At 44.6% G+C, this 72,089-nt stretch overlaps 2 protein-coding genes across 2 annotated transcripts; both read left to right on the top strand.

The window, feature by feature from the left end:
- Positions 1-4,600: 4,600 nt before the first annotated feature.
- On the top strand, positions 4,601-7,405 carry LOC121549213 (acyl-coenzyme A thioesterase 1-like). The gene is made up of 3 exons (XM_041861064.1): positions 4,601-5,341; positions 5,937-6,142; positions 6,679-7,405. Exons 1-3 carry the CDS (start codon positions 4,798-4,800, stop codon positions 7,291-7,293), a joined length of 1,365 nt encoding a protein of 454 aa, XP_041716998.1. The 5' UTR covers positions 4,601-4,797; the 3' UTR covers positions 7,294-7,405.
- Positions 7,406-22,109: 14,704 nt separating this feature from the next.
- LOC121548535 (probable G-protein coupled receptor 176) lies at positions 22,110-54,978 on the top strand. Its single transcript, XM_041860003.2, has 4 exons — positions 22,110-23,388; positions 39,968-40,220; positions 50,016-50,229; positions 50,643-54,978. The coding sequence occupies exons 1-4, from the start codon at positions 23,160-23,162 to the stop codon at positions 51,660-51,662; spliced, it is 1,716 nt and encodes a 571-aa protein (XP_041715937.1). The 5' UTR covers positions 22,110-23,159; the 3' UTR covers positions 51,663-54,978.
- Positions 54,979-72,089: the final 17,111 nt, after the last annotated feature.

Genomic DNA, 72,089 nt, shown 5'->3' on the forward strand with positions numbered 1-72,089 from the left:
TTATTAAAAATAAAAAACAGAAATACCTTATTTACATAAGTATTCAGACCCTTTGTTATGAGACTCGAAATTGAGCTCAGGTGCATCCTGTTTCCATTGATCATCCTTGAGATGTTTCTACAACTTGATTGGTGGTAAATTCAATTGATTGGACATGAGTTGGAAAGGCAGTTGACAGTGCATGTCAGAGCAAAAACCAAGCCGTAAGGTCGAAGGAATTGTCCGTAGAGCTCTAAGACAGGATTGTGTCGCGGCACAGATCTGGGGAAGGGTACCAAAACATTTCTGCAGCATTGAAGGTCCCCAAGAACACAGTGACCTCCATCATTCTTAAATGGAAGAAGTTTGGAATCACCAAGACTCTTCCTAGAGCTGGCCGCCCGGCCAAACTGAGCAATCGGGGGAGAAGGGCCTTGGTCAGGGAGGTGACCAAGAACCCAATGGTCACTCTCTGAGAGAGCTCTAGAGTTCCTCTGTGGAGATGGGGAGAACCTTCCAGAAGGACAACTATCTCTGCAGCACTCCACCAATTAGGCCTTTTATGGTAGAGTGGCCATACGGAAGCCACTCCTCAGTAAAAGGCACATGACAGCCCGCTTGGAGTTTGCCAAAAGGCACCTAAAGACTCTGAGACCATGAGAAACAAGATTTTCTGCTTTGTCATTATGGGGTATTGTGTATTGGCTGTAACCTAACAAAATTTGGAAAAAGTCAAGGGGTCTAAAACCACCCGCGGGCCAAATTCAAGTTTCCATTTGAGGAACCTTGTTCTAGTAGCTTCCTCTCACAGGCACAATACTATTCTGGTTTCCATTTGAGGAACCTTGTTCTAGTAGCTTCCTCTCACAGGCACAATACTATTCTGGTTTCCATTTGTGGAACCTTGTTCTAGTAGCTTCCTCTCACAGGCACAATACTATTCTGGTTTCCATTTGTGGAACCTTGTTCTAGTAGCTTCCTCTCACAGGCACAATACTATTCTGGTTTCCAGTTGTCACTAGTATGTACAGTGGCCCTCCAAATCTAGAGTATTGATCAAATATAAATGTTATGGATTTTATTTATTTTGTCATTCTATTTTTACTGTTATTGTTTGCATGAGCTGGATTTAAACAAATACTCCAGACCATCTTGCAAGGCAGACTGAGACAGCGTTGACTTTCAAATGGTCTCTGCTTCTCTTGCATCCCAAAACGTACTGTAGCCTACACCAAAGTCTGATTAACCGTTGTCTTTTTGTTTTGGTGTGATCAGTCTTCAAGAACTAAAAAATAAAGCAAAATCAAAAAACACTTTGGTGAATTGCTGAATTAAGAGGACTACAGTTCCCAGAGTACACCTGATTTTACCAAGCTATGGCTGCGTCAAGTTGTGTGATTGCATTGTGTTAAACAGAAAATGAGGTGCACATATAGAAGAAGCTAGAGCACAGTTGTCTTTGTCCAGAATAATTTACATTCAGACAAATGTTCTTTATTTTTACAGCATGGCTGAGGGAAGATGTTTTGGGGTGGGGGTGCAGAGGAAGTTTTTTGTCAAAGGGGAAGGGGGGGATTCTCCCCGCTCTGCTGACAAGTATTTTTCTCTGCTAATACAAGAGCAATAAAGGCCTAGTGCACTAATTTGGTGGGGATTTTAAAATAGATACACTTTTTATATTTGGTGGTCCTCTGTAGCTCAGCTGGTAGAGCACGGCGCTTGTAACGCCAAGGTAGTGGGTTCGATTCCCGGGACCACCCATACACAAAAAATGTATGCACGCATGACTGTAAGTCGCTTTGGATAAAAGCGTCTGCTAAATGGCATATTATTATTATATAAATTTTTTCTGTAATTGATCAGGGGCTGCTGCAGCACCCTCAGCACCCCTACTCCCTGTGGCTATGGTTACCTGTGGTTGTGTGGTGGTGCTTCCTGCCTGCAGATTTCCCCTCCCTCACTAATCAAGATCCACAACCCTGCTCTAGCTGGTGCTGGAATGCTCTTCCCGGCTCGGGCGCTAGTGTGCATGTAGGAACACGCTCCTGAATGAGGAACTAGCAAGATGCCTGAGAAGGGAGATACAGAGATTTGAAAGAAGGAAGAAGTGGGAGTTTTGTTTTGTCAATGTACTATTTTTATTTGTGTGGATTAAGTTAGTTTCCCTATTACGTATGGATTTTCTTTTTACCTTGTTTTGGTTTCAACCTGTACAGTTGGAGGCTGCAATCCAGTGGGGAAAAAAAGTATTTAGTCAGCCACCAATTGTGCAAGTTCTCCCATTTAAAAAGATGAGAGAGGCCTGTAATTTTCATCATAGGTACACGTCAACTATGACAGACAAAATGAGAAAAAAAAATCCAGAAAATCACATTGTAGGATTTTTAATGAATTTATTTGCAAATTATGGTGGAAAATAAGTATTTGGTCAATAACAAAAGTTTCTCAATACTTTGTTATATACCCTTTGTTGGCAATGACACAGGTCAAACGTTTTCTGTAAGTCTTCACAAGGTTTTCACACACTGTTGCTGGTATTTTGGCCCATTCCTCCATGCAGATCTCCTCTAGAGCAGTGATGTTTTGGGGCTGTCGCTGGGCAACACGGACTTTCAACTCCCCTCCAAAGATTTTCTATGGGGTTGAGATCTGGAGACTGGCTAGGCCACTCCAGAACCTTGAAATGCTTCTTACGAAGCCACTCCTTCGTTGCCCGGGCGGTGTGTTTGGGATCATTGTCATGCTGAAAGACCCAGCCACGTTTCATCTTCAATGCCCTTGCTGATGGAAGGAGGTTTTCACTCAAAATCTCACGATACATGGCCCCATTCATTCTTTCCTTTACACGGATCAGTCGTCCTGGTCCTTTTGCAGAAAAAACAGCCCCAAAGCATGATGTTTCCACCCCCATGCTTCACAGTAGGTATGGTGTTCTTTGGATGCAACTCAGCATTCTTTGACCTCCAAACACGACGAGTTGAGTTTTTACCAAAAAGTTATATTTTGGTTTCATCTGACCATATGACATTCTCCCAATCCTCTTCTGGATCATCCAAATGCACTCTAGCAAACTTCAGACGGGCCTGGACATGTACTGGCTTAAGCAGGGGGACACGTCTGGCACTGCAGGATTTGAGTCCCTGGCGGCGTAGTGTGTTACTGATGGTAGGCTTTGTTACTTTGGTCCCAGCTCTCTGCAGGTCATTCACTAGGTCCCCCCGTGTGGTTCTGGGATTTTTGCTCACCGTTCTTGTGATCATTTTGACCCCACGGGGGTGAGATCTTGCGTGGAGCCCCAGATCGAGGGAGATTATCAGTGGTCTTGTATGTCTTCCATTTCCTAATAATTGCTCCCACAGTTGATTTCTTCAGACCAAGCTGCTTACCTATTGCAGATTCAGTCTTCCCAGCCTGGTGCAGGTCTACAATTTTGTTTCTGGTGTCCTTTGACAGCTCTTTGGTCTTGGCCATAGTGGAGTTTGGAGTGTGACTGTTTGAGGTTGTGGACAGGTGTCTTTTATACTGATAACAAGTTCAAACAGGTGCCATTAATACAGGTAACGAGTGGAGGACAGAGGAGCCTCTTAAAGAAGAAGTTACAGGTCTGTGAGAGCCAGAAATCTTGCTTGTTTGTAGGTGACCAAATACTTATTTTCCACCATAATTTGCAAATAAATTCATTAAAAATCCTACAATGTGATTTTCTGGATTTTTTTTCCTCAATTTGTCTGTCATAGTTAACGTATACCTATGATGACAATTACAGGCCTCTCTCATCTTTTTAAGTGGGAGAACTTGCACAATTGGCAGCTGACTAAATACTTTTTTCCCCCACTGTACACCTTTTTGGGTTGTAGTCCGCCATAAAACCCACAGAAGAAGAAGGAAGAATACATTACGTTGTTACAGGTGTCAAGTTTATGGGCATGTGGCAGCAGTGTGTAGGAGGGAGGTTCCTAGGTGTGAGAAGGAATGTGTAGCATTGGGGAAAGTAGTGGTATGTGTTAATAATAGCGGTGCCCATGGGGCTAGGGATCAGAAATGTCCCGTGCGAGAGAGGCAGGTTGAGGTTTCCAGGGTTAGAGTTGTGCAGAAGTTGTCATATGCTGAGGCAGTGAAGAAAGTACATGAAGATGGGTCCTGAGAGGAGTGGTGTGAGTAGTAGATCTGTACCAGTACAGAGGGATAGGCCAACAAGTGATATATGTTTCAGTATGATTGGATTTTTGGCATTAATAGCAATGGTTATCAACTGTACTGCAGGGATGGAACGTAAGTCGCAGAAAATAGAGGTTGTGGTGGCAGCTGCAGAGAGGTATTTGGGTGTGCAAGACTTGACATCAGAAGAGTTACAGGGTGTGTTAAGTGGTGGTGTTCCATCCTTTCAGGCTGTTGGCCTGAAGTAGGACTAAATACATTTAAATAGTGGAGTAGGGTGGTGTTATTTGATATATATATATATTGTTTTTTTGTGAGTGTAGTGTTAGATGGTAGGGATTTGTTTATTTAATTAATTTTTTCAGGCAAAGTATAAGGGAGTTGTACTCCAGTCTAGTAGGTGGCGGTAAAGCAACATTTATTGGATGCCACGAAGAAGAAGAAGAAGAAGAAGAAGAAACGATCAAGCTGTCAGCCCCCACGAATCGACGCATTTGATCTTAAATAGATGACTTTGAAAACAACGGTTTGTTATCTTGGAGGCTGTGTCAAGTTAATATTATAGCTGAAAGTATCGCAACGGAAAAATACTGAACAAAGTGCAGCGACGGTAGTAGTTGCTGGCATTCTTTTGGAAATAAAATAAAAATAGTTGGAGTCATGTTTGCCCAATGGTGGTGTCGGGATGTTCTCTCAAAAACAAAACCATCGTTTCTACGGTTTCACACAACATCAATGCGGTCGATTTCGCAACAGGTTCGCGTCCGGCTTCTCCCCAGCCCTCGCTGTTTCTTCGACGAACCGGTGCACGTGAAGGTAGATGGGCTTTCTCCGCACCAGAAAGTGGGGTTGCGGTCCAAACTCAGGGACGATAAAGGGATCATCTTCAGAGCTTCCGCTCTGTACTCCGCAGATTCTAAAGGACAGGTGGACCTGTGCCTCTCTCCCTCGTTGGGCGGAAGTTATACAGGAGTTGAACCCATGGGCTTGTTTTGGGCCATGACGCCCGAGACTCCACACAGCAGACTATTGAAAAATAATGTGTTGGGTTCAATTATGGTTGATGTAGACGCGCTGCATGAGGACACAGGTGAGATCTTGGCATCAAAGACCAACGAGAGGCAGTTCATGACGGAAGGGATGAGGAGGATACCGTTGGGCTTGAAAAATGGGAGAATTCGGGGAACCCTCTTTCTACCACCGGGTTAGTTGTGTAGGCTTGGTTTATCCATTAATGTGATAAATACAACAACAACAACAACAACAACAACAAGCTTTCTATTGCATTTGTCCCCAGTTTCGTCATGCATTTCTGAATTGTATGTAGTTTCTAATTTCTCTCCTATCGCATCTTTCTCTCATCTATCTTTTATCTCGCACAGATGCTTGAAAGTGTGCTTAACATTATGTTGTGAGTCCTCCTCAGAAAAACAAAAATTACACTTGTAGTATAGGGCTTTGTATTAGGCTACACAACTTTGCATCATAGACACACAAAACAGAATGTACATACATTTATCAATCTCTCGCTATTTCTTGGCAGGGGACGTTGGGCCAGTAACCGAAAGGTCGCAGGTTTGAATCACCATTACACACACATTAATCTTGAGCAAGGCAATTAACCCCCAACAACTGCTCCCCAGGCACCAATGATGTGGATGTCGATTAAGGCAGCCCCCTGTACCTCTCTGATTCACAGGGGCTGGGTTAAATGCGGAAGATACATTTAGGTTGAATGCATTCAGTTGTGCAACTGACTAGGTATCCCTCTTCCCCCTCTCCTATTTCCCCACCCTCAGGGCCAGGTCCATTTCCTGGTATACTGGATGTGTATACTCTGGGTGGAGGTATATCCGAGGTCCGGGCCAGTCTGCTGGCTAACAAAGGCTTTGTGGTTCTGGCGCTGGGCTACTATGGCTTCCAGGACCTGCCCAAAACCATGTCCAAAAACTTAGACCTGGAGTACTTTGAAGAGGCCATCACATTCCTGAGGAGACAGCCACAGGTTGGTGTAGGAAGGTGTGCAAGGCCCGTATTCATAAAGCATCTCGGATTAAGAGTGCTGATCTAGGATCAGGCTCTTCGTGTCCATATAATGTCGAGCACTCTTACGCGTCGTGAATATGGCCTATTTGTTCTATCAAAAGAAAATGCCACGTTGAGGTTCCTCTCACTGGACTTCAATATTTTGTTAGCTGTGTAACTGCTGCCATCTAGTGGCTGCTGTTTGTCTACACATCATATCAACTAAACAGCCAAACTCATGACACTGGCAACATAACATCATAACACTCTTCATGTGTTCAGTTTAATCCTCTATTTATTGCTTTGTCAAAACCAGTTTACTTTGATTGTCTGTAATGATTTTAAGTCTCTTAGCAAACCTCTGTAGCTCAATTGGTAGAGCACGGCGCTTGTAACGCCAGGGTAGTGGGTTCGATCCCCGGGACCACCCATACACAAAAATGTATGCACACATGACTGTAAGTCGCTTTGGGTAAAAGCGTCTGCTAAATGGCATATTATTGTATTTTCCTTTAGGTCCAGGGTCCAGGAATAGGAATCCTGTCCATCTCTAAGAGTGGCGAACTGGCTCTGTCCATGGCCTCTTTTCTCTCTGGCGTCTCAGCGACAGCCTGGATCAATGGCTGCAACGCTAATGTCATGATACCACTGCACTACAAAGACCTCGTCATCCCTCCCCTCATGCCTGTCCTAGAGAACATCACCCTCACACCGTCCAGCCTTCTCAACATCCGAGACACCATTCCGGCTCAGACAACAGAAAGGAACCGCGGTTCCGTGATCCCGATAGAACGTTCCGGTTCTAGGTTCCTCTTCGCTGCCTCTGAGGACGACATGAACTGGAACAGCTGTCTCTTCGCCCAGCAGGCCGCCGCCCAGCTGAGGCATCATGGGAAGGAGAACTTTGAGGTGGTGACGTACCCCAGGGCGGGGCATTTCCTGGAGGTGCCCTACATGCCCCACTACCCTTCTGGCTTCCATGCTGTGCTGGGTAAAGTGGTGGTGTTTGGGGGAGAGGCTAAAGCCAACCATGAGGCTCAGCTGGACCTGTGGAGGAGGGTCCAGGAGTTCTTCAGGACACACCTGAAGGACAGCAGCAACACTGCCCAGAAAGCCAAAGCCAGGCTGTAACACTAAGAGAATGGCTGTGTTCTTTGCAGACGCCTGCCAGATCTCAACGTTTGGATAGATATTTAACATATCAGCTAACCACATCATATCATATCATGGGTGGTCCTCTGTAGCTCAGCTGGTAGAGCACGGCGCTTGTAACGCCAAGGTAGTGGGTTCGATCCCCGGGACCACCCATACACAAAAAAAAAAAGAAAAAAAAAAAGAAGGTATGCACGCATGACTGTAGGTCGCTTTGGATAAAAGCGTCTGCTAAATGGCATATTATTATCATATAGTAATCTGATGCCCGACAGTTTAGTCGATGACGTGGCACACAACCATTGGTTAATGCAATGTAGTCAGCCTGGAACGCAACTAAAATATCCAATAGGAGACGAGTATGATGAATGAACCTGTGAGTGTGCTGCTGTGCTTTATTGAACTGGAATCTGTTAACAATAGTTGGTGTTATTTGGTCTGCTGTGGGACATACCATACTATATGCCTTTTTAAGATCATAAATGATTTTACGGTGTGAAGACATTTGTTAATGTTGCTTAATTCCATGTTAAATGCCTGTTATGATGAGTTTTCTGGTATCAAGTAAGAGAATAGTTAAACACTTACATGGAGAGTTGATTCAAAGTATTTAATATTGCGGTACCGGGTTCACATAGCAAACGGCCCGTGAGTGGCCCATTGCTATCTGAACTCACTGAATATACTTGTTTGCAAGCTAATTCTATCCAACATTTGCCAACCATTATTGAGTGTCACTCCTCACCACATATAGGATCACCCTAATAATAATTAATAATATAAAGTTTCCAAACTGTTGACTGGTCCTACCAAGTTCACATAACTTTGCTTTACAGAGAGAAGGCTACTGAGACAGACAGTGATGTAGAGAGAGAGAGAGAGAGAGAGAGAGAGAGAGAGAGAGAGAGAGAGAGAGAGAGAGAGAGAGAGAGAGAGAGAGAGAGAGAGAGAGAGAGAGAGAGAGAGAGAGAGAGAGAGAGAGAGAGAGAGAGAGAGAGAGAGAGAGAGAGAGAGAGATGAACAAATGGAGGTAGTGTAGGTGTCCCTCCCTGTGGACTGGTAAGTGTCAGGGAGAGTGTCCTTCCCTGTGGACTGGTAAGTGTCAGGGAGAGTGTCCCTCCCTGTGGACTGGTAAGTGTCAGGGAGAGTGTCCCTCCCTGTGGACTGTCAGTTATGTTGGCTGCAGCTCAGAACAGAGAGCTCTGCAGGAGAGACAGAGACACCACCAGGAACCAATTACTGCCTCTCTGCACCACGTTTTCATAATTTTTTATCTGGAACAATAACATTATTTCCAGATGTAAAGGTCTGTTAGGCGGATCACACGGTTCTCCCCCTGTGTGTGGCTTTACATGTGTATAAAGAAAGACAAATATGCACAGTGTACAGGCTGCTCCTGTGATTTATACCTGCACCAACATTTCAGCAGTAATAGCCTTTGTCATTCAGAACCAACCCTTAGCAGCCTCTAAACCAGGGGTGGGCAAACCTTTTGGCTCGAGGGCCACGTCGGGATTTAGAAATCAACGGAGGGCCACACAGATTATTTTGTCAAAATCAATTTGTGGCCTAGAAAAAGGGCAGTTCCCTGAACATGCAGTGCCTTGGGAAAGTATTCAGACCCCTTCCCCTTTTTCCACATTTTGTTACGTTACAGCCTCATTTAAAAATGGATTAAATAAATACAAATCCTCATCAATCTACACACAATATCCCATAATGACAAAGCGAAAACAGGCTTTTAGACTTGTTTGCAAATTTTAATTTACAAAATAAAAAACTGAAATACCTTATTTACATAAGTATTCAGACCCTTTGCTATGAGACTCGAAATTGAGCTTAGGCGCATCCTGTTTCCACGGATCATCCTTGAGATGTTTCTACAACTTGATTGGAGTCCACCAGTGGTAAATTCAATTGATTGGACACGATTTGGAAAGCCACACACCTGTCTATATAAAGGTCCCACAGTTGACAGTGCATGTCAGAGCAAAAGTAGCCTATCCCACACAGCTACTCTAGTAGCCCATCCCACACAGCTACTCTAGTAACCTATCCCACACAGCTACTCTAGTAGCCCATCCCACACAGCTACTCTAGTAGCCTATCCCACACAGCTACTCTAGTAGCCTATCCCACACAGCTACTCTAGTAGCCTATCCCACACAGCTACTCTAGTAGCCCATCCCACACAGCTACTCTAGTAGCCTATCCCACACAGCTACTCTAGTAGCCTATCCCACACAGCTACTCTAGTAGCCTATCCCACACAGCTACTCTAGTAGCCTATCCCACACAGCTACTCTAGTAGCCTATCCCACACAGCTACTCTAGTAGCCTATCCCACACAGCTACTCTAGTAGCCTATCCCACACAGCTACTCTAGTAGCCTATCCCACACAGCTACTCTAGTAGCCTATCCCACACAGCTACTCTAGTAGCCCATCCCACACAGCTACTCTAGTAGCCTATCCCACACAGCTACTCTAGTAACCCATCCCACACAGCTACTCTAGTAGCCTATCCCACACAGCTACTCTAGTAGCCCATCCCACACAGCTACTCTAGTAGCCTATCCCACACAGCTACTCTAGTAGCCCATCCCACACAGCTACTCTAGTAACCTATCCCACACAGCTACTCTAGTAGCCTATCCCACACAGCTACTCTAGTAGCCTATCCCACACAGCTACTCTAGTAGCCTATCCCACACAGCTACTCTAGTAGCCTATCCCACACAGCTACTCTAGTAGCCTATCCCACACAGCTACTCTAGTAGCCTATCCCACACAGCTACTCTAGTAGCCTATCCCACACAGCTACTCTAGTAGCCTATCCCACACAGCTACTCTAGTAGCCTATCCCACACAGCTACTCTAGTAGCCTATCCCACACAGCTACTCTAGTAGCCTATCCCACACAGCTACTCTAGTAGCCTATCCCACACAGCTACTCTAGTAGCCTATCCCACACAGCTACTCTAGTAGCCTATCCCACACAGCTACTCTAGTAGCCTATCCCACACAGCTACTCTAGTAGCCTATCCCACACAGCTACTCTAGTAGCCTATCCCACACAGCTACTCTAGTAGCCTATCCCACACAGCTACTCTAGTAGCCTATCCCACACAGCTACTCTAGTAGCCTATCCCACACAGCTACTCTAGTAACCTATCCCACACAGCTACTCTAGTAGCCTATCCCACACAGCTACTCTAGTAGCCTATCCCACACAGCTACTCTAGTAGCCTATCCCACACAGCTACTCTAGTAGCCTATCCCACACAGCTACTCTAGTAGCCTATCCCACACAGCTACTCTAGTAGCCTATCCCACACAGCTACTCTAGTAGCCTATCCCACACAGCTACTCTAGTAGCCTATCCCACACAGCTACTCTAGTAGCCTATCCCACACAGCTACTCTAGTAGCCTATCCCACACAGCTACTCTAGTAACCCATCCCACACAGCTATAATGTCTCTCAGATTATCCGGCTTCTCCCCAGCAATTCAAAATGTATTGAAAGTGCATCATAGCAAGGTCTCCCGTGTAGCTCAGTTGGTAGAGCATGGCACTTGCAACGCCAGGGTTGTGGGTTGGATTCCCACGGGGGGAGTATGAAAAATGTAAGTCGCTCTGGATAAGAGCGTCTGCTAAATGATGTAAATGTAAATAGATCAAATATTTAAAGTGCATTATAGCAAGGTCCAGATACACTTCACAGGGAATAGATGACTTTATAGTATACCTTTTTTCAAGATGAGTGATGAGAAGGGAATAGTCCAGCCCATCGGGTATCTCACTACACCCCCATATGCCATGTCTTGAAATATGCAGACAGATGGATTAAAAGTAAATTTACATTGTAATACTTCTGACAGCCAACTTCCTAGCTCCGCCCACAAATTCCTGACTTCATAGCATTCCCAGAAAGCATGGATTATTGAGTCATCATTAGTTTTACACTTGAGACATGACTCTACCGTTGTGTTGTAGAATATGTGAATTTTGTCTCTTGTATAATACATTCTATACATTAGTTTATACTGGATTAAGCGTAAATCTTCGTTAACTGTAATTACGTAAGTTATGCTGCAACATTCCTTCTATCTTGTGCCAACATCAGTTCTTTTTAATTCTTGGTTCCAATAGTTTATATTTTTTTCAAAGAGATTGTCAGTTGGATATGCTCTCTGTAAGGTTTGGTATATCATCCCTATCATATGAATATCCTTCTCTGACTCAAATAAGATTCCCTCAAGGTTGCTCTGATGTCCAAAAGATTTCAAATCGAAATTTCGTGATATGTCATTTTTAAGTTGCATGTATTTGAAACTTTCTACATTGATCAGTCCAAAATTACTTTTGAATTCTATTATGTAAATCAATTTATTTCCTGTTACCAAGTCAATTAGTTTTCCATGTGGACCAATTTATCAGTGAATTCTGAAAAGCTATCCAAGGATTGTTCCATAAGGTTGTGTTTTTAGGGAGTGATATTGGTTCTTGTGAAATATGTTTAATTTTCTTCCATATTGTCATAGTGTTCTTAACTATGAAGTTGTTAATGTTCTTAGCTTTATCCTTTGAAAATAGACACGTAAAAAGATTCTGGGGCTGAGCATTCGCATCTTCAATATGTACCCATTGTTCCTCTTTAGTGCATTTAACTATATTTCACGAGTAAAAGCCCTGGGTAGCGAATTGATACAATTCCAAGTCTGGAAGGTTAAAGGTTAAAACCACCCTCAGACACATACCCACACATTCACCCTCCCTCACTCTCCCTTTCATATGCACAGACACAGACCCACACATTCACCCTCCCTCACTCTCCCTTTCATATGCACAGACACGGACCCACACATTCACCCTCCCTCACTCTCCCTTTCATATGCACAGACACAGACCCACACATTCACCCTCCCTCACTCTCCCTTTCATATGCACAGACACAGACCCACACATTCACCCTCCCTCACTCTCCCTTTCATATGCACAGACACAGACCCACACATTCACCCTCCCTCACTCTCCCTTTCATATGCACAGACACAGACCCACACATTCACCCTCCCTCACTCTCCCTTTCATATTCACAGACACAGACCCACACATTCACCCTCCCTCACTCTCCCTTTCATATGCACAGACACAGACCCACACATTCACCCTCCCTCACTCTCCCTTTCATATGCACAGACACAGACCCACACATTCACCCTCCCTCACTCTCCCTTTCATATGCACAGACACATACCCACACATTCACCCACTCACACCCCCTCGCCCACATACACGCATCCAATTATTGACAATGATTGACTTACATGCTATATTTCCTCTTTTTATATTGTATTTTTAGTGTCCATGTATCTCATTGGCATCGGCTAATTCTATCGTTACTTCCTAGAGAAGAACAGTTACTTGGGGGACAATAGAGTCTAAATTGTATTGGGGGGAGGGGGAAGGAATATTGTCTCAATTTACGATAAGCTGGTCTTGGGCATCACTGTATGTGGCATAGTGTGCTTATCTGTATTTTTCTGCTTCTGCCTTCTCCTCAGGGCACTGGGTTCTCTTTCAACTGGAAAGGTTTCCTGTAGCTTGTTCAGGGCTTCATCAGCGCTTGTGAACTCCATTCTCTGTGTTCCCTTCCACACCCACAGTACTGCCGGGAATCAGAGTTGAGACTTGATTATTTTTTTCCTCCAGTGACTGTCTGATCGAAAAATAATTGCTTCCGTTTTTTTCCTCAGTCTAGCCGACAGGTCCTGGACAAATCAAATGGACTGGCCCCGGACCTTTGATCTCCTTTCCCCCCTGTGCCTTCAGAATGTTGACTTTGGTCTGATAGTTCCACAGCTTAAATGACCATGTGAGGGTATTTAGTGCTCTTCTGCTTCACGCCAATCCGATGGCATCGCTCCAGATCCTCCGTTGACACATCCACGCCAAGCTCCTCCGGTATCAGGTCCCCTTTTTCCTCGTCCTCCGGTAAGGACAATATTCTCATATTATTTTGTCTCAATCTGTTTTCTAGCTGATCAAGTTAATCTTCTAAAGTTTGCCCCATTGTTTCCAGAAGTCCAATTTTGTTGTCTCTGTTTCATTCGCTAGGAATGAAACAGAGACTCATGGGTCGAAATGGGGGCCGACTACAGTACTGATTATTTCATAAACATTACCTGATACTGTTCATTTCAAAATAAAAATGTCATTTTTGGAGTTAACATACAGGAGAGTTGAAGGGAGTCAGAGTTGACTGGATTCAAACCCATGTTGATTCTGGAATCAGCAACACTGACCACTGGAGCATACAGGCCACAGCATACCTGACTATTAGTACTGTTGATTTCAAAATAAAAACGTACATTATTGGAGTTAACTGTTCATCTTTTAGTAAACCTTTCTATGTAGGTGCAAAGGCTCTCTTTCTTTCAATGGATCCATTTTATGATTTAGGATTTGTGAGACATAACTCATATGCTAATTATAGCATTTGATAGTTAAGAATTAAATGTAGCAATGTTTATTTCCAAACATTGTTTGAGAAAACCAGTTTGACCCAATAAAGTTTCAGCCCAATCAGTCAGGATTTGATACTGGCATTCTATCAAACGGCACCAATATCAGCAAGACTGCACAATGATCTTTTCAACTTGTCTTAGTCATGAAATATCTAAGACACATTTATATTAAGTGTCCAGCAGAAGCACATTTTATCAGACCATTATTACTTTTGAAAACTCTTATCTTTTAGAGTTTCTCATGTGTCTGTCACTGCAGGGATTCGAACCCTGGCCTTCCACATCAGAAACCCTTGCAGCTACCATCAGACCAAAGAGGAATTCCCTAAGGTCCAAGGGTGAAACATGGGCCTCAAATGCTTCTCAGGCAGGGCTAATATAACTGCTAGATCGTAATTCCAAATATTTTCTGTTCACATTCACCTTTGAACACCCCATCCTAGCTAAGAGACTGGCCCCGCAGTTGGGCACCACTGGCATCTACCAACCCAGTTGGGCACTATTAGCTCATACCAATCCACCAAGGAAGTTGAAGCACAAAATATTGAGTTTTTTATTTTTTTGTTCTTGTGAATCATCCCCCCAAAGTATAGGTCAAAACTATATCCATGTTGCCATTCTTGTAAGAAATATGTTTGTTCAGAAATATGGATATGGATCTATTCTGAGACCACTGTCAACGTTGACAGCGAACAACATATAATCAAAGGGGCACTTGTATCTATCGCGTCGGACAACCTCTCTGCTCACTCTCTGGCTGGATTCTCCACTGGCTTCAGCAATAGAAGAATTTGCTGGTACTGTCTGTGCCACCATGAGGACATAACAACCCACATAGATGAAGATTCCTGTGTGTTGCGCACAGCTGCCCTTCACAAAGGGTCACTTGGACCACCCAAGATAGAAAAAAAACGTTCTATGGTGTGACGGTACCCTGTCCTGTTGATGAATTACCACACCTTTGTGGTTTCTGACACGTTTCCCCATGATGTTTTGGAGGGCACCATTCCACACATAACTAAGTTGATACTGCAACATTTCCACAGGGAGAAAACTGTGAGCCTTCAGCAGTTCAAATCTCGATTGGAAGAATTTCGCTTGGGCCAGAATGACAGGAAGAATATACCTCTCCATGATGCTGTTCTTCCAGGGAAAGCAGTGGGGAAGTGGACTCTCTTCCGTCTTCTGCCTCTTCTGATCGGCAGCTTTGTTCCCCAAGATAGCCCTCACTGGCATCTGTACCTGCTTCTCTGGGGGGGGATTTGTGACATTGTCTTAGCCCCACAAATCAAGTCCAGTTGGCTTGGTCACCTTTACTGAAATCAAAATCAAATCAAATTTTATTGGCCACATGCGCCGAATACAACAGGTGCAGACATTACAGTGAAATGCTTACTTACAGCCCTTAACCAACAGTGCATTTATTTTTAACAAAAAAGTAAAATAAAACAACAACAAAAAAGTGTTGAGAAAAAAAGAGCAGAAGTAAAATAAAATAACAGTAGGGAGGCTATATACAGGGGGTACCGGTGCAGAATCAATGTGCGGGGGGCACCGGCTAGTTGAGGTAGTTGAAGTAATATGTACATGTGGGTAGAGTTAAAGTGACTATGCATAAATAATTAACAGAGTAGCAGCAGCGTACTCAGTGCTCTCTGAGTTTTTGACAGAGCTCCAGATCCTCTTCCCAGGCAAATGGACTCCCGAAGAGCACTATCTTGTGTGTTATCCTTATTAGTGAATTTGGGCATTCGGTTTGAGGCCAAACATTTTGTATTTCAAACGCCTATCATCTGTTGTATGCAACTTCCAGAATATTACTCTTTCACTTGCAAAGAGAAACCAGATGCACCAGTGTGGAATTTCAGAATAGCAACATTTGCCACTGATGTATCACCTGATACATGTACAGAAGTGTCTTTTTCAAGACTTCAGGCAGTTGAAAGAACTGATCACTTGTCTCGAAAAAAATAACAGAATCATAGTTGACAGCACCACATACAAAGTTGGAGATTGTTTTTATCCTTGATATAGTGCATGCAGAAGATATCCCACTTTTTTGTCAAGGTCCTTCATGTACTTAAGTCCTCGGACCAATGGCTGGTCTGTGGACGTGTGTATACAGCTACACATTTTGAGGAACACCTACAGTACGTGTCTACAACGTCCAAGACACGAGGAAGTGGGTTGCCTTCAAGCCAGGGGACGAAGCAGATTATCACCCACAGGACAGATGACAGTGATGACCAGTTCAGCACTCCACACCACAGGCCAATAGGAAAATGTGAGGTGTACCATTTTTTTTGCTAATGAATGGTATTCAGCAATTCATAAGAACATTCAAACAGCTAGTTTTGATTTAGCAAATATTAATATTTGTGTATTATTTTTATATAGAGAATGAGAGACGGGGCGACGTTAAAGATTTTGACAGAGAGGATGACTGATCGTCTACTCCCCTCGTTGAAGATCCAAGCACAATTCCTAAAGTGCTTGGAGGAATTAAAAATCCTCTACGTCTGAGAATAGGAATAATAATAATATACTGTACAGTATATGCTGTGATAATGTTTACATATCTTGCATTACTCATCTCATATGTATATCATGTATTCTATACTATTCTACTGTATCTTAGTCCATGCCGCTCTGTCATTGCTCGTCCATATATGTATATATTCTTTATTCATTTACATTACATTTTACATTTATTCCATTCCTTACTTAGATTTGTGTGGATTGTGTATATGTTGTGAAATTGTTAGATATTACTTGTTAGATATTACTGCACTGCCGGAGCTAGAAGCACAAGCATTTCGCTACACCCGCAATAACATCCTGCTAAACACGTGTCTGTGACAAATACAATGTGATTTGAGACTGTACAGTATGTGCTGTGATGATAGCACAGTTCTGGGGGAAAATATATATTTTCTGTCTGTTCAACACTGATTTACAAAACTGAATCTCACTGATCATGCATTTTTTTTTTCACCTAGCAATCTTCAAGCACCTGCTCCTGGAAGCAGAGCAAGGAGTGGGGCCTGCACTCCTCTTCCCCAACGGCCTTAAAGGAGCTGCATGGTCAATCCGACGTCTGCATAGGCCGTGCAGCATTTACGGTGATATGGCCTCTGCAGAAGTCAGGGCATTCATACTTATTGCGCTTCGCGGGAGCAGTGCAGAGCGGTTGTGAAGGAAGTTGTCAAGGAAGTGAGTTTGTGTTTATATAGACCCTCCCTCCCTCACCTACCGTCAACCAATCAAGTCAATGCGGAGCCTCTTACAACATTTGAGAGGCTCACGGTGATGCGGCACGGAGCTCCATTTGGCCTCTGCGTGCCTCCAGAGGCTCCGCAATTGCGTCACACCGTCCGTACAGCGCCTCCGACCACATTTTCGGATCAAGCATAAATTGGCTCTTAGCGATGCACATCAGGCAAAAGACCCTGACCTTTTGGCTCCTCAAAGAACCAAATTTAAAACGATACTCATTCAGGTGATGTATGACACAGTCAGCAGCCAAACTATGTAATTCAACTGCATTATTGTAGGTTTTATTGTAAAATGGACATACTATTATGTAGCCTACCAAACATAATGTGCAATGTTAATAATAAAGGTTTCACTAATTATATATTTCCCCCCAAGGTATCCTAGCAGCAAACAATACACAGAGGTTATTTTCCTGTTTGTCACCAGAAATCTCTTCATAAAGGAAAACATTGGTTCTGGTTATGTAAGTGCAGAGAAATAGAGTATGTATGTTTCATAATGTACAAAAACTGAATTAATTTCAGAAGCACCAAGTTAACTATTCCTTGGTTATAGGACGCTTTGCTTCAGTCTTTAAAAAATACATTTAAGAAGGGAGAGAGGCGCCCACTGATCCATGACGAGAAGGTGCAAAAAATAAGGGTCAAGTTCGCTGTGACAGGGTCTGGCAGGAAGCGCCACACGTCACATGACTGAGCCGAGCCAGCTTGTACATATAACTAGGCCAGCTGTAATTAATACGAGTCATATGGTGTCGCATCTAGGATATTTCCTTGTGTTAAAACGTCATTAGAAGAAATGATACATACACCTATTAATTCTTATAACTGAAATAAATATACAAACAATTAATAAATGACAAATAAATGCCTGCTGATCATCACAAGCCAGGAAGTGTCATTCCGTTCTTTGTTTTTATGCAAATTTGTCTAGCTTCAAAATCTGTTTGAAACTCATCATACCAGCGTCATGGACATCTGTCCTTGCTTTCATAAGTGTTTATGCATTTGAAAATGGTTACATTTCCCCAGGCCCATGTCCCTTGACTTGGTGCCTAACCATGGTGGTGTGCTGTCATTGGCTCTGTGCTGACACACACACATGTGCTCGTGTCATTTGTGCTTGGTCCTCTGTAGCTCAGCTGGTAGAGCATGGTGCTTGTAAAGCCAAGGTAGTGGGTTCGATCCCCGGGACCACCCATACACAAAAAAATGTATGCACGCATGACTGTAAGTCGCTTTGGATAAAAGCGTCTGCTAAATGGCATATTATTATTATTATTATTTTGTTGAATGCATTATAGGCCGAAGAGGACATACACTGTGGGGAGCATCCAGGCTCATCATCTTCAGAAAATCTCCACAGAGATGACTAAGGTGCGCCCAGATGTGAAACTTTTACATGAGGAAATTAACAGGACGAGATTTTACAGGAGAATGTTCATGGCGTGTTCCCAGACTACTGAGATCCTGGAAAAGTTTCCAGCACTTCAGCTTCCAAAAGTGGGTAGGATCTTTTATTAAGCGTTGTTTCAATGTGTTTAATTGCACTTTTGTAGTCCTGGGTACCAGTCTGTTTAGCATACATTCCTCTCTTTGTAGGAATGGCTAGCACTTTGTATCAGTCACACTTTTCCCCCCTCCTCTCAGCTTCTATGGGAGATGAGGCAAGTCTACCAGGTGGGTACCAACCACAAAATCCTGACAGAGTAGGCACCAATGGCATCTAATATCCTTCAGTGGGCACCAAAGTGGGAGATGAAGGAGCGCTGCCTAAGGGCAATTGATGACTGTCTGGAGGAATCTGAGAGACGAGGTAGCTGTTGTTTGGTTTTAAAATAAACTGATCATAATGTATGTTCTTACAATCTATGTTGTTTGTTTGCTTTGTTTGACATGAAGACAATTGTTATCTTTCATCAGGACTTATTCTGGCTACAGTTGGTTGTTTGTTTAAGTAATAATCCACTAGAAAGTCTTTATTTAATTTTATTGTCCACTGTCCCAAAAAAGCATGCATGTCAACAATCATGCTGTCGAACTAGCACTTGTATGTACAGTGCCTTCGGAAAGTATTCAGACCTCTTGACTTTTTCCACATTTTGTTACGTTACAGCCTTATTCTAAAATTGATGAAATAAAACAAATCCTCAGCAATCTACACACAATACCCCATAATGACAAAGCAAAAACAGGTTTTTAGACATTTTTGCTAATTTATTAAATATAAAAAACAGAAATACCTTATTTACATAAGTATTCAGACCCTTTGCTATGAGACCCAAAATTAAGCTCAGGTTCATCCTGTTTCCATTGATCATTCTTGAGATGTTTCTACAACTTGATTGGAGTCCACCTGTGGTAAATTCAATTGATTGGACATGATTTGGAAAGGCACACACCTGTCTATTTAAGGTCCCACAGTTGACAGTGCATGTCTGAGAAAAAAACAAGCCATGAGGTCGAAGGAATTGTCCGCAGAGCTCTGAGACAGGATTGTGTCGAGGCACAGATCTGGGGAAGTGTACCAAAACATTTCTGCAGCATTGAAGATCCCCAAGAACACAGTGGCCTCCATCATTCTTAAATGGAAGACGTTTGGAACCACCAAGACTCTTCCTAGAGCTAACCGCCTGGCCAAACTGAGCAATTGGGGGAGAAGGGCCTTGGTAAGGGAGGTGACCAAGAACCCGATGGTCACTCTAAGAGAGCTCTAGAGTTCCTCTGTGGAGATGGGAGAACCTTCCAGAAGGACAACAATCTCTGCAGCACTCCACCAATTAGGCCTTTATGGTAGAGTGGCCAGACGGAAGCCACTCCTCAGTAAAAGGCACATGACAGCCCACTTGGAGTTTGCCAAAAGGCACCTAAAGACTATCAGACCATGAGAAACAAGATTCTCTGGTCTGATGAAACCAAGATTAAACTCTTTGGTTTGAATGCAAAGCGTCACGTCTGGAGGAAACCTGGCACCATCCCTACAGTGAAGCATGGTGGTGGCAGCATCATGCTGTGGGAATGTTTTCAGTGGCAGAGACTGGGAGACTAGTCAGGATCGAGGCAAAGATGAAGGGAGCAAAATACAGAGATATCCTTGATGAAAACCTGCTTCAGTGCGCTCAGAACCTCAGACTGGGGCGAAGGTTTATCTTCCAACAGGACAGCGACCCTAAGCACACAGCCAAGATAACGCAGGAGTGGCTTCGGGACAAGTCACTGAATGTCCTTAAGTGGCCAAGCCAGCTATAGGAAGAACCCTTCAATGATTAAAGGGTTCTAGGATGAACCCGTTCTATCCCTACCCCAGAGTGTAATAGGGAATGTAGAAAACAACAGCTAACAAAAGTAACCCAGTCACATCAAACTCTGAAATGAGCTAACGTTCCCATTTCATTTGTTTCAGCTGTTTTGCATTGACATTTATATCCATATTAATGATGCTGCTGCATGATTTTGCCTGATCAGAAAAAATATGTCTAGCTGACGTCCGACACGTGGCAGGGGGAAGATCGAATTAATATTTTGCAACATTGTTACCATGGTCTGAGTGGCAAACAGCAAGGTTCATACAAAGCTGTGCTGTTGCAAAATAAATGCTAGAAGCAAGAGGAAATAATGTGTTTAATAATAACATACAGTCTTAGATAACAAAAGGGATTCTATATAGAACCTTTTGGTCAAATAATTGTTTTACTGCCATTCCGATTTTAAAAAACAACTGCAATTCCAGCATGGTGACGCAAGAGGATGGTGATTGAACCAACTTGCAATTAGTCTACCAATAAGCATGTTATTCTTCAATGTAATAATAAGTCGAAGCAGTTGGGGCGGGGATTCTACTAAGCTAACATATGAAATTGTTTTAAGATGGTCATACCATGGATCATTTAGCTGTTTGATTTTGAGGTATAAAAAAACACACGTAAAAATTATTTGTTGCCTATAAAAGGGTTCTATATAGAACTTTTAGGGGTTCCGTATGAAGCAAGCGATATAACTCTTTTTTTTAAATAAGAGTGTATCATACTGTGAGCAGAGACAATTAAACAGATATACACATTATCAGTGATTCAGCCTCAGGTGATGAGCTATATCTGCATGTAGCAAAAGTGTGTTGCTTATATGTAATGGTACATATACGTACTGTATCTCTGTGCACAGTAGAGCTACATCAACAGAGACAGAAGGTGATAAACAGTTGATTAGCTGACAATAAATACATAAATGAAACCGGGATTTAAATGATCTTTGTCTGTGGAATGGAAAACATTCCTTATAACGTTGTATGGAAGACAGGGTTGCAGGTCCGGTCTCAATGTTTCCTATTTGGGTGTTCCTGGGAGAGAATTCAGCTATCCTTAAGAGGAATTTCCCAGCTGTGTGTGGTATCAGGAGCTTTGCTAGCAACATAACAATACAGAGTTGCAGTTTTTGGCCTCTGGAATTCCTTCTAGACCACAGTGTCATATGTGCTACATTTTAGTACAACAATTAGGGGAATAATTGACTAGGCAACATACTATGAATGCAAATGCACAGTGACATCCATGAGTATGCTAACATGCTCAAATGGTAAAATGAAATGTAATGTAGCTATATTTCCATTTGCCCCCAGTCATTCTTTATTCTTTATTTAGTGTTGTATGATGCCTAGTCACTTTACCCCTGCCGATTTTTACATATCTACCTCAATTACCAGGTATCCCTGCACATTGATATGGTTATGGTACTCCTTGTATATAGCTTCATTCCTATGTGTTTTATTTCTAATGTGTTATTATTATTATTATTATTATGAATTCTGCGTCATTGGGAAAGAGAATCTAAGTAAGCATTTTACTGTTAGGTAAATTTACCTGTTGTGTTCGGCGCATGTTGCAAATACGATTTCATCAGATTTCTTTCAGTCAAATATTTATAAAGGAGTCTATAGAGCCCATGTTTTAACCACGAAGAGGAGGGGCTCTTGACTCCGGTGTGATGCCTGATCTTTAGGAAAAATATTCGTCTATCCACGGCCCCATCGCAGAAGCACAGCGAGTCTACCGCAAATTACACACTGACTGACTGACCGCGGCGAGCTGACCGTGACGCGCATGGAGAGAATATTTTATCAATCGGACTGAGAGACAGATGAACGTGTTTTCTCCTTTATTCCCAATAGCCTAATGGAACGGACTGACGGTCTAAACCGCTGTCTGACCGCATGCTGAGCAAGAAGCTGAAGGAAATCGTAGATTTTCGTGGTGTAACCAATGAGAATGTGTCCGTAGACTCGATAAGAAAAATCATTGAAGGTATGTATAGCTGAATCTCATATATTTGAGGGCAAATTGTTTGTTTCTTTGAGTGAACAAAATCCTTGAAATGGAAACGTGCTTGATGGGCTAGATATTGGCACAGCCTCTCCTCATCTATATATGTGGATGTAGAATGTCAATTCTTATGATTGCAGCCTAGTCAGTCAGTCAGTAGCCTGTCGGTTTTTCATGTAGGTTGACGTTTTTTGGTGTGTATTGTTTACATGAATGTGTGACAGAAGTTTACCTCTTAACAACACATAGCCCTTTTCATCACCATGGACAGCGCATGCTCATCGGTTGTGGAACTGAGAGATGTCACCACATGATGTGGGAAGACAACGTTTAATATTTGGGCAATCTAAACATATGGAATTGTGAATCTATATTCTGGCCTGTTTTTTCCAAACCATTTTTTGACTGTGTGGACTTGAAGAAGAAGAAGGTGACAAATGTAAATGTAAACATAAATGTCATTCTGTCTTGAAATTGGCCTCTCTCTGCGGGAATGCCTGTTTACCTGCCGGGAAGTGGACTATTGGCACCTCAGGGCAAATCCATTCTCACACCTAATTTCTAAAAGGTCTCAATTTCCAAATCAAATCAATCTTGACTTCATTGCACATACCAGTGAAGTGCGGCCAGTATTCACTTCTGACTAACCTCAAACCTATTCACTGGCTGTTCACTGGCTTCTTAGATGTAATTGAAAGTGTAATACACTCTTGAGGTGAACTAAAATGGATGGGAGTTGGGTTCCAACCGCAAGAGACGGGACCGCGAATTTCACCCCGGCCAACCTCCTGGTTGATCCCCATAACGGGTCTGGTCTAACACCTACACCGTGGGATAACGGTCTGTCCAACGAGGTGACGCGGTTGGACGGCCAGCAGCGCTACATCGCAGAGCAAGCCTACCGGGACTTCGCCACTACCATCCAGGTACTCATCCTCATAGGATCCCTTTTGGGTGAGTAAAGTATTCTACACCATCACCTTCCCCCGTTTCTCTCTCTCTCTCTCTCTCTCTCTCTCTCTCTCTCTCTCTCTCTCTCTCTCTCTCTCTCTCTCACTCACTCACTCACTCACTCACTCACTCACTCACTCACTCACTCACTCACTCACTCACTCACTCACTCACTCACTCACACACACACACACACACACACACACACACACACACACACACACACACACACACACACACACACACACACACACACACTCACACTCACACTCACACTCACACTCACACTCACACTCACACACCCCGCTCCAGCCATAGCCCAATGCAGGTGATAGGGACAGTAGTCCCAAGATGTCTGAGGATTCATAATAGCGGCCATAACATTTAATCATAATAACATTTCATATTTGATAACATTTCATAATAATAACATTTCATATTTGATAACATTTTGCAATCATAACATTTCATATTTGATAATATTTCATAACCATAACATTTCATATTTCATAATATTCATAATCATAACATTTCCTATTTTATAACATTTAATAATCAAAACTTTTCATATTTGATAAAATGTCATAGTCAAAGCATTTCATATTTGATAACATTTCATAATCAAAGTAATTCATATTTGATAACATTTCATAATCAAAGTATTTCATATTTGATAACATTTCATAATCAAAGTATTTCATATTTGCGAACATTTTAAAATCAAAACATTTCATATTTGATAACATTTCATAACCAAAGCATTTCATATTTAATAACATTTCATAATCAAAGCATTTCATATTTAATAACATTTCATAATCAAAGCATTTCATATTTAATAACATTTAATAATCAAAGCATTTCATATTTGATATGGATTCCAAGATACAATAATCTAGTTTCAGCCAATGGCCCCAGTTGTTAGCCTCAGGGCCTACCAAGTGTCACTTGACTTTATTGTTGAATTCTGAGTATTTTGGTAAAATCCGGTTTGTGTGCCTCAGTGTGCCATGCCTGTGCCACCCACAGGACTGTAATATCGTCACCGGTCTTAATCTGTTTTTCCTCCAAATACTGTAGTGTGTCAACCTCAGTCCCTCTGACCAGCTGCTAGGCCAGATACCTTTATAGTACCACTCCTGGTCAACCTCAGTCCCTCTGACTAGCTACTAGGCCAGATACCTTTATAGTACCACTCCTGGTCAACCTCAGTCCCTCTGACCAGCTGCTAGGCCAGATACCTTTATAGTACCACTCCTGGTCAACCTCAGTCCCTCTGACCAGCTGCTAGGCCAGATACCTTTATAGTACCACTCCTGGTCAACCTCAGTTCCTCTGACCAGCTGCTAGGCCAGATACCTTTATAGTACCACTCCTGGTCAACCTCAGTCCCTCTGAACAGCTGCTAGGCCAGATACCTTTATAGTACCACTCCTGGTCAACCTCAGTCCCTCTGACCAGCTGCTAGGCCAGAATACCTTTATAGTACCACTCCTGGTCAACCTCAGTCCCTATGACTAGCTGCTAGTTCAGATACCTTTATAGTACCACTCCTGGTCAACCTCAGTCCCTCTGACTAGCTGCTAGGCCAGATACCTTTATAGTACCACTCCTGGTCAACCTCAGTCCCTCTGACCAGCTGCTAGGCCAGATACCTTTATAGTACCACTCCTGGTCAACCTCAGTCCCTCTGACCAGCTGCTAGGCCAGATACCTTTATAGTACCACTCCTGGTCAACCTCAGTCCCTCTGACTAGCTGCTAGGCCAGATACCTTTATAGTACCACTCCTGGTCAACCTCAGTCCCTCTGACCAGCTGCTAGGCCAGATACCTTTATAGTACCACTCCTGGTCAACCTCAGTCCCTCTGACTAGCTGCTAGGCCAGATACCTTTATAGTACCACTCCTGGTCAACCTCAGTCCCTCTGACCAGCTGCTAGGCCAGATACCTTTATAGTACCACTCCTGGTCAACCTCAGTCCCTCTGACTAGCTGCTAGGCCAGATACCTTTATAGTACCACTCCTGGTCAACCTCAGTCCCTCTGACTAGCTGCTAGGCCAGATACCTTTATAGTACCACTCCTGGTCAACCTCAGTCCCTCTGACTAGCTGCTAGGCCAGATACCTTTATAGTACCACTCCTGGTCAACCTCAGTCCCTCTGACCAGCTGCTAGGCCAGATACCTTTATAGTACCACTCCTGGTCAACCTCAGTCCCTCTGACTAGCTGCTAGGCCAGATACCTTTATAGTACCACTCCTGGTCAACCTCAGTCCCTCTGACCAGCTGCTAGGCCAGATACCTTTATAGTACCACTCCTGGTCAACCTCAGTCCCTCTGACTAGCTGCTAGGCCAGATACCTTTATAGTACCACTCCTGGTCAACATCAGTCCCTCTGACCAGCTGCTAGGCCAGATACCTTTATAGTCCCACTCCTGGTCAACCTCAGTCCCTCTGACCAGCTGCTAGGCTAGATACCTTTATAGTACCACTCCTGGTCAACCTCAGTCCCTCTGACCAGCTGCTAGGCCAGATACCTTTATAGTACCACTCCTGGTCAACCTCAGTCCCTCTGACTAGCTGCTAGGCCAGATACCTTTATAGTACCACTCCTGGTCAACCTCAGTTCCTCTGACCAGCTGCTAGGCCAGATACCTTTATAGTACCACTCCTGGTCAACCTCAGTCCCTCTGACTAGCTGCTAGGCCAGATACCTTTATAGTACCACTCCTGGTCAACCTCAGTTCCTCTGACCAGCTGCTAGGCCAGATACCTTTATAGTACCACTCCTGGTCAACCTCAGTCCCTCTGACCAGCTGCTAGGCCAGATACCTTTATAGTACCACTCCTGGTCAACCTCAGTCCCTCTGACCAGCTGCTAGGCCAGATACCTTTATAGTACCACTCCTGGTCAACCTCAGTCCCTCTGACTAGCTGCTAGGCCAGATACCTTTATAGTACCACTCCTGGAAGTGGAATCTGAAAGTGAGTCTGGAGTTTACTAGTACTTAAAGCCATAGTCTGTAATATTTCCATCTTGCTCCATTGATTACATTATTGTTGCTGGGCTCACTTTTTGATGGTGCGCAAATCTTACAGATAATGCCTTTAATGAGCAAATACAGAAAAGGTCTAGAGGATGCATATGGTGAGGTGTATTCATGAACAGTTTCTAATATCACACATGGAGAGGTAACAAAAATATATCTATATTTAGCTGCTAACACCCTTTCTTCCATTCAGACATACTGTATATATTTAACCACCTGACTGTATAGAAACACGGGGAGAGAAACAACCAGCTGTGGGGGTGATAATGTTCACCTTTACTTTCAGTCATGCTTTTTTTATGTTACTTTCATGGCACCGCCCGTCCCCATCAGTACCACTGCCCATCCATTTTCATGGCACCGCCCGTCACCATCAGTACCACTGCCCATCCATTTTCATGGCACCGCCCGTCCCCATCAGTACCACTGCCCATCCATTTTCATGGCACAGCCCGTCCCCATCAGTACCACTGCCCATCCATTTTCATGGCACCGCCCGTCCCCATCAGTACCACTGCCCATCCATTTTCATGGCACCGCCCGTCACCATCAGTACCACTGCCCATCCATTTTCATGGCACCGCCCGTCACCATCAGTACCACTGCCCATCCATTTTCATGGCACCGCCCGTCCCCATCAGTACCACTGCCCATCCATTTTCATGGCACCGCCCGTCACCATCAGTACCACTGCCCATCCATTTTCATGGCACCGCCCGTCCCCATCAGTACCACTGCCCATCCATTTTCATGGCACCGCCCGTCCCCATCAGTACCACTGCCCATCCATTTTCATGGCACCGCCCGTCCCCATCAGTACCACTGCCCATCCATTTTCATGGCACCGCCCGTCACCATCAGTACCACTGCCCATCCATTTTCATGGCACCGCCCGTCCCCATCAGTACCACTGCCCATCCATTTTCATGGCACCGCCCGTCACCATCAGTGCCACTGCCCATCCATTTTCATGGCACCGCCCGTCCCCATCAGTACCACTGCCCATCCATTTTCATGGCACCGCCCATCACCATCAGTACCACTACCCATCCATTTTCATGGCATCGCCCGTCCCCATCAGTATCACTGCCCATCAATTTTCCTGTGTTTTAAAGGTATAGATATCCTCATCAATGACCTGTGTTTTAAAAGAATACAGTGCCTTGCAAAAGTATTCATCCCCCTTGGCGTTTTTCCTATTTTGTTGCATTACAACCTGTAAATTGATTTTTATTTGGATTTCATGTAATGGACATAAACAAAATAGTCCAAAATGGTGAAGTGAAATGAAAATAATAACTTTATTCAAAAAATTCTAAAAAATAAATAACAGAAAAGTGGTGCGTGCATATGTATTCACTCCCTTTGCTATGAAGCCCTTAAATAAGATCTGGTGCAACCAATTACCTTCAGAAGTCACATAATTATTTAAATAAAGTCCACCTGTGTGCAATCTAAGTGTCACATGATCTCAATATATACAGTGGGGAAAAAAAGTATTTAGTCAGCCACCAATTGTGCAAGTTCTCCCACTTAAAAAGATGAGAGAGGCCTGTAATTTTCATCATAGGTACACGTCAACTATGACAGACAAAATGAGGAAAAAAAATCCAGAAAATCACATTGTAGGATTTTTAATGAATTTATTTGCAAATTATGGTGGAAAATAAGTATTTGGTCAATAACAAAAGTTTCTCAATACTTTTTTATATACCCTTTGTTGGCAATGACACAGGTCAAACTTTTTCTGTAAGTCTTCACAAGGTTTTCACACACTGTTGCTGGTATTTTGGCCCATTCCTCCATGCAGATCTCCTCTAGAGCAGGGATGTTTTGGGGCTGTCGCTGGGCAACACAGACTTTCTACTCCCTCCAAAGATTTTCTATGGGGTTGAGATCTGGAGACTGGCTAGGCCACTCCAGGACCTTGAAATGCTTCTTACGAAGCCACTCCTTCGTTGCCCGGGCGGTGTGTTTGGGATCATTGTCATGCTGAAAGACCCAGCCACGTTTCATCTTCAATGCCCTTGCTGATGGAAGGAGGTTTTCACTCAAAATCTCACGATACATGGCCCCATTCATTCTTTCCTTTACACGGATCAGTCGTCCTGGTCCCTTTGCAGAAAAACAGCCCCAAAGCATGATGTTTCCACCCCCATGCTTCACAGTAGGTATGGTGTTCTTTGGATGCAACTCAGCATTCTTTGACCTCCAAACACGACGAGTTGAGTTTTTACCAAAAAGTTCTATTTTGGTTTCATCTGACCATATGACATTCTCCCAATCGTCTTCTGGATCATCCAAATGCACTCTAGCAAACTTCAGACGGGCCTGGACATGTACTGGCTTAAGCAGGGGGACACGTCTGTCACTGCAGGATTTGAGTCCCTGGCGGCGTAGTGTGTTACTGATGGTAGGCTTTGTTACTTTGGTCCCAGCTCTCTGCAGGTCATTCACTAGGTCCCCCGTGTGGTTCTGGGATTTTTGCTCACCGTTCTTGTGATCATTTTGACCCCACGGGGTGAGATCTTGCGTGGAGCCCCAGATCGAGGGAGATTATCAGTGGTCTTGTATGTCTTCCATTTCCTAATAATTGCTCCCACAGTTGATTTCTTCAAACCAAGCTGCTTACCTATTGCAGATTCAGTCTTCCCAGCGTGGTGCAGGTCTACAATTTTGTTTCTGGTGTCCTTTGACAGCTCTTTGGTCTTGGCCATAGTGGAGTTTGAAGTGTGACTGTTTGAGGTTGTGGACAGGTGTCTTTTATACTGATAACAAGTTCAAACAGGTGCCATTAATACAGGTAACGAGTGGAGGACAGAGGAGCCTCTTAAAGAAGAAGTTACAGGTCTGTGAGAGCCAGAAATATTGCTTGTTTGTAGGTGACCAAATACTTATTTTCCACCATAATTTGCAAATAAAATCATAAAAAATCCTACAATGTGATTTTCTGGATTTTCTTTCCTCATTTTGTCTGTCATAGTTGACGTGTACCTATGATGAAAATTACAGGCCTTTTTTAAGTGGGAGAACTTGCACAATTGGTGGCTGACTAAATACTTTTTCCCCCCACTGTATACACCTGTTCTGAAAGGCCCCAGAGTCTGCAACACCACTAAGCAAGGGGCACCACCAAGCAAGTGGCACCATGAAGACCAAGGAGCTCTCCAAACAGGTCAGGGACAAAGTTGTGGAGAAGTACAGATCAGGGTTGGGTTATAATTTTTTTAATCTGAAACTTTGAACATCCCACGGAGCACCATTAAATCCATTATTAAAACATTGAAAGAATATGGCACCACAACAAACCTGCCAAGAGAGGGCCGCCCACCAAAACTCACGGACCAGCCAAGGAGGGCATTAATCAGAGCGGCAACAAAGAGACCAAAGATAACCCTGAAGGAGCTGCAAAGCTCCACAGCGGAGATTGGAGTATCTGTCCATAGGACCACTTTAAGCCATACACTCCACAGAGCTGGGCTTTATGGAAGAGTGGCCAGAAAAAAGCCATTGCTTCAAGAAAAAATAAGCCAACACATTTGGTGTTCGCCAAAAGGCATGTGGGAGACTCCCCAAACATATGGAAGAAGATACTTTGGTCAGATGAGACTAAAATTGGCTTTTTGGCCATCAAGGAAAACGCTATGTCTGGTGCAAACCCAACACCTCTCATCACCCCGAGAACACGATCCCCACAGTGAAGCAAAGTGCTGCCACCACCATGCTTCACTGTGGGGATGTTTTTCATCGGCAGGGACTGGGAAACTGGTCAGAATTGAAGGAATGATGGATGGCGCTAAATACATCGAAATTCTTGAGGGAAACCTGTGTCATTCTTCCAGAGATTTGAGACTGGGACGGAGGTTCAACTTCCAGCAGGACAATGACCCTAAGCATACTGCTAAAGCAACCAACACTTGAGTGGTTTAAGGGGAAACATTTAAATGTCTTGGAATGGCCTAGTCAAAGCCCAGACCTCAATCCAATTGAGAATCTGTGGTATGACTGAAAGATTACTGTACACCAGCGGAACCCATCCAACTTGAAGGAGCTGGAGCAGTTTTGCCTTGAAGAATGGGCAGAAATCCCAGTGGCTAGATGTGCCAAGTTTATAGAGACATACCCCAAGAGACTTGCAGCTGTAATTTCTGCAAAAGGTGGCTCTACAAAGTATTGACTTTGGGGGGGGGGGGGTGAATAGTTATGCACGCTCAAGTTCTGTTTTTTTGTCTTATTTCTTGTTTGTTTCACCCCAAAAAATATTTTGCATCTTAAAAGTGGTAGGCATGTTGTGTAAATGAAATGATACAAGCCCTCCAAAAATCAAATTTAATTCCAGGTTGTAAGGCAACAAAATAGGAAAAATGCCAAGGGGGGGTGAATACTTTCGCAAGCCACTGTAGATAGCCTCATCAATGACCTGTGTTTTAGCGATGGTTATTGTTCCAATGGAGCAGTTCGCTCAGAGCTCTTGCCTTTATCAGAATGGAAGGAAGCCAGGTCTGTATCAGAGCATGTGAGTGGAGTTGAGTGGTTGGATATCCTGCTCAGCGCTCATAGTGTGATGCTTGTCACTGTCCGGCGCTCCATGTCCTTTCCTACTGCTCCGCTAAAAACCACTCAGCGCTCACAGGAAAAAAAAACTGACGCTCCAAATTCGCTCCATTCATTAAAATCACAATTTAACCAACACCCATCTATTTTTGTAAGTTCCTGGACCTACCAATTTTAAATATTGAAACCAAACCATATGGATTTGAATGAAAAGTATTTGAATAAACATGAAAAGGTGAATGTAAGAAGCACTCATCATTTCAAATAAGCTACATGTCGTATTAAACAGCATATACAGTGGCTTGCGAAAGTATTCACCCCCCTTGGCATTTTTCCTATTTTGTTGCCTTACAACCTGGAATTAAAATTGATTTTTGGGGGGTTTGTATTATTTCATTTACACAACATGCCTACCACTTTGAAGATGCAAAATATTTTTTGGGGTGAAACAAACAAGAAATAAGACAAAAAAAACTGAACTTGAGCGTGCATAACTATTCACCCCCCCCAAAGTCAATACTTTGTAGAGCCACCTTTTGCAGAAATTACAGCTGCAAGTCTCTTGGGGTATGTCTCTATAAACTTGGCACATCTAGCCACTGGGATTTCTGCCCATTCTTCAAGGCAAAACTGCTCCAGCTCCTTCAAGTTGGATGGGTTCCGCTGGTGTACAGTAATCTTTCAGTCATACCACAGATTCTCAATTGGATTGAGGTCTGGGCTTTGACTAGGCCATTCCAAGACATTTCAATGTTTCCCCTTAAACCACTCAAGAGTTGCTTTAGCAGTATGCTTAGGGAACATTGTCCTGCTGGAAGGTGAACCTCCGTCCCAGTCTCAAATCTCTGGAAGACTGAAACAGGTTTCCCTCAAGAATTTCCCTGTATTTAGCGCCATCCATCATTCTTTCAATTCTGACCAGTTTCCCAGTCCCTGCCGATGAAAAACATCCCCACAGCATGATGCTGCCACCACCATGCTTCACTGTGGGGATGGTGTTCTCGGGGTGATGAGAGGTGTTGGGTTTGCACCAGACATAGCGTTTTCCTTGATGGCCAAAAAGCCAATTTTAGTCTCATCTGACCAGAGTACCTTCTTCCATATGTTTGGGGAGTCTCCCGCATGCCTTTTGGCGAACACCAAACGTGTTGGCTTATTTTTTTCTTGAAGCAATGGCTTTTTTCTGGCCACTCTTCTGTAAAGCCCAGCTCTGTAGAGTGTATGGCTTAAAGTGGTCCTATGGACAGATACTCCAATCTCCGCTGTGGAGCTTTGCAGCTCCTTCAGGGTTATCTTTGGTCTCTTTGTTGCCTCTCTGATTAAAGCCCTCCTTGCCTGGTCTGTGAGTTTTGGTGGGCGGCCCTCTCTTGGCAGGTTTGTTGTGGTGCCATATTCTTTCCATTTTTTAATAATGGATTTAATGGTGCTCTGTGGGATGTTCAAAGTTTTGGATATTTTTTTTATAACCCAACCCTGATCTGTACTTCTCCACAACTTTGTCCTTGACCTGTTTGGAGAGCTCCCTGGTCTTCATGGTGCCGCTTGCTTGGTGGTGCCCCTTGCTTAGTGGTGTTGCAGACTCTGGGACCTTTCAGAACAGGTGTATGTATACTGAGATCATGTGACACTTAGATTGCACACAGGTGGACTTTATTTAACTAATTATGTGACTTCTGAAGGTAATTGGTTGCACCAGATCTTATTTAGGGGCTTCACAGCAAAGGGGGTGAATACATATGCAAGCACCACTTTTCCGTTAATTATTTATTATAATTTTTTAAAACAAGTTATTTTTTTCATTTCACTTCACCAATTTAGACTACTTTGTGTATGTCCATTACATGAAATCCAAATAAAAATCCATTTAAATTACAGGTTGTAATTCAACAAAATAGGAAAAACGCCAAGGGGGATGAAAACTTTTGCAAGGCACTGTAAACCTTCTAAATAGGTCAGGAGCCAGACAGGGAGCCTAAGAGGGAACGAAAATTAATTATTTAGGCTATATTATTTCAATTATTTCAAGGCTATACCCTACAAAGAAATACATTGTGAAGCATTTTCGAGTGCAACACAATAGGCTGGTAGGGAGATAAAGGGCTCAGCATTTAAACAACATTTAGTTGAATTAAATCATTATAGTCTATAAATTGCGCAATATAGGTTGTGACTTATTTCTTGTTTACAGTGTATGTGTGTTTACAGTGTGTGTGTGTTTACAGTGTGTGTGTGTTTACAGTGTGTGTGTGTTTACAGTGTGTGTGTGTGTGTCCGGTGTGTGTGTGTTGTGTGTGTGTTTACAGTGTGTGTGTGTTTGCAGTGTGTGTGTGTTTACAGTGTGTGTGTGTGTTTTGTGTGTTTGTGTATGCTGTGCCTGTGAGCCGTACAGTAGTCCGACAATCAATGGCGTGCGTTGCTCCGATCAGGTGCTATGCAACATCAATAAACTTGGTTGATACACTTGATAACCAAAACTCATCTGAATTTTCTCTAATATAGTGACTGATATATATATGCTCTGGTCTAGCCACTGATAATAATCACATTTACAGCAATCATATGGCATACTAATCAATGACTGAAGAAGGCACAGTGATGTTGGTGGTTTCTTACCCAATAAATGACTGGGAGTTTATACATAGAGTGTGCGACTCTCTTTATTTGTTTTAATAGTTTATTCACCGTTAGTCAGCACCTCTCCACTAAATAATGTTCTCTGGGTGTGTGCCAGCATCATGCTTTTTATTATACTAATCAATTGACACAGATAGAACTGTCTCAAGAACTCTGTGACTGTAAGAGAACGCCTGGCTTTGAAAGTTTCCTTTCAGGTTCAGGTTGGTGTCCAGTTAAAATAGTCTTATTCTGTCTGCTACGATGGTTCTCATTCACACCAGTTATACTGGACTGTTTTCATGTGTCCGTCTGTCTGAGAGCTCGCTGTTGATCCATCAGTAGACAACATGGCAGTGTTTATTCAGTAGACAACTGAACGTAGAGTACATTCCAACCTGTTTCACACTTCGGCAGCTCATACAAAGGGAACATTTTGTGCCATTGGAAACACAGTCAGCTCAGTTACTTCATGCTGATCTAAGATACTAATGAATCAGATTATTATGGACAGGCTGGACCTGATCCTAGATCAGCACTCCTACTCTAAAACGCTTGATAACTACTGGCCCTGGTTGGGACAGACTGGGGTTTTTGACCTGACAGTAGTCACCCTGTAAATAGACTGTCTTAGTCTTAGGTACTACAACCAGTACCAGTCCTCTCTGCTGCATGGCGTCATGGACTGAAGTTTCATTATAGGTTTAATAGTATACAAACTGACTGGCTGGCTGGCTGACTGACTGACTGACTGACTGAATGAATGACTGACTGAATGAATGACTGGCTGACTGAGTGGCTGAGTGACTGACTGGCTGACTGACTGGCTGACGGCCTGGCTGACTGAATGACTGGCTGACTGAATGACTGGCTGACTGAGTGGCTGAGTGACTGACTGGCTGATGGCCTGGCTGACTGAATGACTGGCTGAGTGACTGACTGGCTGACGGCCTGGCTGACTGAATGACTGTCTTAATGACTGGCTGGCTGACCGACTGACTGGCTGGCTGAATGAATGGCTGACTGTCTGACTGGCAGACAGGCTGAGTAACTGGATTGGCTGACTGACTGGATGACTGGATGACTGGCTGACTGATTGACTGGCTGACTGAATGACTGGCTGACTGAATGACTTGCTGACTGACTGAATGACTGGCAGACTGAATGACTGGCTGACTGATTGACTGGCTGACTGAATGACTGGCTGACTGACTGAATGACTGACAGACTGAATGACTGGCTCACTGATTGACTGGCTGACTGAATGACTGGCTGTCTGACTGAATGACTGACAGACTGAATGACTGGCTGACTGATTGACTGGCTGACTGAATGACTGGCTGACTGACTGAATGACTGACAGACTGAATGACTGGCTGACTGACTGACTGGCTGACAGACTGAATGACTGGCTGACTGATTGACTGGCTGACTGAATGACTGGCTGACTGACTGAATGACTGACAGACTGAATGACTGGCTGACTGATTGACTGGCTGACTGAATGACTGGCTGACTGACTGAATGACTGACAGACTGAATGACTGGCTCACTGAATGACTGGCTCACTGATTGACTGGCTGACTGAATGACTGGCTGTCTGACTGAATGACTGACAGACTGAATGACTGGCTGACTGATTGACTGGCTGACTGAATGACTGGCTGACTGACTGAATGACTGACAGACTGAATGACTGGCTGACTGATTGACTGGCTGACTGAATGACTGGCTGACTGACTGAATGACTGACAGACTGAATGACTGGCTGACTGACTGACTGGCTGACAGACTGAATGACTGGCTGACTGATTGACTGGCTGACTGCAGTATAGTGAAGTTTCCAGAAAGATGGAGGTTAATAGAACACTTCAGAGGGTCTGAAAGGCTCTGTCTGAAAGGCTCTGTCTGAAAGGCTCTGTCAGTGTGGAGTCAGAGGAGATGGGAGAGAGGGAGTGGAGGAGAAGATTACTTACTGAGGACTGAGGAGTCAATAGTGGAAAGATCTGATGTGTCCCAAATGGCACCTTATTCCCTACTTTAGACCAGGGCCCATAGGGTTCTAGTCAAAAGTAGTGCACTATAAAGGGTATAGTATGCCATTTGGGACATAACCTTAGTCTTCTTCAGCAGCAGTCTAATCAAACTGAGCAAAAGTTTACCAGAAAACCGACTGACTGGTTTTTATGTCAGAAACAATGTGAGGTTACAGAAAGAAGAAGAATAAAACATTTAATGCCTTTGAGGGCTTGAAAGTCTCAGTTAGTGAGGGCTTGAAAGTCTCAGTTAGTGAGGGCTTGAAAGTCTCAGTTAGTGAGGGCTTGAAAGTCTCAGTTAGTGAGGGCTTGAAAGTCTCAGTTAGTGAGGGCTTGATAGTCTCAGTTAGTGAGGGCTTGAAAGTCTCAGTTAGTGAGGGCTTGAAAGTCTCAGTTAGTGAGGGCTTGAAAGTCTCAGTTAGTGAGGGCTTGAAAGTCTCAGTTAGTGAGGGCTTGATAGTCTCAGTTAGTGAGGGCTTGAAAGTCTCAGTTAGTGAGGGCTTGAAAGTCTCAGTTAGTGAGGGCTTGAAAGTCTCAGTTAGTGAGGGCTTGAAAGTCTCAGTTAGTGAGGGCTTGAAAGTCTCAGTTAGTGAGGGCTTGAAAGTCTCAGTTAGTGAGGGCTTGAAAGTCTCAGTTAGTGAGGGCTTGAAAGTCTCAGTTAGTGAGGGCTTGAAAGTCTCAGTTAGTGAGGGCTTGAAAGTCTCAGTTAGTGAGGGCTTGATAGTCTCAGTTAGTGAGGGCTTGAAAGTCTCAGTTAGTGAGGGCTTGAAAGTCTCAGTTAGTGAGGGCTTGAAAGTCTCAGTTAGTGAGGGCTTGAAAGTCTCAGTTAGTGAGGGCTTGAAAGTCTCAGTTAGTGAGGGCTTGAAAGTATCAGTTAGTGAGGGCTTGAAAGTATCAGTTAGTGAGGGCTTGAAAATCTCAGTTAGTGAGGGCTTGAAAGTCTCAGTTAGTGAGGGCTTGAAAGTCTCAGTTAGTGAGGGCTTGAAAGTCTCAGTTAGTGAGGGCTTGAAAGTCTCAGTTAGTGAGGGCTTGAAAGTATCAGTTAGTGAGGGCTTGAAAATCTCAGTTAGTGAGGGCTTGAAATTCTCTGTCAGTTTTGAGTAGGAGCTTCCAGGAAGAGATGGGAAGATTGGAGTGTGGAGCTGTGTGTACCTGTGAGGGTCTGAAATGCTTCTGTGAGATGCGAGAAAAAGTGAAGGAGAACTAGAGTTACTGAAGAGTCAGATAGGGAATGGAGGAAATAAAGACGTCAGACTACTTCAGTAGCACTCAGACAGTAATATGACCACTGTGCCGAGACAGAGGTGTCCCACAGCTCCCAGTCTATTGAGACATCATGAGGATGAGAAATTATACATAGAAAACAAAGGTCCAGCTCATTTGAATCAGCTCAGTGGCATCCATTCTCCTGCTTTCAGAGACATTTAAAGACATACATTAAGAAAGGTTATGGATAGAGCCTTTTTCAAGACAAGTCTCAATGCAACAGACCAGCAGTGCATATAACGAAGGATATTAATGTACAGTCTGTTGAATTGAGACTTGTCTTGAAAAGGGCACTAGTTGAAATACCAATTATAAAAGTCCTTTATTTCCCTGTTTTTTATATGCAGTTTTCTATAAATAATAATAATAATATGCCATTTAGCAGACGCTTTTATCCAAAGCGACTTACAGTCATGCGTGCATACATTTTTTTTTTTTTTGTGTATGGGTGGTCCCGGGGATCGAACCCACTACCTTGGCGTTACAAGCGCTGTGCTCTACCAGCTGAGCTACAGAGGACCACATAGCAGCTCCTTCAACTATGGACATGCTGATTATAGTTTTTCATTAGCATCGGGACATTAGCGCACAAGGCAGAGATGGAGGAGGGAGAGAAGGAGGGAGGGAAGGAGTGAGAGAGGAGGAAAGGAGGGAGAGAAGAAGGAAGGAAGGAGGGAAGGAGGGAGAGAGGAGGGAAGGAGGGAGAGAAGAAGGAAGGAAGGAGGGAAGGAGGGAGAGAGGAGGGAAGGAGGTAGAGAAGAGGGAAGGAGGGAGAGAAGAAGGAAGGCAGGAGGGAAGGAGGGAGAGAGGAGGGAAGGAGGTAGAGACGAGGGAAGGAGGGAGAGAGGAGGGAAGGAGGGAGAGAGGAGGGAGAGAGGAGGGAAGGAGGGAGAGAGGAGGGAAGGAGGGAGAGAGGAGGGAAGGAGGGAGAGAGGAGGGAGAGAGGAGGGAAGGTGCCAGAAGGAGGGTGGGTTGTGTGAAGTTCCGTTCCCAGTTTGAGCACCATCACAGGGTTTGGAAAACTGTTCTAATGGAACTCTGTTAAAATAATGATTGGAATGTCACGGCAGTGCTGTGTCTGTGTATGCGTGTTTGTGTGCTGTGTGTGTACGCAATCATGTGTGTGTGTGTGTGATGAGTCACAAACTCTGGTGTGTGTGTAAATACCAGTGGCATGTCACACTTGTTGCTTAAATTGACCTGTCTTCTTGGCGTCACTCAGGCCTACCTCTGCCCTCCAGTTTAAATTGATTGTTTTGACAAATTGGTTGCTGATGTTTTGACAAGCTGATAGTAAAGGCAACTGGAAAAGACAGAAGGGGATGCTTGAGTAGAAACAAGATTGATCATTTAGTTTATGCCTGATTGTCTTTCAAAAGCACTTCACAAACTCACACACCATAACATTTCACTGTATTACAGTTTCTCACCTGCACTTATACTGTAAAACAATCATACTGTCATCCAGTCTAAACCATCTCTCGCTCCTCCCCTCTCCCTCTTCCTTACCCCCCTCCTCACCACCTTCCTCTCCCTCACCCCCCTCTCCATCTCCCCCTTCCTCTCCCTCTCCCCCCTACTCTCCCACTTCCTGTTCCTCTCCCCCTCTCCCTCTCCCTCTCTCTCACTCTAACTCTCTCTCTCTCTCTCTCTCTCTCTCTTTCTCTCTCTCTCCCTTACTCTCCTCCCACTCCCCCTCCCCCCTCTCTCTCTCTCTCTCTCTCTCTCTCTCTCTCTCTCTCTCTCTCTCTCTCTCTCTCCCTTCCTCTCCTCTCCTCCCTCCCCCCCCTCTCTCTCTCTCTCTCTCCCTTCCACCCCCTCTCTCTCCCTTCCCCCCCCCCCCTCTCTCTCTCTCTCTCTCTCTCTCTCTCTCTCTCTCTCTCTCTCTCTCTCTCTCTCTCTCTCTCTCTCTCTCTCTCTCTCTCTCTCTCTCTCTCTCTCTATCTATTTATCTCTCTCTCTCTCTCTCTCCCCCCTCTCTCTCTCTCTCTCTCTCTCACTCCTCCCCCTCTCTCTCTCCCTTCCCTTCCTCTCCTCCCACTCCCCCTCCCCTATTTCTCTCTCTCTCTCTCTCGCTCTCTCTCTCTCTCTCTCTCTCTCTCTCTCTCTCTCTCCCTTCCTCTCCTCTCCTCCTCCCCTCTTCATCTCTCCCTCCTCTCCTCCCCCCTCTCTCCCTTCCTCTCCTCCCCCTCTCCCTCTCTCTCTCCCTTCCTCTCCTCACCATCTCCCTCTCCCTCTCATTCTCTCTCTCTCTCTCTCTCTCTCTCTCTCTCTCTCTCTCTCTCTCTCTCTCTCTCTCTCTCTCTCTCTCTCTCTCTCTCTCTCCTCCCACTCCCCCTCCCTCTCTCCCCCTCCCCCCTCTCTCTCTCTCTCTCCCTTCCTCTCCTCTCCTCCCCTCCCCCTCTTCCTCTCTCCCTTCCTCTCCTCCCCCCTCTCTCCCTTCCTCTCCTCCCCCCTCTCCCTCTCTCTCTCCCTTCCTCTCCTATCCTCCCCTTCTCCCTCTCCCTCTCCCTCTCCCCCCCTCTCTCTCTCTCTCTCTCCTCCCCCCTCTCCCTCTCCCTCTCAATCTCTCTCTCTCTCTCTCTCTCCCTTCCTCTCCTCCCCCTCCCCCTCTCCCTCTCATTCTCTCTCTCTCTCTATATATATATATATATATCTCTCTCTCCCTCTCCCTCTCCCTCTCCCTCTCCCTCTCCCTCTCCCTCTCGCTCTCTCTCTCTCTCTGTCTCTCTCTCTCTCCCTCCCTTCCTCTCCTCCCCCTCCCCCCCTCTCTCTCTCTCTCTCTCCCTTCCTCTCCCTCTCCCTCTCTCTCTCTCTCTCTCTCTCTCTCTCTCTCTCTCTCTCTCTCTCTCTCTCTCTCTCTCTCTCTCTCTCTCTCTCTCCCTTCCTCCCCTCCTCCCCCTCCCCCCTCTCCCTCTCCTCTCTCTCTCTCTCTCTCTCTCTCTCTCTCTCTCTCTCTCTCTCTCTCTCTCTCTCTCTCTCTCTCTCTCTCTCTCTCTCTCTCTCTCTCTCTCTCTCTCTCTCTCTCTCTCTCTCTCTCTCTCTCTCTCCCTTTCTCAGGCAATGCCACTGTTCTATGGTGTACCTGCTGTACCAGTGTCTTCAAGTCGGTGACCAGTTGCTTCATTAAGAACCTGGCGTGCTCTGGGATCTGTGCGGGTCTGGTGTGTGTTCCCTTCGACGTGGCTCTAGGGGCCAGCCCTCGCTGCTGCTGGTGGCTACATACTCTGCTGCTCTGCAAGGCCCTGAAGTTCCTCCACAAACTCTTCTGCTCCGTCACCGTGCTCAGCTTCGCCGCTATCGCTCTCGACAGGTGGGTGATTGCAGGGAAATCATAGACAAGGTGCAATTTCTAAATTTGGTTGAGCATCAGCAGTCACTGAATTAGCCCATGTCTGCAAAACATTTTTAGATTGGTAAGTTAGTGTAGAGGCCAGCTATCTAAACGTGTAGTAAGCATGGTCGAATTACCGCCCGGGTTGGGGCCCATTGATCATAAGGTATCATATTAAAAACTGCAAAAAACTTGCCTCCACCCTATGGCAAAATGTGTGGAAGTGCAGTAAACGTACTTTAAAACAGCAACATTTTCTCTACGCTCCATGGCAAAATATGCAGAATTGCAGGAAATTAACTTTACAACTTTTTTAGGGGCCGCTAAAATGTAGACAGGATAGTAGTATCTACCAAAACTTTGTGTGTTAGATGTAGACAGGACAGTAGTAACTACCATTAGATGTAGACAGGACAGTAGTGTCTACCATTAGATGTAGACAGGACAGTAGTAACTACCATTATAAGTAGACAGGACAGTAGTAACTACCATTAGATGTAGACAGGACAGTAGTAACTACCATTAGATGTAGACAGGACAGTAGTGTCTACCATTAGATGTAGACAGGACAGTAGTAACTACCATTAGATGTAGACAGGACAGTAGTAACTACCATTAGATGTAGACAGGACAGTAGTGTCTACCATTAGATGTAGACAGGACAGTAGTAACTACCATTATAAGTAGACAGGACAGTAGTAACTACCATTAGATGTAGACAGGACAGTAGTAACTACCATTAGATGTAGACAGGACAGTAGTATCTACCATTAGATGTAGACAGGACAGTAGTAACTACCATTAGATGTAGACAGGACAGTAGTAACTACCATTAGATGTAGACAGGACAGTAGTATCTACCATTAGATGTAGACAGGACAGTAGTAACTACCATTAGATGTAGACAGGACAGTAGTAACTACCATTAGATGTAGACAGGACAGTAGTGTCTACCATTAGATGTAGACAGGACAGTAGTAACTACCATTAGATGTAGACAGGACAGTAGTAACTACCATTAGATGTAGACAGGACAGTAGTAACTACCATTAGATGTAGACAGGACAGTAGTAACTACCATTAGATGTAGACAGGACAGTAGTGTCTACCATTAGATGTAGACAGGACAGTAGTAACTACCATTATAAGTAGACAGGACAGTAGTAACTACCATTAGATGTAGACAGGACAGTAGTAACTACCATTAGATGTAGACAGGACAGTAGTGTCTACCATTAGATGTAGACAGGACAGTAGTAACTACCATTAGATGTAGACAGGACAGTAGTAACTACCATTAGATGTAGACAGGACAGTAGTGTCTACCATTAGATGTAGACAGGACAGTAGTAACTACCATTATAAGTAGACAGGACAGTAGTAACTACCATTAGATGTAGACAGGACAGTAGTAACTACCATTAGATGTAGACAGGACAGTAGTATCTACCATTAGATGTAGACAGGACAGTAGTAACTACCATTAGATGTAGACAGGACAGTAGTAACTACCATTAGATGTAGACAGGACAGTAGTATCTACCATTAGATGTAGACAGGACAGTAGTAACTACCATTAGATGTAGACAGGACAGTAGTGTCTACCATTAGATGTAGACAGGACAGTAGTAACTACCATTAGATGTAGACAGGACAGTAGTAACTACCATTAGATGTAGACAGGACAGTAGTAACTACCATTAGATGTAAACAGGACAGTAGTGTCTACCATTAGATGTAGACAGGACAGTAGTAACTACCATTAGATGTAGACAGGACAGTAGTAACTACCATTAGATGTAGACAGGACAGTAGTGTCTACCATTAGATGTAGACAGGACAGTAGTAACTACCATTATAAGTAGACAGGACAGTAGTATCTACCATTAGATGTAGACAGGACAGTAGTAACTACCATTAGATGTAGACAGGACAGTAGTAACTACCATTAGATGTAGACAGGACAGTAGTATCTACCATTAGATGTAGACAGGACAGTAGTAACTACCATTAGATGTAGACAGGACAGTAGTGTCTACCATTAGATGTAGACAGGACAGTAGTAACTACCATTAGATGTAGACAGGACAGTAGTAACTACCATTAGATGTAGACAGGACAGTAGTAACTACCATTAGATGTAAACAGGACAGTAGTGTCTACCATTAGATGTAGACAGGACAGTAGTAACTACCATTAGATGTAGACAGGACAGTAGTAACTACCATTAGATGTAGACAGGACAGTAGTGTCTACCATTAGATGTAGACAGGACAGTAGTAACTACCATTATAAGTAGACAGGACAGTAGTAACTACCATTAGATGTAGACAGGACAGTAGTAACTACCATTAGATGTAGACAGGACAGTAGTAACTACCATTAGATGTAGACAGGACAGTAGTAACTACCATTAGATGTAGACAGGACAGTAGTAGCTACCATTATAAGTAGACAGGACAGTAGTGTCTACCATTAGATGTAGATGGGACAGTAGTAACTACCATTAGATGTAGACAGGACAGTAGTAACTACCATTAGATGTAGACAGGACAGTAGTATCTACCATTAGATGTAGACAGGACAGTAGTAACTACCATTAGATGTAGACAGGACAGTAGTAACTACCATTAGATGTAGACAGGACAGTAGTAACTACCATTAGATGTAGACAGGACAGTAGTAACTACCATTAGATGTAGACAGGACAGTAGTAACTACCATTAGATGTAGACAGGACAGTAGTGTCTACCATTAGATGTAGACAGGACAGTAGTAACTACCATTATAAGTAGACAGGACAGTAGTAACTACCATTAGATGTAGACAGGACAGTAGTAACTACCATTAGATGTAGACAGGACAGTAGTATCTACCATTAGATGTAGACAGGACAGTAGTAACTACCATTAGATGTAGACAGGACAGTAGTAACTACCATTAGATGTAGACAGGACAGTAGTAACTACCATTAGATGTAGACAGGACAGTAGTAACTACCAAGGTTACTGTTTGAGCACTAGGAGCAGGAATCTCTCATTAGAGCAGACATCAGGCATATATGAGGATTTTCTTGGAAACAGCACAGAAGAGTATAGAAGGTAAGAATTGTGTTCTTGTGATTGTTATTTTCCTTGTGTGTTTGATGTAAACAGTCTACCACAACAATAGTATGAACACTAAGGAAAGCCTTCTTAGAGGATGTAGATGGAAGACTCTCTGGAGTGGAGACTGAAGGGTCCTTCACTGAGGCTAGATAAATACTCTATAGTTGCACGCATGACTGTAAGTCACTTTGAATAAAAGCGTCTGCTTAATACACTGCTCAAAAAAATAAAAATAAAGGGAACACTAAAATAACACATCCTAGATCTGAATGAATTAAATAATCTTATTAATTACTTTTTTCTTTACATAGTTGAATGTGCTGACAACAAAATCATACAAAAATTATCAATGGAAATCAAATTTATCAACCCATGGAGGTCTGGATTTGGAGTCACCCTCAAAATTAAAGTGGAAACCACACTACAGGCTGATCCAACTTTGATGTAATGTCCTTAAAACATGTCAAAATGAGGCTCAGTAGTGTGTGTGGCCTCCACGTGCCTGTATGACCTCCCTACAACGCCTGGGCATGCTCCTGATGCTCCTGGACAGTCTGTGGTGCAACGTGGCGTTGGTGGATGGAGCGAGACATGATGTCCCAGATGTGCTCAATTGGATTCAGGTCTGGGGAACGGGCGGGCCAGTCCATAGCATCAATGCCTTCCTCTTGCAGGAACTGCTGACACACTCCAGCCACATGAGGTCTAGCATTGTCTTGCGTTAGGAGGAACCCAGGGCCAACCGCACCAGCATATGGTCTCACAAGGGGTCTGAGGATCTCATCTCGGTACCTAATGGCAGTCAGGCTACCTCTGGCGAGCACATGGAGGGCTGTGCGGCCCCCCAAAGAAATACCACCCCCACACCATGACTGACCCACCGCCAAACCGGTCATGCTGGAGGATGTTGCAGGCAGCAGAACGTTCTCCACGGCGTCTCCAGACTCTGTCACGTCTGTCACATGCTCAGTGTGAACCTGCTTTCATCTGTGAAGAGCACAGGGCGCCAGTGGCGAATTTGCCAATCTTGGTGTTCTCTGGCAAATGCCAAACGTCCTGCACGGTGTTGGGCTGTAAGCACAACCCCCACCTGTGGACGTTGGGCCCTCATACCACCTTCATGGAGTCTGTTTCTGACCGTTTGAGAAGACACATGCACATTTGTGGCCTGTGGAGGTTATTTTGCAGGGCTCTGGCAGTGCTCATCCTGCTCCTCCTTGCACAAAGGCGGAGGTAGCAGTCCTGCTGCTGGGTTGTTGCCCTCCTACGGCCTCCTCCACGTCTCCTGATGTACTGGCCTGTCTCCTGGTAGCGCCTCCATGCTCTGGACACTACGCTGACAGACACAGCAATCCTTCTTGCCACAGCTCGCATTGATGTGCCATCCTGGATGAGTTGCACTACCTGAGCCACTTGTGTGGGTTGTAGACTCCGTCTCATGCTACCACTAGAGTGAAAGCACCGCCAGCATTCAAAAGTGACCAAAACATCAGCCAGGAAGCATAGGAACTGAGAAGTGGTCTGTGGTCACCACCTGCAAAACCAGTCCTTTATTGGGGGGTGTCTTGCTAATTGCCTATAATTTCCACCTGTTGTCTATTCCATTTGCACAACAGCATGTGACATTTATTGTCAATCAGTGTTGCTTCCTAAGTGGACAGTTTGATTTCACAGAAGTGTGATTGACTTGGAGTTACATTGTGTTGTTTAAGTGTTCCCTTTATTTTTTTGAGCAGTGTATTATATATTACTCTGCTTGGCCTACACCTTCTATCTAGACTAACCTTGCTGTACCTACTGTACGTAACTATCATTCACAGAACCCTTCACTGGTTTAATCGAAGAGAAGAGATACTCCAGTATGAATGAGTGTAATGTACGTGGGTGTTTTGCATGGCTAAGTAGAGCAAGAGGAAGAGAGATATCTTAACTGAGGTGTGACTGATGGTGTGAAGAGTCTTGTGTGCACAGATTATGTTTATTTTCATTGGTTCTTCCAAGCGTGTGTATGTGTGAGTAGGTGAGTACTGTAGATATGTGTGGTAAACGTCTGTCTGTGTGTACACCTGCCTTGCCTGCCTGACTGCCTGACTGACTGACTGCCTGACTACCTGACTGCTGGCTGACTGACTGCCTGCCTGCCTGACTGCCTGACTGCTGGCTGACTGACTGACTGCCTGACTGCCTGCCTGCCTGCCTGCCTGCCTGACTGCCTGACTGCCTGACTGCTGGCTGACTGCCTGACTGCCTGCCTGACTGCCTGCCTGCCTGCCTGACTGACTGACTACCTGACTGACTGCCTGACTGCCTGACTACCTGACTGCCTGCCTGCCTGACTGCCTGACTACCTGACTGACTGCCTGACTGCCTGACTACCTGACTACCTGACTGCCTGACTGCTGGCTGACTGACTGACTGCCTGACTGACTGCTTGACTGCCTGACTAACTGACTGCCTGCCTGCCTGCCTGCCTGACTGCCTGCCTGCCTGCCTGCCTGCCTGCCTGCCTGCCTGCCTGCCTGACTAACTGACTGCCTGCCTGCCTGCCTGCCTGCCTGCCTGCCTGACTGCCTGACTGCCTGACTGCCTGACTGCCTGACTGCCTGCCTGACTGCCTGACTGCCTACCTGACTGCCTGCCTGACTACCTGACTGCCTGCCTGACTGCATACTGCCTGCCTGACTACCTAACTGCCTGACTACCTGACAGCATGACTGCCTACCTGACTGACTGCCTGACTACCTGACTGCCTGACTGCTGCCTCACTGCCTGACTGCCTGACTGCCTGCCTGCCTACCTGACTGCCTGCCTGCCTGCCTGCCTGCCTGACTGCCTTACTGCCTGACTGTTTGTGTTTGTATACTGTAGTCTAAGTGTGTATCCACAGACTGTTCAGTTTGCAGCTTGTAAGTGTGATACCTTCTCAGCTTGCCTGCAATAACTCTCTCCCAGCAGACCTCTATATGAAATAAATCATTCAGATTAATTAAATGTTCTGAAAGGCCATGTTGCTATGGAAGCGCTAGCTTGCTAGCCCTTGAAGAAGGAGCTGAGGCTCGGGTGGGGCTGGGAGGCTGGGACTAGAATCACACAGAAGATAAAGGAGAGGCTGGGAGGCAGGGTCTAGATAGAGAAGATGGAGGAGAGGCTGGGTCTAGATAGAGAAGATAGAGGAGAGGCTGGGTCTAGATAGAGATGATAGAGGAGAGGATGGGACTAGATAGAGAAGATAGAGGAGAGGCTGGGTCTAGATAGAGAAGATAGAGGAGAGGCTGGGTCTAGATAGAGAAGATAGAGGAGAGGCTGGGTCTAGATAGAGAAGATAGAGGAGAGGCTGGGACTAGATAGAGAAGATAGAGGAGAGGCTGGGTCTAGATAGAGATGATAGAGGAGAGGCTGGGTCTAGATAGAGAAGATAGAGGAGAGGCTGGGACTAGATAGAGAAGATAGAGGAGAGGCTGGGTCTAGATAGAGAAGATAGAGGAGAGGCTGGGACTAGATAGAGAAGATAGAGGAGAGGCTGGGTCTAGATAGAGATGATAGAGGAGAGGCTGGGTCTAGATAGAGAAAATAGAGGAGAGGCTGGGACTAGATAGAGAAGATAGAGGAGAGGCTGGGTCTAGATAGAGAAGATAGAGGAGAGGCTGGGACTAGATAGAGAAGATAGAGGAGAGGCTGGGTCTAGATAGAGATGATAGAGGAGAGGCTGGGTCTAGATAGAGAAGATAGAGGAGAGGCTGGGACTAGATAGTATCTTCAGTTACCTGAACATACAGTGCGTTCGGAAAGTATTCAGACCCCTTCCCTTTTTCCACATTTTGTTACGTTACAGACTCATTTTTAAAATGGATTAAAGAAATAAAAATCCTCATCAATCTACACACAATATCCCATAATGACAAAGCGAACACAGGCTTTTAGACTTGTTTGCTCATTTAATTTACAAAATAAAAACCTGAAATACCTTAGTTACATAAGTATTCAGACCCTTTGCTATAAGACTCGAAATTGAGCTTAGGTGCATCCTGTTTCCACTGATCATCCTTGAGATGTTTCTACAACTTGATTGGAGTCCACCTGTGGTAAATTCAATTGATTGGACATGATTTGGAAAGCCACACACCTGTCTATATAATGTCCCACAGTTGACAGTGCATGTCAGAGCAAAAACCAAGCCATGAGGTCGAAGGAATGGTCCGTAGAGCTCCGAGACAGGATTGTGTCGAGGCACAGATCTGGGGAAGGGTACTTGGTCAGGGAGGTGACCAAGAACCCAATGGTCACTCTGACAGAGCTCTAGAGTTCCTCTGTGGAGATGGGAGAACCTTCCAGAAGGACAACCATTTCTGCAGCATTCCACCAATCAGGCCTTTATGGTAGAGTGGCCAGACGGAAGCCACTCCTCAGTAAAAGGCACATGACAGCCCACTTGGAGTTTGCCAAAAGGCACCTAAAGACTCTCAGACCTTTAGTCTGATGAAACCAAGATGGGGTATTGCGTGTAGATTGATGAGGGAAAAAACAATTTAATCAATTTTGGAAAAAGGCTGTAACATAACAAAATGTGGAAAAAGTCAAGGGGTCTGAATTCTTTCTGAATGCACTATGTATAGGTCCATTATAATTTCGACATACTTTATATCTGGTTTTAGACATGTTTTTCTAACCCAAAATAATCAACCCATAAACCCCCCAGAAAAAAAAAAAAATGTATTTATTTTTTTACCTCCACATCTGAAAGGACGGGATGGTTGTGAGCAAAATGGTGGAGCCACCAGCAGAGCAGGCCCCATGCCGGTCGGTAATTCGACCTGCTTACTACAAGTTTAGGAAGCTGGCCGCTAGACTAACTTACCAATCAAATTAGTTTTTGCTGACATGGACTAATTGAGTGACTGCTGATGCACAACCAAATGTAGAAATTGCACCTTGTGTATTCTAATATTGTGACAGTAAGTTGAGACCCCGACTGAGGTCCTACATTTTTATATATATATATATATATATATATATATATATATATATATATATATATACAGTAGGGAGAACAAGTATTTGATACACTGCCGATTTTGCAGGTTTTCCTACTTACAAAGCATGTAGAGGTCTGTAATTTTTATCATAGGTACAATTCAACTGTGAGAGACGGAATCTAAAACAAAAATCCAGAAAATCACATTGTATGATTTTTAAGTAATTAATTTGCATTTTATTGCATGACATAAGTATTTGATCACCTACCAACCAGTAAGAATTCGGCTCTCACAGACCTGTTAGTTTTTCTTTAAGAAGCCCTCCTGTTCTCCACTCATTACCTGTATTAACTGCACCTGTTTGAACTCGTTACCTGTATAAAAGACACCTGTCCACACACTCAATCAAACAGACTCCAACCTCCCCCACAATGGCCAAGACCAGAGAGCTGTGTAAGGACATCAGGGATAAAATTGTAGACCTGCACAAGGCTGGGATGGGCTACAGGACAATAGGCAAGCAGCTTGGTGAGAAGGCAACAACTGTTGGCGCAATTATTAGAAAATGGAAGAAGTTCAAGATGACGGTCAATCACCCTCGGTCTGGGGCTCCATGCAAGATCTCACCTCGTGGGGCATCAATGATCATGAGGAAGGTGAGGGATCAGCCCAGAACTACACGGCAGGACCTGGTCAATAACGTGAAGAGAGCTGGGACCACAGTCTCAAAGAAAACCATTAGTAACACACTACGCCGTCATGGATTAAAATCCTGCAGCGCACGCAAGGTCCCCCTGCTCAAGCCAGCGCATGTCCAGGCCCGTCTGAAGTTTGCCAATGACCATCTGGATGATCCAGAGGAGGAATGGGAGAAGGTCATGTGGTCTGATGAGACAAAAATATAGCTTTTTGGTCTAAACTCCACTCGCCATGTTTGGAGGAAGAAGAAGGATGAGTACAACCCCAAGAACACCATCTCAACCGTGAAGCATGGAGGTGGAAACATCATTCTTTGGGGATGCTTTTCTGCAAAGGGGACAGGACGACTGCACCGTATCGAGGGGAGGATGGATGGGGCCATGTATCACGAGATCTTGGCCAACAACCTCCTTCCCTCAGTAAGAGCATTGAAGATGGGTCGTGGCTGGGTCTTCCAGCATGACAACGACCCGAAACACACAGCCAGGGCAACTAAGGAGTGGCTCCGTAAGAAGCATCTCAAGGTCCTGGAGTGGCCTAGCCAGTCTCCAGACCTGAACCCAATAGAAAATCTTTGGAGGGAGCTGAAAGTCCGTATTGCCCTGCGACAGCCCCGAAACCTGAAGGATCTGGAGAAGATCTGTATGGAGGAGTGGGCCAAAATCCCTGCTGCAGTGTGTGCAAACCTGGTCAAGACCTACAGGAAACGTATGATCTCTGTAATTGCAAACAAAGGTTTCTGTACCAAATATTAAGTTCTGCTTTTCTGATGTATCAAATACTTATTTCATGCAATAAAATGAAAATTAATTTCTTAAAAATCATACAATGTGATTTTCTGGATTTTTGTTTTAGATTCCGTCTCTCACAGTTGAAGTGTACATATGATAAAAGTAGGAAAACCTGCAAAATCGGCAGTGTATCAAATACTTGTTCTCCCCACTGTATATATACCCTCTGGACAGTGTGTAATGTTGTCTCCTCCTTCTCTCTAGGTACTACTCTGTCCTCTACCCTCTGGAGAGGAAGATCTCCGACGCCAGATCACGTGACCTGGTTATCTACATCTGGATCCACGCCACCATCGCCAGTGTGCCCGTGTTCGCCGTCACCAACGTTACCGACGTGTACGCCACCTCGTCATGTTCCGACTCCCGCGCCCGCTCCTTGGGTCACATGGTCTACGTGTTGACCTACAACGTAACCACGGTGATTACATTTACATTGTGATAATTTAGCAGTCAGTTTTATCCAGTCAGTGCATTTCAATCATTGCAAGTAAAAACCTTCTTTAAAAAATGAGCTTTCAGCAAAGCCAGTGTTAGTAACAAAATACAAGTTTGAGTGCTATCTCGAACGTTTAAGGATTCTTTGGCTGTCCCAATAGGAGAACCCTTTGAATAACCCTTTTGGGTTCCATGTAGAATCGTTTCTACAGAGGGTTCTACGTGGAACCCAAAAGGGTTATACCTGGAACCAAAAAGGGTTCTACATGGAACCAAAAAGGGTTCTCCTATGGGGACATCCGAAGAACCCTTTTAGAACCCCTTTTTTCTAAGAGTGTAGTGCAGGAAAGACAACAGTACAACAGTTGTTGTGTTTTTAATGTATTTTATTTTTAGGTGATCCTCCCCCTGGCAGTCGTCTTCCTGTTCATGGTTCTGATTCGCCGAGCCCTTAGCGCCAGCCAGAAGAAGAAGGTGATTATTGCGGCTTTGAGAACCCCTCAGAACTCCATCTCTATTCCGTATGTGTCGCAGCGCGAGGCTGAGCTACACGCTACATTACTGGCTGTAGTTCTAGCCTTCTCGGCCTGTAGCGCCCCCTATGGGGCATTGGTGGTATACCGCACTCTTCTCGGGGACGGCGAGGACTTGCCTTCTTCTCTCTACCTCACAGCTATCTGGCTGCCAAAGGTGTCTCTCCTCACCAACCCTCTGCTGTTTTTGACGGTGAACCGTACGGCCAGGCGCTGCCTGTTGGATGTTGTAGCCCGGGTTCACAGACGCTACAGCCGGCGTAACGTAGTCAGCACTGGGGCCCTGGGGCTGGGGCTGGGGCTGGGGGGCGAGGGAGGGCTGGAGGGGTCGGCTCGGGCCGGGAGCCAGCTCCTGGAGATGTTTAATATCGGACAGCAGCAGATCTTTAGGCCGACCAATGAAGAGGAGGAGGAGGAGGTGGAGAATGAGATACCTTCGTTAGGGTCAGGGGGTGGTGGAGGCTGTTCGCAGCCCAAAGAGAACCACCTTGGAGGGGGTAGACTAGGGGGATGTGAAGGGGAGATGGTTCTACAGAAGGAGACCCAACCAACCAGAGAGAGTGTCCTAGTGACTAAAGAACCTCCTCCTCTCATATTGGCCAAGGTCTCCCCTGCCCCTGTCCACGCCTGTGCTTACACCTCCTCGTCACAGGTGGCGCCAGCGACCCCCACGGAGCCCGAGGACGCCACCCAGTTTGGGTTCGGTCCGTTCGAGCTTCCACCCCAGTGGCTGCCGGAGACCAGGAACAGTAAAAAGCGGCTCCTCCCACCGCTGGGGAACACCCCCGAGGAACTGATCCAGACCAAACATCCACGCCCACGGCCAGAACGACGAATCAGCAGGAACAACAAGGTCAGCACCTTCCCCACCGTTGACCCCTGAACTATGAACCCTGACCGTTGACCTTTGAACCGATGATCCCTGATGACAGCTATGGCTGGAGGTCAGCCAGAGTAGTATTCCACTGACAGAGCGTAATGAGAACAGCAATGCACTTTTTCCCTTTTCTATCAAGTTTTTGATACATTTTATGTCAAATGACTGGATACAAATTCAATGGAGGAAACCTGACCAACCACCTGACCAACAACCTGACCAAAGACCCCCCTGTAAGAGAAAACAGGGACGTACAACTCCAGAGCTTGATAAGTCTGTCTCGTTGTTGATTCTCCCTGTCGTGTAATGGATACATTGTCTGTCAATGACTGGCGAGATTCTAGAAAGTCCACACATCGACACCTAACAGCCCCAAGTCTGATGTCTAAAGCCACGTTTTTCTGGAGACATTGGTCGACCCCGATTTTGACCCCAATGTCCTGGTTTGGATGTTCTCTCTTTTCTTCTTGTTCTATCGTTCCTGTAAATATTTTCAATTGATTTGTAATAGTACTGTTAACAGAACAGGTAAAACCTTTTCAATTGATTTGTAATAGTACTGTTAACAGAACAGGTAAAACCATTTCAATTGATGTGTACTGGTACTGCTAACGGAACAGGTAAAACATTTTCAATTGATTTGTAATAGTACTGTTAACAGAACAATTAAAACATTTTCAATTGATTTGTAATAGTACTGTTAACAGAACAGGTAAAACCATTTCAATTGATGTGTACTGGTACTGCTAACAGAACAGGTAAAACATTTTCAATTGATTTGTAATAGTACTGTTAACAGAACAGGTAAAACCTTTTCAATTGATGTGTACTGGTACTGCTAACAGAAAAGGTAAAACCTTTTCAATTGATGTGTACTGGTACTGCTAACAGAACAGGTAAAACATTTTCAATTGATTTGTAATAGTACTGTTAACAGAACAGGTAAAACCTTTTCAATTGATGTGTACTGGTACTGCTAACAGAACAGGTACAACATTTTCAATTGATTTGTAATAGTACTGTTAACAGAACAGGTAAAACCTTTTCAATTGATTTGTAATAGTACTGCTAACAGAACAGGTAAAACCTTTTCAATTGATGTGTGCTGGTACTGCTAACAGAGCAGTGGGGTTAAAACCTTTTCAACATCTCTGTTTTATTCAACATAATTAGTACATTCAATTCAATCTAGTTGATTTCTAAGAAAAGTTTCCATTCGATTCTTGCAAGGCCACATTTACATTGTGATTGACATGGAGAACTGAGACACACAAACACTGGATGAATCTTAGATTCTGGCTTAGACGTTGAAGCTAAATAAGAGTATTTCTCAAGGGGTTTTTCCATGAACAAAACATCTTCTGACATGATTCAACTGTCATCATCAAGTCTGAAATAAGGAATGATTTTCTGTGTCAAACCTTTCACTTTGTCTCCATAGTTATGTCATTTCTATGGTTGTTGTTCATCAAAAGCAACCAGAAATATTTAATTTGGAGAAATCTATCAAGCCTTGAGCCGTAGCTGTCCCTATGTGGGCTTCATTTTCATTCTGTATTATATTGAGTTTATTTTCTAGGGTAGAACGTTTTAATTCGATATTATATTGAGTTTATTTTCTAGGTTAGAACGTTTTAATTCTATATTATATTGAGTTTATTTTCTAGGGTAGAACATTTCATTTCTATACTATATTGAGTTTATTTTCTAGGGTAGAACATTTCATTTCTATATTATATTGAGTTTATTTTCTAGGTTAGAACGTTTTAATTCTATATTATATTGAGTTTATTTTCTAGGGTAGAACATTTCATTTCTATATTATATTGAGTTTATTTTCTAGGGTAGAACATGTCTCTTCAGATGTATGGAATACCATTCCTTTCCAATACCAACCCTTTGTAGTACAGACAGTGACTGGAACATTCAATGAAATGAATGACATGATAAGTGCAATTGTACAGTATGCAAATATAGTATAAAATAACTTTGAATTAACTGAGTTATATGATCCTCGTGTTCTGTTCATATTCTATTATGAAACTCTTCTAAAACAGTGTTCCTCCACCTCCGACTCCTGGATGGCCCCGGTCCGTGGGATATTGCTTTCCGGACCCTGAGATGCTAGAGTGCTAGTTTTGATGTAAGCGGAACCCCAGGAGGAAAAGAACACAGCTTGCCAGTCCTAGCCTGGTCTCATATCCCCCAGGAGGAAAAGAACACAGCTTGCCAGTCCTAGCCTGGTCTCATATCCCCCAGGAGGAAAAGAACACAGCTTGCCAGTCCTAGCCTGGTCTCATATCCCCCAGGAGGAAAAGAACACAGCTTGCCAGTCCTAGCCTGGTCTCATATCCCCCAGGAGGAAAAGAACACAGCTTGCCAGTCCTAGCCTGGTCTCATATCCCCCAGGAGGAAAAGAACACAGCTTGCCAGTCCTAGCCTGGTCTCATATCCCCCAGGAGGGAAAAGAACACAGCTTGCCAGTCCTAGCCTGGTCTCATATCCCCCAGGAGGAAAAGAACACAGCTTGCCAGTCCTAGCCTGGTCTCATATCCCCCAGGAGGAAAAGAACACAGCTTGCCAGTCCTAGCCTGGTCTCATATCCCCCAGGAGGAAAAGAACACAGCTTACCAGTCCTAGCCTGGTCTCATATCCCCCAGGAGGAAAAGAACACAGCTTGCCAGTCCTAGCCTGGTCTCATATCCCCCAGGAGGAAAAGAACACAGCTTGCCAGTCCTAGTCTGGTCTCATATCCCCCAGGAGGAAAAGAACACAGCTTGCCAGTCCTAGCCTGGTCTCATATCCCCCAGGAGGAAAAGAACACAGCTTGCCAGTCCTAGCCTGGTCTCATATCTTTCTGTTCTTGCCAACTCCATTGCTCATCGCTCAAACCAATGAGTGACAAGAAGTTGGCATTTTTAGCAAAAACAGACTGGCCTTGTTATAAAACAGATTGTGAAACACTCCTTAAAGGGCCATCGGTAGTAGAGGGTCGATCCAAAATGGCACCCTATGTCCTATATAGTGCACTGCTTTCTACCAGAGCACTATGGGCCCGGTCAAAAATAGCGCACTATAAAGGGAATCGTGTGCCATTTAGGACACAATCCTTGAAGAGAGTCTGGAGTGAGTACGTGAGGGGAAAGGGTTCTGTGTGATTAGATCTCCTACCAAGCCTCCATGGATCAATCCTATTGACTCTACAGAGAAGCTGCAGCTCAATAACCTGACTGCTCCATTTAGAACACACTCTGCTTGGTATAATTAAGCAATAAGGCACGGGGGGGTGTGGTATATGACCAATATACCACGGCTAAGGGCTGTTCTTATGCACGACAAAACTCGGAGTGCCTGGATACGGCCCTTAGCCGTGGTATATTGGCCGTACTGTATACCACAAACCCCCGAGGTGCCTTATTGCTATTATAAACTGGTTAACAACGTAATTAAAACAGTACAAATAAATGTCATACCCTTGGTATACGGTCTGATATACCACAGCATTTAGCCAATCAGCATTCAGGGCTCGAACCACCTGGTTTATAATTAATAATGAACCTCTGACAAATTAGAAATTCATATAGGCCTAACGAAAGTCTCTTGATTAATAGATAATGTCAGATTTAATTTAGAACCCTATATTTTGTTGTAGCGCTCAAGCCACAAGGTTTACAAAGATCATAACTGAATCACGTACTTTGTCTTTTTTCTGATGATGGTCACTGACAGGTTTACACTGAGTATAAAATATTAGGAACAACTTCCTAATATTGAGTTGCACCCCCTTTTGCCCTCAGAACAGCCTCAATTCGTTGGGGCATGGACTCTACAAGGTGTCGAAAGCGTTCCACAGGGATGCTGGCCCATGCTGGCCCATGTTGACTCCAATGCTTCCAACAGTTGTGTCAAGTTGGCTGGATGTTCTTTGGGTGGTGGACCATTATTGATACACACGGGAAACTGTTGAGCGTGAAAAACTCAGCAGCGTTGCAGTTCTTGATACAAACCGGTGCGCATGGCACCTACTACAATAGCCATTTCAAAGGCACTTAAATATTTTGCCCATTCACCCTCTGAATGGCACACATACACAATCCATGTCTCAATTGTCTCAAGGCTTAAAAATCCTTATTTAACCAGTCTCCTCCCCTTCATCTACATTGATTGAAGTGGATTGAAAAGGTGACATCAATAAGGGATCATAGCTTTCACCTAGATTCACCTGGTTAGTCACTAGCTAGGTTTCCATCCAATTGGCGACAGATTTTCATGTGAATACGCTAGAATCCGCATAAAGAAAATATACACATTTTCCAGCAGTGGTGTGTTTCTACAAAATGGACCGAATGAAAATCTAAAGTTCGATATGTTTCCATCGCATTATATTATATCAATATTTCCACATAAAGGCGTTTCCACCGCCCTTTATCGCATAATTAATTTTACCAACACAAAATGATCCCACCATGTTGAACGAACAAGTTATCTGTTGGCATTCATAAAATTGTCCCGAAACTTCCTGTTTCCATCACAGCTGTCATTACCTTTTTTATACGGTATGACATTACTCACATAGAAACTGTGGATGGAATTGTGGTTTATGTCATGGAAAGAGCAGGTGTGGCTAATGTTTTCTACACTCAGTGTATATGCTGTCAAGTATGTCAAAATAAGAAAAGGATTGTCATGTTTTGGCTATAATGTTTTCGTTACAGCACCAAGTAATCCACGTCATCAATGAAAATCCCCCATTGTATCCAGTGGTGTAAAGTATTTCACTAAAAGTTTTCTGAGGTATCTGTACTTTACCATTTATATTTGTTGACTACTTTTACTCCACTACATTCCTAAAGAAAATAATGTACTTTTTACTCCATGCATTTTCCCTGACGCCCAAAAGTACTCGTTACATTTTGAATGCTTAGCAGGACAGGAAAATGGTCCAATTCACACACTTCTTAAGAGAACATCCCTGGTCATCCCTACTGCCTCTGATCTGGCGGACTCACTAAACACACATGCTTTGTTTGTAAATTATGTCTAAGTGTTGGAGTGTGCCGCTGGTTATCCATAAATAAATAAAAAACAAGAAAATGGTGCCGTCTGGTTTGCTTAATATAAGGAATGTGAAATGATTTATACTTTTACCTTTACTTTTGATGCTTAAGTGTATTTTAGCAATTACATTTACTTTTGATACTTAAGTATATTTAAAACCAAATATTTTAGACTTTTACTTAAGTAATATTTTACTGTGTGACTTTCACTTTTACTTGAGTCATTTTCTATTAAGGTATCTTTACTTTTACTCAAGTATGACAATTGGGTACTTTTTCCATCACTGATTTTATTTTCCCTTTCCCCTGATATCAAAAGTGAAAGCCCTAGAAAGCCCTGTAGCGACACAACTTTTTCTTTCAATTAACTTCTGACACTGAGAGAGGTATAAACACCAACCCAGCACGTCTTCAAATATTTGTTAAGCCATAACTCCATCTCCCTACTCCATGGTTACCCACAATGCACTTTGCTCTCTGTTATCTCCTTTAGAGAGGCCCAATCTATAGTACATCCTCGCCTCGCCTCAGCTGCAGCCAATAATACGCAGTGGACCACAGATAGAAGCAATAACGACTACAACACCACACCGTGGGGTGAATTGTACTTTACCACTTTACTGTTTAGCCTACTGTATACGTTCATACTGAAGTTTTGTCCTTCTAGCTGATCGATTTCTATTAGTGCTTCAGATAGTACACAATGGCAGAGATAGACATCACTCAATCAGCTTACACCTGAGGATCAGCCAGACATCACTCAATCAGCTTACACCTGAGGTTCAGCCAGACATCACTCAATCAGCTTACACCTGAGGTTCAGCCAGACATCACTCAATCAGCTTACACCTGAGGTTCGGCCAGACATCACTCAATCAGCTTACACCTGAGGTTCGGCCATACCTTAACCTCCAGAACATGTTGTAACCACCAGAACATGTTGTAACCACCAGAACATGTTGTAACCACCAGAACATGTTGTAACCACCAGAACATGTTGTAACCACCAGAACATGTTGTAACCACCAGAACATGTTGTAACCACCAGAACATGTTGTAACCACCAGAACATGTTGTAACCACCAGAACATGTAGTAACCACCAGAACATGTTGTAACCACCAGAACATGTTGTAACCACCAGAACATGTTGTAACCACCAGAACATGTAGTAACCACCAGAACATGTTGTAACCACCAGAACATGTTGTAACCACCAGAACATGTAGTAACCACCAGAACATGTAATAACCACCAGAACCCTATACCTACACATAAGTATATCTCGCTGGTTGTAAGCCTTGTGTAATGGTTTGATACATTATGCATAGTCGAAGGAGCATGCGGGTAATTCATTTTTGCCGTAACGTATTAACCTATTTTTATCCTGTGGGTTCGTGGTGTGCAGGAGTTCAGCCCCCTGCTGTTAATTGAGGTTAACCAAGAAATCAATAGAGCCTTTGGGAATCTCTCTTTACTATGCCTTCTATATGCTAGACCCTGCATGTAGAGCAGTAACATGCTTCCTTCAATCAAACGATTGCTTCTCTTCTCCAGTGGAGAGAATATTCCAAGATTGGATGAAAAATCTTGAATAATTCCAAGATTCTGAGATTTTCTCCAGCTTCCAAGAGGAGAGGCAATGTGGGCATTTGAATAACAAGCCTCTTACGATATGTTGCACCTCAATGGGATTTTAGCTTATTTTATTTTAATAGGATTCTCATATTTTACATAAGATGTTTTGGGGGTTTTCTGTGCTCTAAATGACCTCAAATGCAGCGGTATTTAGTCTAGACAGAGTTTACGACTAATCTGAAGCTTACTGCGTACGTAAGAAGTCTTAATGTACATTCCTAGGAGCATAAACAGGAATTCACCTCTTCAGACCTTCACTTAAGACGTGTGTTTTGACATGAGTATTCTTGTTTTAAGAACTGTTAACAACAACGTAATGTTTTGAATCAAGACAGATCAATATTTCTTCAGCTGGTTCGCTGTTAGTATGTTTGATATGGAAAAATATGACTGCAACGTCATAGTGGAACTGGGACCCGGTTTCGACACCTCTACACCTGCCAGAAAATGGAAGAAAAACAGGTCTAGCTAATCTTCTTTCGAGTCACAGAGGCAGACTTAGACTGTGTCTTAGAGGAAACACATGACCAGCTCTGAAAGCAGAGAACCAGGAGAACAAAGTACCTGTTTGTTAAAAGACTTTGGTGGATTTTAGTTTCTATGCGGCCATTGTCGTCAATGTGGTTTTCCTTTATGTCATCATAGATGTCCTTGGCACTTGCAACACCACAGGTCGTGGGTTCGATTCCCATTGGGGCCACCCATAAGTACAAATGTATGCACGTATGACTGTAAGTCGCTTTGGATAAAAGCGTTTGCTAAATGGCATATATTATATTATTTTACATTTACATTTGAGTCATTTAGCAGATGCTCTTATCCAGATCGATTTACAGTTAGTGTCACGAGTTACAAAGCCAGAACCCAGAAGCAGACCAGGACAAGGTAAGTTGAAACGAAGGTGAGTGTTTATTTACAAATTCAAGAGTGATGCTGAATAATCCAGGGAACAGAGCGGGCGGCGTTGATTAGTTGTTGGGGGTGCAGTGGTTGATCCGATCATGGCTCGGCAGCCGCCGACCACCAGGCAGAGGTTGGATGAAGGTTCCGGAACAGTGACTGCAGATGGAACAAAACGGAGGTAAGTAAACAATAAACCAACAAGGTGCAAAACAACAAAACTAACGCTAGAAGCTCTAAGACTGATACTCTGGTAAACCTACTGTTCATGGCTAACGATCCGGCAGGGAATGGATGTTAGGCCAGAGCCTAAGAAGGGTGATGATCAGGACCAGGTGTGCAGATTGCTGATGGGATGCAGGTGCGGAAATCAAGAGAGCTCCCCGGAGCGTTCCAGAACCCTCGGGAAACTGGAGATCCCGAGCAGAAAAAACTAGTCCACAGACAGGACCCGACTCAGACTGCCGGGATCGTTACAGTACCCCCCTCCGACCAACGCCACCGGGCGGACTCCCCGGAGCGCCAGGATGGAGGCGGTAGAAGTCACGGATGAGGTCAGCATCTAGGATCTGTCGCCGCGGAATCCAACTCCTCTCTTCAGGACCATACCCCTCCCAGTCCACAAGATACTGGAAACCCCGGCCCCGCCGTCTGGAATCCATGATGCGTCGCACCGTGTAGGCAGGACCACCTCCGATCATCCGAGGAGGAGGAGGAGGAGGCGGAGGAGGCAACAGAGGACTGAGGAAAACAGGCTTGAGGCAGGAGACATGAAAGGTGGGATGGACTCTGAGCGTCCTTGGGAGTTTGAGTCGAACTGCCACCGGGTTGATCACCTTCTCCACCACAAACGGACCAATGAACTCGGTAACAACTTCCTAGACTCAGTCCGTAAAGGAAGATCCCGTGTGGCCAACCAGACCCTATCTCCGATGGTGTAGGTGGGAGCGGGGATCCGGCGACGTTCGCCTGGAGCTGATACCGGTCTGAAACTCTAAGGAGTGCCTTTCTGGCCCGATGCCAGGTCCGGTGGCAGCACGAATATGGGCCTGAACAGAAGGCACTGAGAGCTCCTTCTCCTGAGAAGGGAACAAGGGAGGTTGGTAGCCATACAGGCACTGGAAGGGGAGACATCCCAGTGGCAGATGTAGGGAGAGTATTGTGGGCATACTCAACCCAAGGCAACTGAGAGACCCAGGAGGTGGGGTTGGAAGAGGCCAGGCAGCGTAGCGTGGATTCCATCTTCTGGTTGGCTCTCTCCGCCTGACCATTAGATTGGGGGGTGAAAACCAGATGTGAGACTGACTGTAGCTCCAATGGCCAAACAGAAGGACTTCCAGACAGCAGAGGTAAACTGAGGGCCACGGTGGAAACGAGATCACTGGGCAACCCGTGGACCCTGAAAACCTCCCCTAACCAGGATCTCGGACGTCTCCGAGGCAGAGGGAAGCTTGGCAATTGGCACAAAGTGGGCGAACTTGCTGAATCTGTCCACGATAGTCAGAACGACCGTGTTCCCCTCAGAAGCGGGCAACCCAGTGACAAAGTCCAGGGCCAGATGCGACCATGGTCGCGGGGAATAGGAAGGGGGTGAAGTAGTCCAGAGCTGGGCCGATTGGTACCCTTATTCTGCGCACACACTGGACAGGCAGCAACATAACCCCGAGTATCCTCGGCCATGGCAGGCCACCAAAAACGTCTGCGAAGAAACGCCATCGTCCGAGCCACGCCAGGGTGACAAGCCATCTTGCTGGCGTGGGACCATTTGAGGACCGCAGGACGAACCCGACTCAGGCACAAACAACCGACCGGGTGGACCGTTACCGGGACCGGGCTGCGTCCGAAGAGCCGCCATCACCTCCTCCTCAATCTTCCACCTAACAGCTCCCACGACGCAGTTCCGGGGGAGAATTGTCTCGGTCTTGGACCCACCCTCCTCCGTCTTGGAGAACATCCGAGACAAGGCGTCCGCCTTGCCGTTCTTAGATCCAGGTCGGAACGTCAGGGGAAAAAATTGAATCGTCCGAAAAACAACGACCACCTTGCCTGACGGGAGTTGAGACGTCTAGCCGATTGCACGTAAGCAAGATTCTTGTGGTCAGTCCAGACAATAAACGGTTGCTCCGCCCCCTCCAACCAGTGGCGCCACTCCTCCAAGGCAAGTTTCACCGCGAGAAGCTCCCGGTTACCCACATCGTAATTCCTCTCCGCAGGCGAAAGGCGACGAGAGTAGTAGGCGCAGGGATGGAGTTTACTGTCCGTGGAGCATCGCTGCGACAGGATGGCGCCAACTCCCACATCAGACGCGTCCACTTCAACGACGAACTGACGGGCCGTGTCCGGTTGAGAGAGAATCGGTGCGTTGGTGAATCGCCTCTTCAAATCCAGAAACGCTCGATCCGCCTCCGATTCCACTTGAAGCTCCTGCTACTGGAAGTCAAGGCAGTTAACGGAGCGGCCACACGGCTGTAATCCCGGATGAATCTGCGGTAGAAATTCGCAAACCCCAAAAATCTCTGGAGCTGCAATCTCGTACCGGGCTGGGCCCATTCCAGAACCGCTCTAACCTTCTCCTGGTCCATCCTAATCTCTCCCCTGGAGATGATGTACCCGAGAAAGGATGTCGTGTGGGCGTGAAACTCGCACTTCTCGGCCTTCACGAACAGGCGATTCTCCAACAATCGCTGCAGAACCTGCCGGACATGCTGGACGTGGTCGGAAGGTTCCTTCGAGAAGATCAGAATGTCATCCAGGTAAACAAACACAAAGAGACCGATCATATCTCTCAGGACGTCGTTCACCATACTCTGGAATACCGCTGGAGCATTGGTCAGTCCAAACGGCATCACCTGATACTCGAAGTGACCCATCGGTGTATTGAAACCCGTCAACCACTCGTCTCCCTCTCTGATCCGGACCATGTGATACGCATTGCGTAGGTCTAGCTTGGTGAACACCGTAGCACCCTGTAAGGAGTCGAAGGCAGAACTCATCAAGGGCAGGGGATACTTGTTCTTGACCGTGATGTCATTCAACCCCCGATAATCAATACACGGTCGAAGAGAGCCATCCTTCTTACCCACAAAGAAGAATCCTGCCCCCAGGGGTGATGACGAGGGACGAACGAGACCAGCAGCTAGGGACTCCTTGATGTAGGTCTCCAAAGCCTCACGTTCAGGGCGGGAGATACTGTATAACCTTCCCTTGGGGTAGACAGCTCCAGGGAACAGGTTGATGGCACAATCATATGGTCGGTGGGGAGGGAGTGACAGAGCCTTCTGCTTACTGAACACTTCCCCCAAATCGTGATATGTCTCGGGAACCAGGGACAAATCTGGGGGGTTTAGCCTCAATCACCTGACTGGGAACCGAATGGGGACAGGCAGTCTTGAGACAGTTAGCATGACAATCAAGGCTCCAACTCGTTACCTTGCCCGTCACCCAATCGAACGTGGGATTGTGTTCCTTCAGCCAGGGGTATCCAAGGACCAGAGGAACATGGGAAGACGGCAGAATGAAGAATGAAATCATCTCCGAATGATTCCCCGACAACAGCATCTTAACCGGTTCAGTCCTCATCGTGATACGTGCCAGACTACTGCCGTTCAGAGTGGTCGCTTCAATGGCTTCCGGCAATTGCTCCTCGGAAAGCCCCAGCTGTTCCACCAACTCGGCATCAAGAAAGCTTCCATCGGCACCTGAATCGATAAAAGCGTTAATCGCTAAGCTCTGATTCCTGTTCACAAGGGTAGCCGGGAAACGGGGTCTGACAGAGGTACTGAGAGGTTGAAACTGGCTCGCTAAAAGTCCTCCCAACTTTAGCGAGCCGGGCAGTTTGACGACCGCCGGGAACAAGTGGAGATGTAATGTCCCGAGCTACCACAGTAGAGGCAGCAGTTGGTCTTACGTCTATGTTGACGCTCCTCCTTGGTTAACCCGTGCCGCCCCACTTGCATGGGTTCAGAATCGGGAGAGAGGACCTCTCCACTAATCCTTTGTGGTGGAGAATGATCGACGTGTTCTGGTCCACCACCCGACCCGACTGGGAACTGAGAAGCTGATCGACTGGACGGACCCCATTGCTTCTCCCTCCTTCGCTCTCGGACTCGATTATCCACCCGAATAGACAAGGCTACCAAGCTGTCCAGGTCACTAGGCTCCGGATAGGAGATCAGCTCATCCTTGAGCTGCTCCGACAGACCCTGGTAAAAGGCCGCTTGCAGAGACTCCTCATTCCACCCACTCTCCACAGCCAACGTCTTGAACTCGATCACGAAGTCGGCCACGCTGCGAGTTCCTTGGTGGAGCGAAAACAGGCGCCTAGCTGCGTCCCTCCCTTGGACGGAATGGTCGAAGAGCTTCCTCATCTCGGCCGTGAACCCCTGGTATGAAGCCATGCAGGGGTCTTGTCGTTCCCAAACGGCTGAAGCCCACTCCAGCGCTCGACCACGCAGCAACTCAATCACAAAGGCTATCCTAGCCTTGTCTGTGGCATAAGAGTAGGGCTGTAGATCGAACACTAACCCACACTGCATAAGGAAAGAACGGCATCTTCCCAGCTCCCCCTCATATTTATCCGGCGTCGGAACCTTGGGCTCACGGAAGGACACCGCTTCAGACGCGGCAGGCGAGATGGGTGAAACCGGTAGTGGATCCTCCACCGGAAACTTGCGCTGGTTCTGGACCTCCGTCAGACCGGTAGAAAGGTTCCGAACTGCCAACGCGATCTCCTGTAGCTCCGTGCTATGATGGCCCAACATCTTCTCCTGATGGGTAATGGCATGGCGAACAGAGTCCAGGTCCGCTGGGTTCATTACTGGCCGGATCGTTCTGTCACGAGTTACAAAGCCAGAACCCAGAAGCAGACCAGGACAAGGTAAGTTGAAACGAAGGTGAGTGTTTATTTACAAATTCAAGAGTGATGCTGAATAATCCAGGGAACAGAGCGGGCGGCGTTGATTAGTTGTTGGGGGTGCAGTGGTTGATCCGATCATGGCTCGGCAGCCGCCGACCACCAGGCAGAGGTTGGATGAAGGTTCCGGAACAGTGACTGCAGATGGAACAAAACGGAGGTAAGTAAACAATAAACCAACAAGGTGCAAAACAACAAAACTAACGCTAGAAGCTCTAAGACTGATACTCTGGTAAACCTACTGTTCATGGCTAACGATCCGGCAGGGAATGGATGTTAGGCCAGAGCCTAAGAAGGGTGATGATCAGGACCAGGTGTGCAGATTGCTGATGGGATGCAGGTGCGGAAATCAAGAGAGCTCCCCGGAGCGTTCCAGAACCCTCGGGAAACTGGAGATCCCGAGCAGAAAAAACTAGTCCACAGACAGGACCCGACTCAGACTGCCGGGATCGTTACAGTTAGTGAGTGTATACATTTTCATACTGGCCCCCCGTGGGAATCGAACCCACAACCCTGGCGTTGCAAGCGCAATGTTCTACCAACGGAGCTACAGGAGGCTATCTATATTATATTATCATCTTTATCTTCATCATCGTCATCCTCCTCCTCATCTTCAATCTCCTCTTCATCTTCATCATCCTCCTCCTCCTCCTCTTCAACCTTCTCCCCATCTTCATCTTCATCATCATCATCCTCCTCCTCATCTTCAACCTCCTCCTCACCTTCATCTTTATCTTCATCATCATCATCCTCCTCCTCCTCATCTTTATCTTCATCATCATCATCATCATCATCATCCTTCTTCCCCTCCTCAAGCTGTTTGTTTACTAATTGCACATAACAGAAATTTATGTCTTTCCCATACCTTGAATAATTCTGCTGCTGAATTGATTTATGTTATTTGCTCATACAGTACCCCCACAGCCATATTGCTTGGTGTCTTGGGGGGAAAGTTGACTACATGTTATATGATCATATTACGGCCTACTGCTCATCTGTTTGCACTGCATACTTCCTGGGAATCCTGGGAAGGGATTTAGTTTTGTTTGGTCCCTTTCCTTATATTAAGCAAACCAGACGGCACATCGGGGTATGGACTCTACAAGGTGTCGAAAGCGTTCCACAGGGATGCTGGCCTATGTTGACTCCAATACTTCCCACAGTTGTGTCATTGGCTTGGTGGGCCTGGGAGGGCATAGGCCCACCCACTTGGGAGCCAGGCCCATCCACTGGGGAGCCAGGCCCAGCCAATCAGACTGAGTTTTTCACCACAAAAGGGCTTTATTACAGACAGAAATACTCCTCAGCACGATCCAACAGGTGAAGAAGCCGGATGTGGAGGTCCAGGGCTGGCGTGGTTACACTTGGTATGCGGTTGTGAGGCCGGTTGGACGTACTGCCAAATTCTCTAAAAAACATTGGAGGTGGCTTATGGCAGAGAAATTAACATTCAATTCTCTGGCAACAACTCTAATGGACATTCCTGAAGTCAGCATGTCAATTGCACGCTCCCTCAAAAGTTGAAACATCTGTGGCTTTGTGTTGTGTGACAACACTGCACATTTTAGAGTGGCCTTTTATTGTCCCCAGCACAAGGTGCACTTGTGCAATGATCATGCTGTTTAATCAGCTTCTTGATATGCCACACCTGTCAGGTGGATGGATTATCTTGGCAAAGGAGAAATGCTCACTAACATGGATGTAAACAAATTTGTGCACAACATTTGAGAGAAAAGCTTTTTGTGCATGTGGAACATTTCTGGGATCTTTTATTTCAGCTCATGAAACATAGGACCAACACTTTACATGTTGTGTTTATATTTTTGTTCAGTATAGCGTTCTATAATCATACACCACCAGCGTTCTATAATCATACACCACCAGTGTTCTATAATCATACACCACCAGTGTTCTATAGTCATACACCACCAGTGTTCTATAATCATACACCACCAGTGTTCTATAGTCATATACCACCAGTGTTCTATAATCATACACCACCAGTGTTCTATAATCATACACCACCAGTGTTCTATAATCATACACCACCAGTGTTCTATAATCATACACCACCAGTGTTCTATAATCATACACCACCAGTGTTCTATAATCATACACCACCAGTGTTCTATAGTCATACACCACCAGTGTTCTATAATCATACACCACCAGTGTTCTATAGTCATACACCACCAGTGTTCTATAATCATACACCACCAGCGTTCTATTGTCATACACCACCAGTGTTCTATAGTCATACACCACCAGTGTTCTATAATCATACACCACCAGTGTTCTATAATCATACACCACCAGTATTCTATAATCATACACCACCAGTGTTCTATAGTCATACACCACCAGTGTTCTATAATCATACACCACCAGTGTTCTATAGTCATACACCACCAGTGTTCTATAGTCATACACCACCAGTGTTCTATAATCATACACCACCAGCGTTCTATTGTCATACACCACCAGTGTTCTATAATCATACACCACCAGTGTTCTATAGTCATATACCACCAGTGTTCTATAATCATACACCACCAGTGTTCTATAATCATACACCACCAGTGTTCTATTATCATACACCACCAGTGTTCTATAGTCATACACCACCAGTGTTCTATTATCATACACCACCAGTGTTCTATAGTCATACACCACCAGTGTTCTATAATCATACACCACCAGCGTTCTATTGTCATACACCACCAGTGTTCTATAATCATACACCACCAGTGTTCTATAGTCATATACCACCAGTGTTCTATAATCATACACCACCAGTGTTCTATAATCATACACCACCAGTGTTCTATTATCATACACCACCAGTGTTCTATAGTCATACACCACCAGTGTTCTATAATCATACACCACCAGCGTTCTATTGTCATACACCACCAGTGTTCTATAATCATACACCACCAGTGTTCTATAATCATACACCACCAGTGTTCTATAGTCATACACCACCAGTGTTCTATAATCATACACCACCAGCGTTCTATTGTCATACACCACCATTGTTCTATAATCATACACCACCAGCGTTCTATTGTCATACACCACCAGTGTTCTATAATCATACACCACCAGTGTTCTATAGTCATATACCACCAGTGTTCTATAATCATACACCACCAGTGTTCTATAGTCATACACCACCAGTGTTCTATAATCATACACCACCAGTGTTCAAAATGGTGTCGTCTGCGTAGAGGTGGATCTGAGAGTCACCAGCAGCAAGAGCGACATCATTGATATACACAGAGAAAAGTGTCGGCCCAAGAATTGAACCCTGTGGCACCCCCATAGAGACTGCCATAGGTCCAGACAACAGGCCCTCCGATTTGACACACTGAACTCTATCTGAGAAGTAGTTGGTGAACCAGGCGAGGCAGTCATTTGAGAAACCAAGGCTATTTAGTCTGCCAATAAGAATGCGGTGGTTGACAGAGTCGAAAGCCTTGGCCAGGTCGATGAAGACGGCTGCACAGTACTGTCTATTATCAATCGCGGTTATAATATCGTTTAGGACCTTGAGCGTGGCGGAAGTGCACCCATGACCAGCTCGGAAACCGGATTGCATAGCGGAGAAGGTACGGTGGTATTCGAAATGGTCGGTGATCTGTTTGTTAACTTGGCTTTCAAATACTTTCGAAAGGCAGGGCAGGATGGATATAGGTCTGTAGCAGTTTGGATCTAGAGTGTCACCCCCTTTGAAGAGGGGGATGACCGCGGCAGCTTTCCAATCTCTGGGGATCTCAGACGTTATGAAAGAGAGGTTGAACAGACTAGTAATAGGGGTTGCGACAATTTCGGCGGCTAGTTTTAGAAAGAAAGGGTCCAGATTGTCTAGCCCAGCTGATTTGTAGGGGTCCAGATTTTGCAGCTCTTTCAAAACGTCAGCTGTCTGAATTTGTGTGAAGGAGAAGCGGGGGGGGGGGGGCATGGGCAAGTTTCAGCTGAGGGTGCATAGTTGGTGGCCGGGGTAGTGGTAGCCAGATGGAAAGCATGGCCAGCTGTAGCAAAATGCTTGTTGAAATTCTCGATTATTGTAGATTTATCGGTGGTGATAGTGTTTCCTAGCCTCAGTGCAGTGGGCAACTGGGAGGAAGTGCTCTTATTCTCCATGGACTTTACAGTGTCCCAAAACTTTTTGGAGTTAGTGCTACAGGATGCAAATTTCTGTTTGAAAAAGTTTGCCTTTGCTTTCCTGACTGCTTGTGTATATTGGTTCCTAACTTCCCTGAAAAGTTGCATATCGCGGGGGCTATTTGATGCTAATGCAGTACGCCACAGGATGTTTTTGTGCTGGTCAAGGGCAGTCAAGTCTGAGGAGAACCAGGGGCTATATCGGTTCTTAGTTCTGTATTTTTTGAATGGGGCATGTTTATTTAAGATTGAGAGGAAATTACCACCAGTGTTCTATAATCATACACCACCAGTGTTCTATAATCATACACCACCAGTGTTCTATAATTATACACCACCAGTGTTCTATAATCATACACCACCAGTGTTCTATAATCATACACCACCAGTGTTCTATAATCATACACCACCAGTGTTCTATAATCATACACCACCAGTGTTCTATAATCATACACCACCAGTGTTCTATAATCATACACCACCAGTGTTCTATAATCATACACCACCAGTGTTCTATTGTCATACACCACCAGTGTTCTATAGTCATACACCACCAGTGTTCTATAATCATACACCACCAGTGTTCTATAGTCATACACCACCAGTGTTCTATAGTCATACACCACCAGTGTTCTATAATCATACACCACCAGTGTTCTATAATCATACACCACCAGTGTTCTATTATCATACACCACCAGTGTTCTATAGTCATACACCACCAGCGTTCTATAGTCATACACCACCAGTGTTCTATAATAATATACCACCAGTGTTCTATAATCATACACCACCAGTGTTCTATAATCATACACCACCAGTGTTCTATTATCATACACCACCAGTGTTCTATAGTCATACACCACCAGTGTTCTATAGTCATACACCACCAGTGTTCTATAATCATACACCACCAGTGTTCTATAGTCATACACCACCAGTGTTCTATAATCATACACCACCAGTGTTCTATAGTCATACACCACCAGTGTTCTATAGTCATACACCACCAGTGTTCTATAATCATACACCACCAGTGTTCTATAGTCATACACCACCAGTGTTCTATAATCATACACCACCAGTGTTCTATAATCATACACCACCAGTGTTCTATAATCATACACCACCAGTGTTCTATAATCATATACCACCAGTGTTCTATAATCATCTACCACCAGTGTTCTATAATTATACACCACCAGTTTTCTATAATCATACACCACATGTCTATATTTTTGTGGGATATTTAATAATGTCTAAAGAATGATGTCTTCAGTCAAACCTCAATCAAGTTTAATCAAATTTCTTCCAAATTGTGGCAAGAGGAAGGAATGTTATCCTGAGCTGAGGGCTAATTTGAAAGATGCATTTGACTGTGAGAGAGTGGTGGCGAACCAACGACAGCAGAATGACTAGATAATCATAGCAATCATCACACGGCCTAACATAACAAGAAGCAATCAAGAACCCTCTCAAGTGTCTGAGAGAGAGAGAGAGAGAGAGAGAGCGAGAGAGAGCGAGAGAGAGAGAGAGAGAGAGAGAGAGAGAGAGAGAGAGAGAGAGAGAGAGAGAGAGAGAGAGAGAGAGAGAGAGAGAGAGAGAGAGAGAGAGAGAGAGAGAGAGAGAGAGAGAGAGAGAGAGAGAGAGAGAATAATCACTTTTACCAGTGAATGGAAACTGAGAAGTCACCATGGCAACAACGCATCCCCTGGCTCAATGTAAAGTGTGCACCACTGTGTATTCTCCATTCTTGGAACTCTCACATTCATGTGTAGGGTTGCAAACTTCCGGGAAAATCCTGGCTTGAGGATTCCGGATTTCCTGCTTCTTCCCTTCTGATTCCGGGAATCTTTCAATCAGAATTTCTGGAAAACCTGGGACTTTTGGCAAAGTTAATAAAAAATGTCAACCCTATCCACATGTAGTGAGTGGGTATGTTGCCTATAGGGACACTGCAGCACTGTTTGATTGACAGATGAATGTTATAAAGGCTTGTGTTCCTCTATATGGATATACGGTAGATCAATTGATAGGTAATGTGGGTTTATAATACAATACATTATGGCCCCAATATTCTCCACCACACCATTCTTCTGCATAGTGTGTGGCTGTGCAATTTCCCCCCCATCTTTTCAAATGATCTAATATAGAGTATGTACAGTTGAAGTCGGAAGTTTACATACACCTTAGCCAAATACATTTAAACTCAGTTTTTCACAATTCCTGACATTTAATCCCAGTAAAAATTCCCTGTTTTAGGTCAGTTAGGATCACCACTTTATTTTAAGAATGTGAAATGTCAGAATAATAGCAGAGATAATTATTTATTTCAGCTTTTATTTCTTTCATCACATTCCCAGTGGGTCAGAAGTATACATACACTCAATTAGTATTTGGTAGCATTGCCTTTAAATTGTTTAACTTGGGTCAAACGTTTCGGGTAGCCTTCCACAAGCTTCCCACAATAAGTTGGGTGAATTTTGAGGTTTGTAGGCCTCCTTGCTCGCACACACTTTTTAAGTTCTGCCCACAAATGTTCTATAGGATTGAGGTCAGGGCTTTGTGATGGCCACTCCAATACCTTGACTTTGTTGTCCTTAAGCAATTTTGCCACAACTTTGGAAGTATGCTTGGGGTCATTGTCCATTTGGAAGACCCATTTGCGACCAAGCTTTAACTTCCTGACTGATGTCTTGAGATGTTGCTTCAATATATCCACATCATTTTCCTTCCTCATGATGCCATCTATTTTGTGAAGTGCCCCAGTCCCTCCTTCAGCAAAGCACCCCCACAGCATGATGCTGCCACCCCGTGCTTCACGGTTGTGATGGTGTTCTTCGGCTTGCAAGGCACCCCCTTTTTCCTCCAAACATAAAGATCGTCATTATGGCCAAACAGTTCTATTTTTGTTTCATCAGACCAGAGGACATTTCTCCAAAAAGTACGATCTTTGTCCCCATGTGCAGTTGCAAACCGTAGTCTGGCTTTTTTATGGTGGTTTTGGAGCAGTGGCTTCTTCCTTGCTGAGCGGCCTTTCAGGTTATGTCGATATAGGACTCGTTTTGCTGTGGATATAGATACTTTTGTACCTGTTTCCTCCATCATCTTCACAAGGTCCTTTGCTGTTGTTCTGGGATTGATTTGCACTTTTCGCACTAAAGTACGTTCATCTCTAGGAGACAGAACGCGTCTCCTTCCTGAGCGGTATGACTGCTGCGTGGTCCCATGGTGTTTATACTTGCATACTATTGTTTGTACAGATGAACGTGGTACCTTCAGGCGTTTGGAAATTGTTCCCAAGGATGAACCAGACTTGTGGAGGTCTACAATTATTTTTCTGAGGTCTTGGCTGATTTCTTTTGATTTTCCAATGATGTCAAGCAAAGAGGCACAGAGTTTGAAGGTAGGCCTTGAAATACATCCACAGGTACACCTCCAATTGACTCAAATGATGTCAATTAGCCTATCAGAAGCTTCTAAAGCCATGACATAATTTTCTGGAATTTTCCAAGCTGTTTAAAGGCACAGTCAACATAGTGTATGTAAGCTTCTGACCCACTGGAATTGTGATACAGTGAATTATAAGTGAAATAAACTGTCTGTAAACAATTGTTGGAAAAATTACTTGTGTCATGCACAAAGTAGATGTCTTAACCGACTTGCCAAAACTATAGTTTGTTAACAATGAAAAAATGTGTTTTAATGACTCCAACCTAAGTGTATGTAAACTTCCGACTTCAACTGTATTATCATATAA

This window comes from Coregonus clupeaformis, chromosome 33 (assembly GCF_020615455.1).
Source record: "Coregonus clupeaformis isolate EN_2021a chromosome 33, ASM2061545v1, whole genome shotgun sequence".
Lineage (NCBI taxonomy): Eukaryota > Metazoa > Chordata > Actinopteri > Salmoniformes > Salmonidae > Coregonus > Coregonus clupeaformis.

Coding starts and splice junctions, on each gene's coding strand:
- LOC121549213 (XM_041861064.1), top strand. CDS start 4,798: ATGTTTGCCCAATGGTGGTGTCGGGATGTTCTCTCAAAAACAAAACCA. Junction 5,342..5,936: donor AACCCTCTTTCTACCACCGG/GTTAGTTGTGTA, acceptor CCCCACCCTCAG/GGCCAGGTCCATTTCCTGGT. Junction 6,143..6,678: donor TCCTGAGGAGACAGCCACAG/GTTGGTGTAGGA, acceptor ATTTTCCTTTAG/GTCCAGGGTCCAGGAATAGG.
- LOC121548535 (XM_041860003.2), top strand. CDS start 23,160: ATGGATGGGAGTTGGGTTCCAACCGCAAGAGACGGGACCGCGAATTTC. Junction 40,221..50,015: donor GCCGCTATCGCTCTCGACAG/GTGGGTGATTGC, acceptor CCTTCTCTCTAG/GTACTACTCTGTCCTCTACC. Junction 50,230..50,642: donor TGACCTACAACGTAACCACG/GTGATTACATTT, acceptor TTTTATTTTTAG/GTGATCCTCCCCCTGGCAGT.